General features: G+C 44.8%; 2 protein-coding genes across 3 annotated transcripts; one reads left to right on the top strand and one right to left on the bottom strand.

The window, feature by feature from the left end:
* The first annotated feature begins 16958 nt into the window (after positions 1-16958).
* On the top strand, positions 16959-18337 carry LOC119275400 (ervatamin-B-like). Its single transcript, XM_037556222.1, has 2 exons — positions 16959-17447; positions 17545-18337. The coding sequence occupies exons 1-2, from the start codon at positions 16985-16987 to the stop codon at positions 18144-18146; spliced, it is 1065 nt and encodes a 354-aa protein (XP_037412119.1). The 5' UTR covers positions 16959-16984; the 3' UTR covers positions 18147-18337.
* A 6761-nt stretch (positions 18338-25098) lies between these two features.
* Positions 25099-29268, bottom strand: LOC119275399. 2 transcript variants are annotated; one of them, XM_037556220.1, is made up of 8 exons: positions 29084-29268; positions 28086-28236; positions 27655-27961; positions 27025-27222; positions 26678-26770; positions 26410-26505; positions 26048-26145; positions 25099-25607 (listed from the first exon to the last, which is right to left on the bottom strand). In XM_037556220.1, exons 2-8 carry the CDS (start codon positions 28194-28196, stop codon positions 25449-25451), a joined length of 1062 nt encoding a protein of 353 aa, XP_037412117.1. In that variant the 5' UTR covers positions 28197-28236; positions 29084-29268; the 3' UTR covers positions 25099-25448. The 2 variants fall into 2 exon arrangements, with proteins under 2 accessions (XP_037412117.1, XP_037412118.1); XM_037556221.1 differs by having other exon boundaries at positions 26048-26130; positions 29084-29224.
* Positions 29269-72089: the final 42821 nt, after the last annotated feature.

Below are 72089 nucleotides of genomic sequence, written 5' to 3'. Positions count from 1 at the left end.
ACACTATGAAATTAGTTCTTCTATCTGCTTATACATCTAACCCCGTATTAATGACTTGGACAAGAACCTGATGTTGAGTGGTCAACAAATTGGTAACCGAATCCACTTGTTATTACATCATTTAGTGCCAGTTGTGCCAGCCGAATCTGGCTATATACAGAAGAAGAAATAGTCCACGGTGCAATCGTAGGGACACTTGAACAACACAAAATTATTTCCACCGTAGACAACTAAAAGACTGGTTTTATGCTGGTTTCCTATACCGTGCCATCTTGCGGATCCAGCTAATTATGTAATTTTATTTGTCTTATTTGTTTGAGTGAAAAAGAAACACATTTTTTGGACAGGTAAAGAATAAGTCATCCGCTCACCGCATCAAAAAATGCAGATAACCAATTATTACAATGTCTTGGATTGACAAGTGCCACAAAGTAATCAAAGGACACCCGCAAAAAAAAGGAATCAAAGGATAAAAGCAGTATATCAATGACAAACTGAGAGCTCAGTTTTAACAAGCCTATTGTTGAGACAAAAAATCTTCCAATGACTTGCTCTAACTTTTTTTTTTTGCATCCCTCCATCGTTGCCCCTCTGTCCATTCCCTGCAACATCGACTGAAGCTGCTTCCAATTGGTAGACAATAGCATAACCTAGTGGCTCACTGAGATATGTAACTTGCGTGCGACTCATAAGTTTCACCATTTTGCATAACATAATTAGCAACTGAAGTTGGTGTAGCCAAATAGATTGTAGAACATGGTTCAAATTTTGGTCCAATCGAGACATACTCCACCGACCCAGGCTGGGCAGTGCAAACTCGAGGCGCAACCAAACACGCCCTAAGTGAATCCTCACGCATTTTAAGTGCAGCGCCATGCGAGAGGCAACCAGGTGTAGGTTGGCACGTGCTAGTTTCTCTTACTTCCTTCGAGAAAATTGTTGCACCTACGGTCTTGCCACGGGAATGCTACGATACCTTCCCAATCAAACTACCCCCCGGTCATCAAAGGATTAAAGCACTATATAAAGCAAGCCTATTGCTAAACCGTCGCCCATGTTGAGACCTAAATCCCGTAATGACTTGGTCTAACTTTTTTGCTTCCCTCCATCATTGCCTCCCACTGGTCCATTCACTGCAACACTGCCCAAGGCAGTTTCCAGTTGGTAGACAAGAACATAACCTGGTGGCTCGTTGATATTGGTAACTTGTGTGTGACCCATAAGTTTCACCAGAACATCGACCTCAGTTCGTGTAGGCAAACAGGTTGCAGAACATGGTTCATGTTTTGGCTCAATCGAGACAGACTCCACAAAGCCTGGCTGGGCGGAAACATGAAAACTCGATGAGCAACCAAACACGTCCTAGGTGCATTCTCTCACGCTGTTTCTACGGAGCGCCATGTGAGAGGCAACCGGGTGTAGGTGGGCACCTGCTGGCTTTTCTGACTTCCTTCGCAAAAATGCTACACCTAAGAGCTTTGTACATGAATCCTACGAAACCTTCCCAATAACCCCCCCCCCCCAACATTGCTCCTTCCTTCGGCTGGTCAAGGGGACTCGAGACCATATTGGCATATCACTCAGCTTTCCTTTGCCTCCTTAGCCAGGGCGTTGTGTATAATTAGGAATAAATCATGCATTGATGGTATTTTTAGTATTGAAACCCAACTAATGGCCTATTATAAATTGGTGATTTTCCTGCAGCTGTTGGAATGTCTTGAGTGGGCAAAAGGACTAATCACATCTTAATCATCTCATCACTAACCTTGATGTATTGGGATTGAGTCCTTCAGACTTCCACCTAGATCTAGACAACTAGCTAAAAGGTTGTCAGTGGTGCGAGAAGTCGTTTAGATGACCTTTTTCGAGTAGAGTAAATAGCAAAAAAACAACTATCTACAATTCGCATTAGGATTCTATAGAACTACCACTTTGTTTTTTCTTCATGATACCTATCGATTTTGTCTAGTTTTTTCAAAAAAGCACTAATTATCGACTGGCTTAAAATTGATCGCGGTTATGATAGATGCGGGGCACTTACCAGATCACGTGGCACAAAAGACAATTCCGTTACAGTGAACAGTTATTTTGACCGCTATAGCGGGTGGGGCCCACATGTTAGTCTTTATAAAATGTCCCCAGAAACTCCTATATGCTTTATTATTAAAGTCAGGCAACACATCCTTTATGAAAAACAACGACCATGTAAGCTGAAAATTTTGGCCATGGGTTTGAGGGAACAAGACAAATACGAGCCACCTCATATCCTAAAATTACCATCACAAGAAGATTAATCAAAATTAAGTAAGCAAAGCATGTGACAATGGGCAAAGAGAACTCACTTGATCCATGAAGGTAAGGAGAGACGATTTATGGCACGCAGGGGGTGGGGGGCAAAGATGCAGCCATATGATTGCGACAAAATTCGGGAAGTGGTTATGTGACTAGTGCTTAATTACTGCTTGCATGCAGTTTTTTTATGAATAAAGACACCCAAAGATCATCTTAGATCTGATTAATATTGAGAAATACAAAGGCCAGTACAATGGATTTTTTGCGGGGAAAATCAGAGAGCTTTATTAAATGAACGCATTCATTGGACAATCAGCCAATAGGCTGGACACCAAGAAGCTAGGAGTTTCGTCAAGCTAGCTGTTGGTCACATTCAGTGTGCAAGCATGCTTTGCACACAAATGCGCCGGAAGGTTTGCTGACCTGCTTACATGCTGTATTACAAAAGAGGTAAAATAAACATTAAACTCTCCTATCTCTAGTAGTAAAGGAGCCACAATTGAACGAGAATTATGGCGAGTGCTCTAGAGTGTCACCAACTCCATGCAATCAACTTCCATTATCACATGCGAGAATCCTCGAAGAGAAGCAAAACGAACTCCATCTCGCAAAGAAAGTACCTCCATGATCAAGGGATTCGAGGTCCCCAAGTATGGCTTGCACCAGGCACCTAGAAGGGCCAAGGAAGAGCGAGCAACACCTCCCCCTGCCATCTGCCAGATTGAGGGCTCCATTGGTGGTGATTTTTACAAAACCATCATCACGCGTCCGCCACCCGAAGCCCGGCAATACAAGCGCATCCTTGCACGGCAAGTGAAGGAGCGCAATGGCCTCCTTCGTAGCTCTTATCATCGCCGTGGGATCTCTCCCTTCTTCACCGTGCTTAATATGATTCCTGGAATGCCAAATAGACCACATAATAGTAGTGATCTTAGCGTGATCATCATCAGTAAATCGTGGGTCACATATGATATCTTGAGCCCATGAATCCGGATGTAGACGAGGAAGCCGAATTCCAAACCATCCACATGCCTCCTCCCAGAAGCGCTTAGCATGTGAGCAATGAATTAACACATGTTTCAGATCCTCATCCATAGCTAGACATACTTTGTATCGACGAATCTCTGCAATATGTCGGTGATTGAGAGTGGCTTCATATGGAAGAATCCCGCGAAGAACTCTCCACCAAAAAACTCCCACTTTTGCAATGACATTCAATTTCCACAAGGCTTTCCACATCTATTTATCATCATTTGAGGTCCCGGTAGCCGTCCCTTCCTCTAGAGCCAAACGCTCTTTCTGAGTCACAAGAGCATGGTACGTCGTCTTCACAGTGTAGTTGCCAGATTTTTTGAATGCCCAAGCAAGGAAATCATCACCTCCTCCCTGCCGAATGGGAATATTAAGAATGGCCTTGGCATCCAGAGCAATGAAAGTATCCCTGACCACCTCTTGTCTCCAAGACCAGTTAGTTGTATCAATGAGATCCGCCACCCGCTCAAAGCTAGTGTTTGGTGGCCTAGAGAGAGGTGACATGGATATTGTACCTGGAATCGATTTATCGGTCCAGACATCGATGGTGCTGCCATATCCTACATGGGAGATCAAGCCACTGCGTAGGGCTTCCCTCCCTGCCATGATCACCTTCCAAGTGGCTGAGGCTGACTTGGGCGTAGTAGCATGCATGAAGTCTATGTCAGGGAAATGACGCCCTTCAATACTGTTGCACAAAGGGAATTAGGATTCGTCAAAAAATGCCACTCGTGCTTTCCCAACATAGAACGACTAGTACACAATAAAGTTACATTAAACATCATACTAGTCTTCTTCTTCCTCTGATTGTACACCGCCCGCCTAAGATTGAAAATTGCTAAGAACCAACAAAACAAAAAGGCGACACCTGCGAATGCCCTCATCACACCAGGCTTTCAAGACCGCAATAGCCACTCGCCCCTTGAGACGAGATCTAAAAATCGCTAAAGTAGTATCTGCTGGAGGATCACCCCATGTAGAATAGGCTTGAATCTATCAACATCAGCACAGAGGGTTGGATAACCTCGCCCTAGCCACAGAACAACACAGAAGAAGATCTTTGAGTCGCCGCACCAATAGCCAACCATAAGCTCTCCTTAAAAGACACAAGAACTGCCAAGACCCGAAGGGAACCAACAGATCTGGGGACACAAACCCCCATAGGCTCTTCATAGGTGCCAGATCGGACGTCGTCCAGGTAGGGAAAGTCTGGAGAGAGAGCTTATTCCAACACGCCATCGACGCCACCACCTCGTCAATGTTGTCGGAGAAGTAAAAACGTAACAAAAAACAAGATGGATTGGTCCCCACTCCTCTTTTATCGACAAGGTCGCCGGATGAAGAAGAGGAGGAGGACTGAAGCTGTGGTGGTAGTTGTGGCGGCGACAACTAGGTTAGGAGGCAGCCGCGTGAAGTAAGGTTCCTCTTTTCTTTTCATGTATGCAGTTTTTGGTAGAACTTTTGATAGAGAGTGCATGCCCCACCCACCTAACCTCCCATATTTTTCCTTCTCACTTGTTAATTTGAATATGCTATATCTTTTGAATCGTAAGCCCAATTTATATTTTGTTTCATACTCTTGTTCCTTGTGACAAGAACTTTGAAATAAGACCAATTTTGAATACGTTTTGACATTGTTTTAAAATTTCAAGAAGTTTCAACCGCTGAAACCTAATATAAAGAAGCTATAGAATCATTAACTTTCAGAATTTAAACTTAGAACAATGTGGGGGCTCCAACGGTTTGACAAGTTTTAAAAAGTTCAACAAGTTTCAACTACTAAAACTTGGTAGTGCGAATAATAAGTTTGTAAAACTTGGTAAAACTTAATATCTATCAAGTTTTAGTATTTATATCCTGTCAAATTTTAAAATATTGTATAAATGTATTCAAAATTGATCTTATTCAAAAGTACTCGTTGCACGGGCTTTCAGTTCAAAAGGTACAGTAGGTTCAGATTTTAAGACAAAATCAAAAAGCATAGGAGGTGGGATGGGTGGCGCATTCAACTCTGCCAAAACTGGGTATGGACGGACCCTAGTGCATTGATTAAGGGTTAATGGCATAAACTAATGCACCAATCTTGAAGCAAATATGGACGGTCGCATGCATACTTGTCCCAAGACGTGTGAGCCCTTGTGAGTTTCCGTGGAGGTGAGGGTAGGATATTGGAACCATAGGTCAAGGATGGATTGTGAGTGAGGGGCCCAGGTGGGCGTTGAGGTCATTGTCACCTTGGTGGTGACCCAGTGTTGTAGTACAATCCGAGCGTCTCTAGACAAACTTATAAAAGGGCTTAGGTTCTAAAAGAATCACCTAGATGAGCACCCAAAAGGTTTAGCTGTTCAATTTCTTTAGAAGAACCGTCTGCAGGCCTCAAATTTGAGCGGCTGAAACATAGTCTCTTAAAAATATTTTCACTCTTGCGCGTGGCCACCTCTCTTGCTCGTTCACCTTCATGTTGGCACAAGCGTTGCTGCATTCCTTGCCACAAGTGACCACCTTGCAAGCCAACCGACACCTCGCAGCCCCGTCAACACCCGATCATCAAATTTAGACAAGAATCTGGTGAACCTTTTTTCTTCACTTTTTCATCTTTTACAAATCTCTCGGGCCACAATTGTGGTCCTCATTGTTGTCCCTACCCAGACGATGCTCCTCCCTATCGTCCCCAGCCACGAGCAAAGCTACTACTCATGCGAAGGAACACCTACATAAGAAAGCTCACTTACATGAAGAAAAGATTCACGGAAAAGTGGCCATCGGCCTCCATCGCCAATTCTGGTGAGTCCTCGTGTTTCGAACCATGCCAGAGCATGAATAGTAGAAGAATGAGGGAAATAACCCATTCGGCAAAGAAGCACTCAAGTAATGGCCCCGTGTAGAACGAATTTCACCTACTTTCTCGACTATTTCGTCGCACACTTACATTGCACACACCGAGCCTCCATCAAATTACTTTTGCGATGCATATATCCTAGGTCCTAGCTAACTCAGAGACATCATCTAGTGGCAAGAAGGCGTCTTTGGCCACTTGGAAGGAGGAAGGAAGAAGGGAGAAGAAAGAGGGAAAAAGAAGAGGAAGAGAGACTTCCATGTGGATCTCGTTCGTTTGAGAAGTTAAACCTAAGAGTTCGACTAGGTTTGCATTTTTTGACTTCTTAAAGTTGAAAAGTTGAGATTTGAAGAGGCCTTTTGAGAAGTTAAATTTTAGGAAATTTGGTTAGAGACGTTGTCGGTGTCAAAACCGGCGGATCTCGGGTAGGGGGTCCCGAACTGTGCGTCTAGGCGGATGGTAACAGGAGACGAGGGACACGATGTTTTACCCAGGTTCGGGCCCTCTCGATGGAGGTAAAACCCTACGTCCTGCTTGATTAATATTGATGATATGGGTAGTACAAGAATGGATCTACCACGAGATCAAGGAGGCTAAACCCTAAAGCTAGCCTATGGTATGATTGTTGTAATGTATGTTGTCCTACGGACTAAAGCCCTCCGGTTTATATAGACACCGGAGGGGGCTAGGGTTACACAGAGTCGGTTACAATGGTAGGAGATCTACATATCCGTATTGCCAAGCTTGCCTTCCACGCCAAGAAAAGTCCCATCCGGACACGGGACGGAGTCTTCAATCTTGTATCTTCTTAGTCTTGGAGTCCGGCGGACGATGATAGTCCGGCTGTCCGGACACCCCCTAGTCCAGGACTCCCTCAGTAGCCCCTGAACCAGGCTTCAATGACGATAAGTCCGGCGCGCATAATGTTCGGCATTGCAAGGCGGGTTCCTTCCTTGAATAATCCAGAGAAGATCATGAACACCAGGATAGTGTCCGGCTTTGCAAAATAAATTCCACATTCCACCGTAGAGAGAATAAAATGTACACCAGTCCAATCTGCTGACGTATTATGCGGCGTGACATCACACCGCTACCAAGCCTTTGTTTAAATCGTTTTTTACTATACCACCTCAGCACGTTTAGCGAAGCGGTTTCCTTGGCACGTCTTGTCGAAGCAGAGATCGTGTTCCCCTTATTCCGGGATTCTCATCAATACGTGTGTGGGTAACCCAACCGTGCCCGTCTCCACGCCTCCTCTACCGAAGGCGAATTCCAAACGGTCACGGGGACGGCCCTTGGTATTTTTCCCCATTATAAGAGGACCAAGGCTCGTTCTTTTTCTTCAATCTCGCATCGAATCTCCTCCTTGCTCCCAGTTCTAACACCTAGGGCCTCAGATTCGAGCGCTTCGGATTCTCAACTATGTCCGGCTCCGACCTCCAGGGCCGGTGGATGCCCTCCTCCGTCACGGAGGAGGACATATTGAAGTTACATGAGGCCAAGTACCTGGCCTACGAGATTTCGCACAGGTTGCCTGTCCAAGGGCAGGCCGTGCCCGCCCCCGAGCCCGGCGAATACGTTGTCTTCGTATCCCACCTCCGTCGGGGTTTAGGCTTCCCGACGGACCCCTTCGTGAGAGGGCTCATGTTCTACTACGGGCTGGATTTTCACGATTTGGCTCCGGAGTCCATCCTCCAAATCTCCGCATTCATCATCGTTTGCGAAGCCTTCCTCCGCGTCACTCCCCACTTCGGCCTGTGGCTGAAAACCTTTAAGGTGGAGCCGAAGATGATCGGGGGGCGTCAAGCGGAGTGTGGCGGTGCAGCCATAAGTAGAAAGGCCAATGCCCCATGGCCCGAGGGTTCCTTCCAGGAGGAACTCGGACTGTGGCAGCAGGAGTGGTTCTATATCACCGCTCCGAAGGGCAGCAAGCAAAAGCCGCCGCCTTCATTCCGCCCGGGACCTCCACGCCAGCTGAAGTCGTGGGTCAACCAGGGGCTCAATTGGGGGCCGTCCGAAGACGTGCCCTTGTTGCAGGGCCGGATTCGAGACCTCCAGGCGAGGGAGATCAATCTGGTCGTGGTGATGCAGGTTATGCTAATCAGGCATCTTCTGCCCTGCAAACGCCGTCCTCTCCGTCTATGGGAGTTCAACCCGGAGGGACCTCGGATTCTCCAACACTTCATGGGTGCGACACCCGTGGAGATGTACAAGTTGTTCTTCGGACCGCAGGTGGCGTGTCCGGAATTGGCCGAGGACGCAGGCCTAAGCCGCAATCGCCCGGATACTCAGGTAAATAGCTCAGAGCCCGGACGTTTCTGTTTATCTGCTTTTCTAGAGTTCGCCTCCTGACCCATTACTCTTCACAGGAGTGGGTGGCGCGATCGAGGCTGATAAGGTGTCCGGCCCCCCTCCCAGAGACCGCACTGGAGCCCGTGCTGGTCAGAATGTTGGAGGTTGCACCCATAGAAGGGAGCGATGGGGAAAATAGAGGAGCTATTATTTTGCCCAAAGGGGCGTCTGAAGAGGGGGGAATCAAAAACCCCTCCTCCCAGGGGGAGAAGAGGACCGCCTCCGAAGATCCGGAGGCCAAAGCCCCCAAACGGGGGAAGAGATCTTCCCCGGGGGGTCCGGCGTCCGGGGAGAATCCGGACGCACAATCATCGCCAAAGAATCAGCCCTCCAGCGAGCCGTGAGTATGAAAAGGGGATTTCATCAGTAAGAAAATACCTCCATTTGTGCTTCTGTGGGTAACCGAAATTTTTATCCCGCAGTTCGGATTTGCAGCCTTCTCAGATGAGTTCGTCTTCGGGGGACCTTCTTCCGGAGATGATGGAGAGCGAAACGCCTCCGTCTGCTGCGCCGTCAGATAAGGCAGACGAGCCTGAAGTATCATCACGGAGGGTATCCCCGAGTCCGGAGGGGCCGGAGAGTTCGGCGCCCACTGGTATCTGGCCGGGAGAACTGAAGAATCTGCTTGAGAGGGCGTCCATCTCAGAAGATCACCGTGCGTTGATGCTCATGATGATTGGAAGGATTTCGTCCACCAAGAGCGGATTGCGTAATGCCGCTATGAGTTTGCTGGCGGGATTTGAGGTACGCGAAAATGACGCACCTTCTATTGTTTTGACAGTTTTGTACATAAAAGTGTGCCCTGTATAGATAGTAGCCCCTGAGACTCGGTAGGTTGTCGAAAACGACAGCGTGCCGAGGATCGAAATCGCAAGTAATGAATGTCGTTGTTCCTATGCAGGTGGCGGATAGTCCGAGGGCTAGCCGGACTAGTGGGTTTGCCGAGTTAATGCGGCAACTTGACGCGGCGGATGCGGACATCGCACTTGTCAACCGGCGACTTGACGAGTCGCAAGGTAAATGAGTTCTCCACAGTCACTTTATTAAGGGGGTCAAAGCCCTCCTCTGATAAATTAAATGCTGTTACCCAGACGGTGCTGCTGCTGTGGAGAGCCTTCAGGCCGAACTTGCTCAAGCTAAGGAGCAAGCCCGAAGGAGTGACGCGGCTGCCTCGAGGGCGGCCGAGGAGTTGAAAGCCGAAAGGGCTGCGCACTGCCTAAGCAGGGAAGAGGTGGCCGAATTGGCTGTAAAAGTAAAAGATTCTGCCGACCGCATTGAAGCTCTTGAAAAGGAGCGCTTATCGGAGCGGGAAGACCTGAGGAAGGCCACCGCCGAGGCCAAGGATGCCCGCTCTGCAATGCGGGCCATGAAGGAGGAGCTGCGCCAGGCCGGAGATATCGTGGCTGGCAAGCCTTTTCTGCTGCGTCGCCGGTTTGTGGATCAAAAGTATGCTCAATTTGATCGGCTGTGGAGTTCGGAGGATCCGTATATGGACTTAGCGGCAAGTGCGGCTGATGCCGTTGAGCACTTCCGGAGCCAGAAGGATTACAAGACGGAGGAGCTATTTTGGTCTCAATTCCATAGTCCAGAACGCTCACTTCCGTTGACCGACCGGTTAGCCGAGTGGGCCGAGCTAAATAGATTATCCGGACTTGCCATGACTGACATCGTGGCTCATGTCTGGCCAGAGAGGCCCAAGGCGAGAGCTACTTCGGCTTACTGCAGCAATTCCTTGGGGCGGTGCCGCATATCAAGGAGATGAAGCGGTCGGCCTGTATCGAAGGCGCGCGGATGGCTCTTGCCCGCGTGAAGGCGCATTGGACAGAGATGGATGCCACCGCTGTTGCTGCCCAGGGTTCGGATGAAAGCCGTCTCCCCGCCGAGCACTATTTCGGGGAAGTTATGCGTGGTGCTCGTGTAATAGAGTCGCAGTGCTCAAAAAATGTCACGTTCAAATGAACGTTTTAGCTTGTAAAACGATGATTAAGCTATAACTGCTTTTTATACTTGTGCATCCCAAGTAGTAAAACTTCTCCTATGCGGCCGTTTGCGTATACTTTTGTATAACCTGAAAGATTGCAGTCTTCGGCTTCAGCCCCCACGCACAAGGTGCGGGGGTGTTCGCAAAAACAGCGCATTTTCATACTTAATCCGATGTCTTGGTCCTGTTAAGGAGGTGGTAGCGTAGCGAACGAGGCAATCCGGACTATAATGCTTTATCACTTTCACTTAGCCAGTGGAGTTCGAGGGTGGGGCTATGATATAGCCCCTGGGGGCACCGCACTTCTCCGATTTCAGGGCGCGTGTGTGCCTGACCGGGAAACGGTCCTTCGTCAAAGCGGGGAATTCTAAACATTCCGGTAGTCGATCGAGTGGTTGACCAGTCTCTCGCTATATCATGACAGTCAGTTTTCAGCTTTCTCTACTGAGGTGCTCGCCCAGCCGAACTGGGGCACAATCGCAGTAGTTCTCCTGGTGCCGCGTTAGCCGATGATACGGAACGTAAGGCAGCAAAACACAGGAGCCGGGCAAACCCAACATTTGACCAAAGACATGATTCGGAGCTGATGCATATAATGCCTAACTCGAGACGCCGATCACTCCCTAAGGTGTTCGGTCTTTATGATAATGGGCGGAATAACGCCCTAAGCCCCTAGTGTCCAGGTACGAGCATGGTCTTCTGACGCGGCCGATGCCAAAACGTCAGGCTCCGCTTTGGTTATAGGAGGAAACCAAGGGAGAATAACAACAAGAGACAGTAAAAAAGGTTTACGCAGGGTCTTAATCTGAAAAGAATCCTCGCAACGGGCCCCTACTGCACGTCTGCGCCTGTGTCTCCGTTGTGCCGTTATCCTGGACGGGTATGCACGTTGTTCATCTATAAAAAGAGAGGAACACTTAGTTTGGAAACAATTCGTGCGAAAAAAGGAGAAGAAAAAAGGTATGTGTGAAAGAAGAAACATAAATAAGTAAAGCGGGGTTCGTATGAACTCGCGATTCTTTGTGCGCGCAACCCCTTGTCAAGGGTTGTGCGGCTAGGGAGCCCCTAGCCAACCAATGCCGGACTCGTCTATCCATGTCCGGGGTCTTCAAGTGACCCTCGCACTGAAATGATGCCTCGAGGACCGGGCATCTTGAGTGTAAGAGACGCGTAATGCGGTATGGCGTTGAAACGGACAAAAGCCTTTCGTCCCAAGAGTGCTTGATATCCACTTTTAAATGGGACGATATGAAAAATTAGTTTTTCACGCTGAAAATTGTTCGGTGATCCGAACACGACTTCTAGTAATAGGGAGCCTGTGCACTTGGCATAAGGGCCTGGCGTCACTCTTTTAAAGGAAGTGCGGCTGTGTCGAATTTTAGTAGGGTCTATCCCCATCTTGCGGATTGTGTTTGAATACATCAGGTTTAAGTCGCTGCCTCCGTCCGTTAGGACTTTAGTAAATTGTAATCCGTCGATTATGGGATTCAATATCAGGGCAGTCTGTCCCGCGTTTCGAACGCTTCTGGAATAGTCCAGGTGGTCGAAAGTGATTGGTTTTGAGATCCAATCTCTATGGTCTGCTGGGTTGGACCGTGCGAGGCTCTTTTTAGGAAGTGCCGCACTATTTTTCCGTATTATCACATGAAGTGAGTTTACTGCTTTGACCTCTTGTGGGAAAGTCTTTTGTTTTCCGGTGCTCTGCTGGTGGGGTTTATCTTCTTCGCTTGACGCATCGAGCCCCTTGTGTTCGGCGTTTAGTCGGCCGGACTGTTTGAAAACCCAACAATCCCTGTGGGTGTGGTTTGCAGGCCTTCCGGGGGTACTGTGGATTTGACATATCCGACCCAAAATCTTCTTTAAGTTGGACAACTCATCGCTGTCATCCTTAAGAGGCGGTGTTTTGTTGTTTGGCCGCGAGCTTTTGAATCCGGCGTTGACTGTCGTGCTCTTTGGGCTTTTCTCTTTATTCCGGCGCTGCTCTTTTCTGCGCCGTGATTTTCCGTTTCCATCTCTTATCTCGGATGTACTTGGGTCGCTGGTGCTGCATCTTGCTTAGCCAGCTATCCTCTCCCGCACAGAAGCGGGTCATGAGGCTTGTTAGAGCGGACATTGTCCTCGGTTTCTCTTGGCCGAGGTGCCTGGCAAGCCATTCGTCTCGGACATTGTGTTTAAAAGCTGCTAAGGCTTCGGCGTCCGGACAGTCGACTATTTAGTTCTTTTTGGTGAGAAACCTGTTCCAAAATTTCCGCGCTGACTCTCCGGGCTGTTGAGTTATATGACTTAGGTCATCTGCGTCTGGAGGGCGGACATAAGTCCCTTGAAAATTTGCTCTAAACGCGTCCTCGAGCTCTTCCCAACTTCCAACAGTGTTTTCTGGGAGGCTTTTAAGCCAATGACGGGCTGGCCCTTTGAGCTTGAGGGGTAGGTATTTTATGGCGTGGAGATCGTCTCCTCTGGCCATGTGTATATGTAGTATATAATCTTCTATCCAGACTCCAGGGTCTGTTGTTCCATCGTAGGCCTCTATGTTTATGGGTTTAAATTCTGCTGGGAATTCATGGTCCAGCACCTCATCGGTGAAACATAGTGGGTGTGCGGCACCCCTGTATTTGGGTGTGCCGCTATCTTCGGACACTTGACGTGTTGCCTTGTTTCCTGGGGCCTTCTTCTTTGGCCCGTAAATGGACCTGGCTGGGCCGTCTGTCTTTCCAGTTTTATGTGCGACGCCGCTTTCAGAATTTGGCCTATCATCTGGCCGTCTATCCAACCAGGCAGCCTCTTTATTTTTTGGCGGTGGGGGCTCTATGGCCTCCTCGTCGAATTCTGGCAGCAGCTTGCGCTTCGGGTAGCTCTTTGATTAGTGGCCATTGCCGTATTTATCCGCGGTTTTAAGTACTTTGCTCCACCTCATTCTGAGTGTGTCTTCCGCTGTTTTGAGCTTCCGTTTTTCCTTCTTCAAGCTTCTTGCAGTGTTGACGAGTCTTTTCCGAAGGTTTTTATCTTCCGGCGGCGTGTCCGGCGTGAGATCGTCCGAACCGTCGTTTTCGCCGGGCCTGGACTGATTATCTGGCTCGTCCTGTTCGGACGGTTGCTTATCTGCATGCTCGTCGTCCACTTTTGTGCCCTGCTGTAATGCGGGGTCCTTAGGAGCGTTGTTGTTGTCGAGGCGGGGCTTAGGGCGGCGTCGCCGCCATTTTGGTTGTTCATCGGCGGGGTTATCCTCTGTCGCGGCCCGTTGGTCCTCGTTATCGCTCTCTTTTGGGGTATCCACCATGTATATGTCGTATGACGAGGTGGTCCTCGTGTGCCCTATAGGCGCTGTTTTTTGTTCGTCTCCTGCGTCGTCGTCTATACCGTCGATGTCTTTGGAGTCGTAGTCTAGCATGTCGGTTAAATCGTCGACAGTGGCTACAAAGTGGGTGGTGGGTGGGCTCTGAATTTCTTCGTCGTCCGTATCCCAACCATCCTGGCCATAGTCTGGCCAGGACTCTCCCGATAACGAGAGATGCTTTAGTGAATTTAGAATGTCGCCAAAGGGCGAGTGTTGGAAGATGTCCGCAGCGGTGAATTCCATAACCGGCGCCCAATCCGATTTGGTTGGTAGGGGCATGGGAGGTTCGGAGTCCGGCAAGGAGTCCGGCACCTCGGAATCACGAGTTTGGCGAGGGACAAGATCAGTGTTCGGCTCCATCGCCGTGGAAGTTGAAGCCCCCGAGGCGGTGTCTATCCACCGATCCTCTATCCGGGCAATCGACTCCGGACTAATGGCCGGAGCGAATTCGTGTGCGGCCACCAAGGCACTGTTCGGCGGCAGAGCTAGATCATGCCCATCGCAACAGTGCGGCGCGCTTGGCTGTGGCTCGGGTCCGTCGAAGATCAAGTCTCCGTGGACATCGGCCGTGAAGTTTAGGCTTCCGAATCTGACCTGACGGCCAGGGGCGTAGCTTTCGATCTGCTCCAGATGGCCAAGCGAATTAGCCCGCAGTGCGAAACCGCCGAATACGAAGATCTGTCCGGGGAGAAAAGTCTCACCCTAGACAGCGTCGTTGGTTGAAGATGCCATCGGGCCTATCGGTGACGACACAGAGGAACTCTCAATGAAAGCACCAATGTCGGTGTCAAAACCGGCGGATCTCGGGTAGGGGGTCCCGAACTGTGCGTCTAGGCGGATGGTAACAGGAGACGAGGGACACGATGTTTTACCCAGGTTCGGGCCCTCTCGATGGAGGTAAAACCCTACGTCCTGCTTGATTAATATTGATGATATGGGTAGTACAAGAGTGGATCTACCACGAGATTAAGGAGGCTAAACCCTAAAGCTAGCCTATGGTATGATTGTTGTAATGTATGTTGTCCTACGGACTAAAGCCCTCCGGTTTATATAGACACCGGAGGGGGCTAGGGTTACACAGAGTCGGTTACAATGGTAGGAGATCTACATATCCGTATTGCCAAGCTTGTCTTCCACGCCAAGGAAAGTCCCATCCGGACACGGGACGGAGTCTTCAATCTTGTATCTTCGTAGTCTTGGAGTCCGGCGGACGATGATAGTCCGGTTGTCCGGACACCCCCTAGTCCAGGACTCCCTCAGACGTCCTTAGCCTCTTGTAGGCGACAAGATCATCAAAAGACCAAGACTCTAAGTCCAACTAGGTTGGTGCGGCCACTATGCTAGAATGGGTATGCACCTTAATTGATGAGAGAAGGTGAGACAAGACGAAGGTTGATGGGCTCATGGTGAAAGGGTGTGTAAGTCACATGTTTGATGAATTCCTTCGTGAGATGATTCATTTCACGGATATGAATATCATCAAAGAAGTTTGGAAAATATTTCTTCTGGGTCATGCTTTTCTTATATCCTATATATCTAAGTAAATGATTTCATTTAAATGCACATGCAAGTCATTAACACCATTAAGTGTATGCAACCCTTCCACCTTCAAATATTTCACTACATGCACGCCATCTACATCATCAAGCACATGCAATCCTTCCCCACTAGTAACTTCTATTTTTATTTTTTTAGCAACAAATAATTAAACTTGAATGTCACAAGACAATATAACATGCATTCACCCTACATTTACCTCTATGTTTCTACCGTTCATATGGCTAGAATTTAGTGGGGTAGTATTTTAATAATATTCTAGTTTTACTTTCAATAAATTTGATTCCTATAAATTTCTGCAGCAGTGCGCAGGGTGTTATATAGTCTAGACAAGTTAATCTTGTGCGGTTTTTCTCTGCCAAATCCACCTGCCCTATGGTGGAGAGGGGCAGTGTCGGTACTTCAATTGAAAAATAAATATAAACACCAACTGTGAAACTAATGGTAATATGGCTCAGTTTGCAGCGTCGGTACGATGCAATTAATTTATAATCTGCTGTTCAAAATTAGTCATAAAAACAGATAAAAATGAATCAGACAAACACCAAAAAAATGTAGAAGTGGGTGGGGCAAATGGAATTATGCCACCAAATTGTCAAACCAACCATATGCGCAGCAAGTAACCACCCTAGTATTTTACTACAAACAAATCGAAACCACAAGGAAAGACCTAGCCTTAACATATGACTTTGTCTCACTTTGGTATTGTGGAGGCTTTTCAGACTCCTAGCTATTTGTTTATACTACCGGACATTGCAGTTAGTTGAGAGGTAGCAAAAAAAATAGCAAATTGCCATAATAATTAAGCTCACAGACACCCCGCAAAAAAAGAAGAAGCCTGCAGACCACAATAGACACAAAGTAGCCGGAAATCCGACATCTAGATTACATTCATATTCTACCTTTAGAAACTTTCGAAGGAGTGCCTCAACCTCTATGAGATGTGGATGTAATAGAATGGTTGTAGATATATCTGACAAAGCCATAGCCCGCATAAACTCTACGAAAGAACTAGTAGCGGAGTAGGTGTGAACTTAACATTTAATACTTCCTCCGTCCCGAAATAAGTGTCTCAACTTTGTACTAGCTCTAATACAAATTTGTACTAAGCTCAAGACACTTATTTTGGGACGGGGGAGTATTATACTACAAAAGTTTTTTCCGGGGAATTATATTACAAAAGTTAGAAAAATACACGACGTAAACACCACTTTCATACATCACACAACCTCGTGCAATGACTTCTTCTTGTGTGATGAAATCAACTATTTTTTCCTATAACGTGAACGAGTCGTAAGAAAAGCCCTATGATCGGGCAACATATATGTAAAGAACTGCCCTAAAGTTTACTCCAGTGACTACTGACCGAGAAGCTCACCTGCTATGATCCGAGGTCTTTCTACGGAATTCCTCAAAGTGAAAAAAGGTCTTCCGACGGATCATGCATGCACACGCTCAACAGCTCATGAGCCACCAGCCACAACGACGACACGCTAACCCACGCGTCGAACAAGGCGCCTATATAAACATGAGCTCCGGTGCATATGTATTCCACACAAGCATATAGAGTCTAATAAGGCTTTAAGATACAGTAATCAAGATGGTTTCTTCCACGCCATACCTTGTCGTGCTCTTGTGCCTCGCGAGCCTCCTGCAGGCATCGCTGACGGCGGGTTTTGAGCTGCCGGAATCCGAGGTGAGAAGCAGGTTTTCCAAGTGGATGACCAAGTACTCCAAGCGCTACTCATGCCATGAGGAGGAGGAGAAGCGGTTCGGAATCTTCAAGCAGAACACCAACTCCATCGGCGCATTCGCCAGCCAGACCACGGTGAACGCCGTCGTGGGTGGGTTCGGGCCGCAGACCATCACCACGGTCAGGGTGGGCATGAACAGGTTCGGCGACCTCAACCCCAGCGAGGTCGTCGAGCAGTTCACCGGGTTCAACAACACCGCCTTCCGCACCCCCAAGCCCTCGCCCCTCCCCTACCACTCCTGGAAGCCGTGCTGCGTCGACTGGCGCTCCAGCGGCGCCGTCACCGGCGTCAAGTTTCAGGGCTCTTGCTGTAAGTCAAGCTAGATATAATGTACAGTATATAGAACCGCTCCTACAGCTCTGCTACGTTTACTTATGTTGTGCATGCATGGACATGTTTATGGCAGTGTCATGCTGGGCGTTCGCGGCCGTGGCGGCCATCGAGGGCATGAACAAGATCAGGACCGGCAAGCTGGTGTCGCTGTCGGAGCAGCAGCTCGTGGACTGCGACACCGGGAGCAGCGGCTGCAGCGGTGGGCGCTCCGACACGGCGCTCGGCCTCGCGGCAGCCCGCGGCGGCCTCACGTCGGAGGCGAAGTACCCGTACAGCGGCATCCAGGGCAGCTGTGACGTGGACAAGGTGCTGTTCGACAACCAGGCGTCCGTCAAGGGCATCAAGGCCGTGCCGCCCAACGACGAGCATCAGCTGGCGCTTGCCGTGGCGATGCAGCCCGTGACGGTGTACATCGACGCCAGCGCCTGGGAGTTTCAGTTCTACACCGGTGGCATCTACCGCGGGCCTTGCTCCTCCGAGGCGACGAGGGTGAACCATGCCGTCACCATCGTCGGCTACTGCGAAGGCCCCGGCGACAACAACAAGTACTGGATCGCCAAGAACTCGTGGAGCAACGACTGGGGTGACCAGGGCTACATCTACCTCGCCAAGGACGTGTCATGGCGGACGGGCACCTGCGGCCTCGCCACCTCGCCCTTCTACCCAACGGCTTGACCCATTCCGGCTTGCCGGCGGAGCTTTTGCATTCGCCAACTGCTTGTTTTGTTTTATTTTGTGAGAGAGATGCCAATCGCTTATGTGAAGTACTAGTGCGCCGATCATACATACGGCACAAAATGATTGATGTATGTGTGGTATTGATTGTTTTTTTCAGCTGTGATAATGCACAATAAGATATTAATAAAGTACAGAATCATTTGGCTTCTGCTGTTTTTGGCATTGCGGTGGATTGTGTTAATCCCATCAACTCTCCAGTTTTTGTTTATTTATTAGACTCTGATTCACCTCCTTTCGCCTATTTTCACACCTAAACAACTACTAGAAGACTGCCCCGCGCTTTGCTGCGGTAATACTAAAAGAAATCCAGAACACATTTGACTTTGAATAAAAGAGATAACTTGTCAGAAAAATAACAGTTCATCAATTAAAATTAAAATAAATAAAAAATGCTTTGCATGTACCCAAGAAAAAAACATACCTATTTTTAGGAAATAAATAGCAAATGATGCCTAAATTTAAATTTAAGAAAAAATGTCATACATCAACAGATAATTGAGTGCACATTTGCATATGAATGCTACACGAACTGTTGAAGTTGTATCGAATATAGTGTACAAGTTAGGTTACAGTTGGACTTGTAGTTGTATTGTGTTTAGATAGGATATGGAGTCGTGTCCTAGTAGGACACTTGTATCCTAGGCCTCTCATATATAGCGGGGCTAGACACACGATGTAACCTATGCCAACATAATAGCACCGGAACGCAGGGGAAGCCGGCGGCATGTGCCGGTGTCCAGGGCGACCGGGTGCGGTATTGTAGCGGTGTCATGGGGAGGAGTCCCATAGTCAGGCCCCGGGAATGTAGCCATATCGGTGAACCTCGTTAACAAATCTCGGTGTTGTGCTCATGTGATTGCTTGGTCCTCGGATGATCGACAGTGGCCTCGGATTTATTCTAACAAGTGGTATCAGAGCTCAGAGAGTCGAAGCCTATTTCAGCGGGAAAAGCGAGTGACATGCAGTTCGGACTAGAGCCCAAGGGTCTGATGAAAGCGTGAAACTCGTCATCGGTCGGTGATGATCGGTGGTACTCTGCAGTGGGGTTTGAGTGGTGTGGGTTCGCGGCCCTTGAGACTCGACCGGGACAGCGGAGGCTCGACGCGGTAATAGCGGCGAGGCGTGCGGCGCGCACGGGACATGGAGACGGGCCAGGGCTCTGGTGGTCATACATGTGATGAGGCAACTGCCAATTTGACTCAGGATGACAAACAAGCAATGGTGAAATTCCTTCAAGTTTCAGACAGGCGGTCAAGAAAGGAGCGGTGATGTTGAGTTCAGGTAACTATTTTGTGTGACACCCAATATGTGAGTTGTTCACTTTCACGCAGGTCAGCGGTCAGTGTGTGATGGCGTTGGACAGATACTCTGGAAGTTGGGAGCACAAACTAGAGTAAGGGGAACTTAATTTTGCTCGAGTGTTGACTGTGATCAAGAAAAGAAGGGACTACAAGTTGCAGGTGGAGTCACATGGAGTCTTTGAAGTAGTAGCGGTACTCATGGGATAAGCTCAAGTCCAATGTACATGAAAGTTTGACGCATGGACAAAGGGTGGTGGAGTTTGTTGAAGTTGTGTCGAATATAGTGTACAAGTTAGGTTACAGTTGGACTTGTAGTTATAGTGTGTTTAGATAGGATATGGAGTCGTGTCCTAGTAGGACACTTGTATCCTAGGCCTCTCATATATAGCGGGGCTAGACACATGATGTAACATATGCCAACATAATAGCACCGGAACGCAGGGGAAGCCGGCGGCATGTGCCGGTGTCCAGGGCGACCGGGTGCAGTATTGTAGCGGTGTCATGGGGAGGAGTGCCCATAGTCAGGCCCCGGTGATGTAGCCATATCGGTGAACCTCGTTAACAAATCTCGGTGTTGTGCTCGTGTGATTGCTTGGTCATCGGATGATCGACAGTGGCCTCGGATTTATTCTAACACAAACCTTGTTTTTAATCAATGCTACACAAACTGAGTTCCATCTTTCATGTGAAGTCCGCAACTTTTTTTTTGAGGGGAGTGAAGCGCACAACTTGGAGCTCAAATAAATACTATAAGATCTCCATGTTAAATCCCTGGACCTTTTTTTAGATTTAATCCATAGACCTACCTACAAATCAATATTAAAAAAATATCAAAATATTCACCTAACTACACGGATGAATAGCCGTGGCAACCATTAGCAAGCAAAACGGACGACCAGGACACATCACGGGAGATCCTATTCCGCGACCAGTGCCGTGGAAAGGGAGCAAATACGTACCCGGGAAAATATCTGGCGCACCGGAGCTTGTGGTGCTACCGGTGCACCGATCTCACATTGTAATTTTAAAATGTTTAAAAAATTCTGAAAAAAATTAGCACAATAACACAATATCAATGTAGGTTGTCGCAAAATTTTAAGTCAAAAAATCGAAGCATTACATGAAAAACAAAAATGACAAATTCAGCACTAAATAGTATATAACATAACTTGGGCTTTAGATTCGGCCCGTTATCACACTGATGTCAAATTTTTCGTTTTTGTATCTCAAAAAATATTTAATTTATTTGTACGAAACTTTGTGACATCATTCATTGATGTTGTGTTAACATGCTAGAATTTTTATTATATTTTTTAAAATATTTAAGGCATCCGGTGCACCGGTAGCACCACAAGTACGGATGCACCGGATACATTCCCCCCCCCACCCCCCCACCTTGAGGGCGCACTATGGGACGACCCAGTAGGGGTGCGAGGCGTCCCTTCTTTTCTTCAATTTTTTGTTCCATTTTTTTATTCGAAATTTAAACAAATATTCGCAAATATGAAATATATTCATGAATTTTATAAAAATATCATAAATTAGAAAATGATCACGAATTCAATTTTTTGGTTTTTTAATGAACATGAATTTAAAAAACGTGAATACCCGAAAATTGAATTTAAATCTTGTAAAAATTTGAAAGAACATATTCAGGAATTCAAGAAAATTTCATAATTTTGAGAAAGTGATCATAAAATACAAAAAATGTTCACGATTTTAGAAAAAAAAATCATGATTTTAAAAATGTCCATGAATTAAAAAATATTTTTGATATAAAGAACTGTTTGTGGATTGAAAAATGTTCACAAGTTTGATAATTTTTTCGTGGCTTGAAAAAATGATTGGGAATTTAAAAATGTTCTTGAATTTGAATAAAATGATCTTGGAACCCAAAAAATATTCATGAATTTCAAAAAGAATTGTGAACTAGAAACATGTTCATGTATTTAATTATTATTTTTGTGATTTTCATGGATATGAAAAGTTTGCCCGTTCAACTAAAATTCACGAATTTTTAATATCTTCTAAATTTTTGTAAACATTCACTGATTCAAAAAATGCCGAATTGAAATTAAATTAGAAAATTATTAGAAAATAGAAACGATAATAACAAGGAAAAATAGAACAAAACTAACAGAAAGAAAACGAAAATAAATGGTTCAGGGAAGGTTATAGAACCTTTGAAAACCGTTGGAAGAAATACATGGCCGAAGTCCGTAAATGGGCTAGCCATACCGCGTCGCTAGCATCCAGGAGGTGCGTGTTTCCTCATTATTCACGCCATACGCGGGAAATAGGAACGGCACACACATGACACCCAACCCAGAACGTGAGCCTCTTCACCCCTTGGTACAGGCATAGGATGCCCAAAGCATTATTTTTTACAAGAAAGCCCAAAGTTCATAGCTCAATAGATCTTTGAAATCATTAGTTAAAGAGTACTCCTCGCAAAGATCATTCTCACCTTCCCAGGTTGTCACTGCATGTACGCCACTTGTCGCAACCTGGAAGTTTTCTCTTTTTTCGTAGATCCGTTTATTTAAAATGTTTTATGTCTTGAACCTTGTGTCTAAATCTTGAATCATTTTCACCATTGGATTCCTCGCGTCGAGATCTTCAAATTTAGATCCCATGTTGATAAATTTTGATGAACTTTTCTTTCACGAAAAAACCAAACCGGGAACACGTTTTTTCCCTTCGAAAGAGGCATGACAGTACCTCATGCGGAATCACAACTCTGCCTCTCGCGAAAGCAAAACCGTGCCTCTCTGGAAGGATTTTTTTTTCGTTTCTGAGAGGCACGAGTACAGCTGTGCCTCTCGCGAAAGCACAACTGTGTCTCTCATGAAAGCAAAAAAGTGCCTCTCTGGAAGGAAAAAAAATGGAAAACACGTTTTTTTTCGTTTCCGGGAGGCACGCGCATGCCTCTCGCGAAAAGCAAAACCGTGCCTCTCACGGTAGCAAAATCGTACCTACCGCCGAAGAAAAAAAAACAAAAAACATGTTTTTTGTGCAAAAATAATAGTTAAGGAGGACCGGTGGAAAACCAAAATGTCAAAAAACAGGAAAAAACATTTTAAAAGCCAAAACGCGTGCGGAAAAATAAAATAAAGAAACAAAATCCGGATAGAGCGTCCAGAGCGTGACACGTGGTGGCGGCTGAGAGCGCGTCAAGTGGCGTTGATCGTTTTAAGGCCCCAAAGGAGCGGTCGTCAACTAGTTGCCCTTCTATGTCTTGCTTCTAGCGAGACCTAAGAACCCTCGCTTGAAAGAGAGACCCAGATGGGCCAGCCCAGACGCACAGGAGGGCACAGCCTTACATTTTTCTGTTTTCTTTTCATGTTTCCTGTTTTCGTTTTTTCCATTATTTTTTGTTTACTTTGGATTATACTTTCAAATATAATTAAATGTGAGCAAAACATATGTATTAAAAAAAATACTTAATCAAGCATTTGAAAAAAATATTGAACAATTATTTGTATAAAAATATTAAACAAATATTTGAAAAATGTTAAATGTGCATAGAAAAATGTTGTCCATGTATTGAAAAATGATGAAAACATTGTTCATGTATTTAGAAAATGTTAATCAATCATTTGACAAAATATTGAAAAATTATTTGGAAAATGCTAATCAAGTATTTGAAAAAAATGTGCAAAGAAAAATTGTTAACAATGTATTAAAAAATGATGAAATTATTTATCGTGTATTTGAAAAATATTAATCAAGGATCTAAAAAAACGTATAACAAGTATTTCAAAATATAATCAAGCATATGAGAAATGTTAAATGTGTATAGAAAATATGTTGACCGTGTATTGAAAAAATGATGAAAATTTTGATCATGTATTTAAAATGTCAATCAAGCATTTGAAAAAAGTTGAACAAGTATTTAAAAAATGCTAATCAGGCATTTTAAAAATATTATATCTGTATAGAAAATATGATGGCCATGTATTAACAAAATGTTAATCAAGCATTTTAAGGAAAGATAAAATGTATAGAATTTTTTTTTTGACGAGGTACTCAGAAAATGTTAATGTTATATTTGAATAATGATACATGTGTATAGAAAATATGTTGGCAATGTATTAAAAAATGTTAATCTTGTAAATAGAAAATGTGAATCAAGCATATTAAAAATTAATATTTTAAAGGAAAAAAGTTGACCCACGTATTCAAAAATTTGAATCTTGTATTTACGAAATGTTAATCGGGCATTTGAAATATATTTAAATGTGTATAATAAAATGTTGACCATGTAATATATTTTATTTTTAAAATGTTAAGCATATATATAGAAAAAGTGTTGACCATGTATTCGAAAAATGTTAATCCTGTATTTGAAAAATGTTAATCCTGTATTTGAAAAATGTTAATCAACCATTTGAAACATGTTTAAAATGTGTATAGAAGATATGTTGACCATCTATAAAAAAATATTAATATTGTAATTAAGAAATTTTAATCAAGCATCCTAAAAAATGTTTAAAATGTATAGAAATAATATTGACCATGTGTTTGAAAATGTGAATCAAGCATTTGAAAAAAACTATTCAATCTTTTGGAAAATGTTTAAAATGTGTATAGAAAAACATTGACCACGTATTAAAAATATATTGTACTTTTATTGAAAATATGTTAAACATGTATTAGAATATTTTATTAGATATAGACTAAAAATGTGTATTAAAAACAATGAATGCCTGAGAGAAAACAAAAGAAAACTGATAAAAACTAGAAACAAACAAACAAACCCGAAGAAAAATGAAGAGAAAAGGAAGAAAAGAGAAAAGCCAATGAAAACTAAGAAAGAAACAAAGATAACCAAAGAAAAACAAAATAAAAAAGGAAGAGAATAAAAAAAAACCAGTGAAAACTGAGAAGAATACGAAAAGCAAACAAAAAAGGAAGGAAAGAAAAATGAATGAAACCGAGTGAGAAGCAAAGAAAAACGGTTAAAAGCAAATAAAAACAGAAAAACCGGATGATGTATTGAGTAAAACAAGTAAAAACCAAAAAAACTACAAAAAAGCAAAACTGAAAAAACCTAGCAAAACCAGCGAACGAAGCTCAGCGAGTGAGCAAACTCTCTCGAAAAAAGCGAACAAAAAAAACACAAAACTGGGCCAGCCCAATTGATACATCGCAGAGGACAGAGCTTCAGCGAGTTAAAAGAAAGTCTCGCGTTGAAGCAAGATATAGTCGCTGCGGGAAGGAAAGGTCATGACATGGGTTGTGCATAGGATCAGCGATTTAATTTATTTGGTGGTGGGCCAGTGGCGTCCGTTACAAAGTGTGAAGAGAAACGTAGGTGACGGGGAGAGGACAAATCTGCACCACATGCTTTGAATCAGACGGCTACAAATAATTAAGGTCACGTGGAGGGCTGTGGATGCAGCAAAGCCATTAATGGTTGTTAGTGTGGTTTGTGTATGTTCAACAGCCGCAAACCGATCACAAAAGTAACTACTCAGGGAATAACATTTTTAACTTGCTACCGGAAACATTAAGCGTCAGCTCAGATGGGAAGAAACTGTTTACTCCAAACAAACAAACAAAAAAGTAATTGATGCAAAAGTGCAAATGATAACTCACTTTTATTAACAGAAGAGGAAATGCGAATATCTGTATATTTTTAAACAGAAATGCTAGTAGATAGGGGGAATAAGAAGCTGAAAACTACTGTAGTTACAGATACCCTTGGCTGCACCAGCTCAGATCAGTACAAAATTCAGGTCATCAAGAGAAAACTAGAAGAGCTTTACATAATTACATAACCTCAGCTCAGATTTACAGTAATGCCGATACACCGACAGAGGGTGCCGTAGAGATGCAAACCCTCAACATTTGCATTCTTTGAGATAGTAGTCAAGGAACTTCGGTTTACACAAGATTTTCTCCTGTAACCAGAGGTGCGGAATTTCGTGCAGGTTTATAAGAGTTCCCAATCATCCTCCAGACCATCTGATGAACAAACTACTTCATAGCAAACATCTACTGATTTCTGTGGTCTAAAGGGGACGGCCTGATGCACATTCATATCCTTCTTTGACCACCGGAGTTTATTCGACAAGCTCCTCATCAACACTTTCTGCAAGGAGTAAAAACATCGGTTGCCATGCTTTTGGGTACAAAGTAAAAAGAAAGTAACAAGAATGGCAATAAAAGCAAGCAAAATGAGTATATATGAGATATTTATTTGCTTTCTAATGCAATTTCTCCAAGGATGTTTAGTACTCCCTCCGTTCCTAAATAATTGTCTTTCTAGAGATTTCAACAAGTGACTACATACGGAGCAAAATGAATGAACCTACACTCTAAAACATGTCTACATACATCCGTATGTTGTAGTCCATTTGAGATGGCTAGAAAGACAATTATTTAGGAACGGAGGGAGTAGATAAATTCAGAAAGAGTAATACAGCCTAGTTATTTCACACAAAAGGACATGATGCTGTAATTGCATTAATCTACTACCACGACCAATTCTTACTATTACCACAGTACCACCATATTTCAAGTACTTGGTACCTTGAATGATGTGTTTTTTGGTTGAGGAACCGAGGATGCCTCTGCTTTGTTATATTTCATCTGCTCCTGGCCATCCCGGAGGTCTACATTAACAAAATCTGTGGCCTCGTCAGTAGACATATTTGGATCATCAGCACCAGCGAACACCTCTGCACTCAAGTAATGTGAAACAGACCCAACAGACAAATTCTTTATGTAACCTATTTAGCAGACAGAAGCAACATTATTGTCTGTAAAGTTAAGATATTCGGAATATATTTTTTCGTTATTTTCCATTCTCTGGAAGCACATTCAAATGTTGTGGAAAAACATAAAGTCATGTTCACACATTTCAAAATTTGGAAGGAAAAAAAGCTACAAACCGTGCTTTGTTGATTCTTCATGGCTGTTCTCACTGCATAATTCTGATTGCTCTTCATCATTTCCCTTTCCAAGCAGAATTGCTCCATCAAAAGCAGCTGCCAAAACATAAATGTCAGTTAAATACTATTAAAGAAATTGAGGGATTAGAGGACATTATTTGCTAAGATTAAAATCAAGTAATGCTGCTTGTTGAAATTGATTATTTTCACCTCAGCGTACCCCCTCATGGATAAAGATGAGCAAAATGATAATTTCTCGATTGTTTACCTGAAGGTCCTGAACCAGGGAGTTCAACTTGCTCGATGATTTTATTTCCGTTCGCTTCTTCAGATACATAATCTTGGACTACGGTGGCTAGCTCTGTTAGGACATATCAATTCAATAAAATCAGTCAGTAATAATATTGATGGTAGCAGGAAGTGCACAACAAATGTTATAGTCAGTAACGTGGCAATGGTTTGGCTCCATAATTCTGAAGAAATTACAGTACAGCTATTTTCTATTTGAGACAGCTGATCATGCTTTCTACATCACAATCAGTCAATTACATGCAAGTCCATATTGAAAGGCCCCTATGATCTGAGTAAATAAGATAAGGAAAGATAAATCCAGACCAGGTGATTGTCGTGGTGTTACAGAATTCCATTGATTCCATAATATAATTTCCTCCTCACTGCTAACAGATCCCCCTAGTGAATTGTGATTTTCAGGAGCGCAGTTATTGGAGAGATCCTCTGAATTGCAAAAAGCAACTTCCTCCTTGGTGTCAGCAGTTCTCTCAAGTGAAATGGAGTCTTCAGAAGCACACATGGCTGCAGGCAAGAGAATAAACCATATGATCTATTAGAACAATGGTGTCATCAGGTTACTTCAGTGCCCATCAGAAAAAAATATCCCCTTCACACAAAGTATTTTCTGGGCACACAATATACTAAAGCTAAGGGGCTGTTTGGTTTCTGCCTGCACTGACCCTACCAAGGCATTGGCGCGCCAATAAATTGGCGAAGCCTTCACCTGCCACCAGCTCGCCAATCGTCGGCATAAAGATCAACGTGAAGCTGAACTAGAGGACTGGGCTGGTTGGGGCTCGCCAAATAATTGGCTTCCATCCAAGCACTTGCCCACGGGAGTGGTCAACGCCAATAAATTGGCTGGGCAAGTTGGGGTACCAATCCAAACGGCCTCTAAATGACAAGGAACTGGAACAGGAATCTAAGCAATCTTATGTATGATCAAGGACAAACCTGGAGTTGTAGATGAAACAGACTCAGTTTCATGAACATCAGTAGCAGTTGAGCCGAGAGAACGGTCTTCCGCGGTAACGAGAGATGAAGGATAACCAGAGAATCCTTCGTTAGGGTTAACTTGCTGCATTTTAACACGTGTGGAGGGAGATCCGGTTATGGCACCGTTATTAGATGGATCCGTTAATGTCCCATGGTCTTTGTCCGGAAATTTATCATCAGGAGAGTGAGCGTAAATCAGCGCATGGATATCCTCAACTAGCTCAACAGCTTTATCGTGAGCAGAATCAAGATATTTGATCGGTAACTGTCAAATGTGAGTCAAATCACTACCAAAGCATTGCCAAAAAATCATATATCATGCTAAATATCTGCCTGTAGGAATAAAATCAAGACAATTGTGCTAAATGTGAAGGTAAGAAAGGCACTACCTCCATGAACTTCTTCATATTTTCTCCAAACCCATCAAACGTGATACCCATATCAAATCCATCCATGAGCGAAATAGAACCAATATAATCTGAATCCAGTCCTCTCGCCATTGGCTTTCCGTGTCAAGAAAAAGGCATAAATATCCTGTTTCTGCATTTAATGGTAGAAAATTTAACACTATTAAGCAGAAAAACATAAAATTTACCCCACATGATTGTACATTCTCGCATACCACATAGTCGAGGGTTGACTCCTGACTAAAGCACTGAAGTGATAAACCATGAATAAAGCTCTTGGCACGACGATCACCAACTTGTGGTATTTGGCACTGAAGTTCTCTAAATTGGAGTATTTACCAACAATTTTTAAACATAACCTACTAGCAGGAAAGTACCTTACAGCAAACAATTTTTCCGCATATAACCTACTAACTGAAAATAAATAGGCATGCTCTTGTTCCTGCTAGTAGTTGTTGACAATCCCTCGACCAAATTACACAGGGTGACATTTGTGGGGTTTATTATGTGTGGTTTTACGTTAATTCGAGGAGCAATATTTTATTTTGCTGAACATTTGTGGGGTTTATTATGTGTGGTTTTACGTTGATTCGAGGAGCAATTTTTTATTTTGTGGCCTACAGACTCTGAAACCACCGAGCCGTTCATATATTTTGCTGCCTACAGCCTCTGAAACCATCGAACCACAAGGGCCTGAAGTGAACTCCTCCCAAACTCCCAATAGAACCCCAGTACGCGGCCCTAAAAGGAGCGACGTATTCAACATAATCAGTTGATCCGATTCATCAACACAGCACGCCAACACTAACAGAGAAACAGCAGCGCCGAGGAAAATAATCGCAAGAAAAATCGAGCTGAAACACGAACAGACGCCCGTCGATCGCCGCATTATCGAACTAATCAGGGAACCTGATCACTTGCCAGAGCAGGGAAAAAACAGAGAGACTTGGAACAATATGCAAGAAAAGAGACGCTCTCACCTCTAGGTTGCCGCCGGCGACCACGGGCGCGCGAGAGGGCGGCGCCGGGAGGGGGAGCTCCGGCCGCGGCTTCTAGGTTGTGGCCGTCGCACGCAGGAGAGAAGAACCAGACGACAGAAGAGGTGGAAAAGCTAGGTAGTATAATAATAGTGGTATAGAAAATAATAATAAATACGAGAAGTAGAAGGGATCAAGTGCGAATCTTTGGGAGCACGAACTCTTCCTCCCCGTGTGGCTTGCGGCCCGAGTTTCTGCCGCCGAACGAACTTCTGATTCTGATCAAGCTGGTCGCCTCTGGGATCAATCTCCTCCGTTGATACGGGTCCAAGAGTATTGCGTTACATGGAACAGAGTTTCTGACAGAGAACGCAAACACCCCGTCCCGTTATTACAAAACTTATATACTACCTCTTCTTTTTTGCGAAAAAGGTTTAGTACAAAACTTTTTTTTTGCGGGGTAAGTTAGTACAAAACTTGTCCGAGTAGGAAAAAGAACCGCCGGATGATTGTGGTACGAGTGCCAGGTGACATGCGAGCATGTGGTTGGTTGCAAAACCACTAGGATAGCCTTTGTTATTTTCCTTTGACAACGAGTTGCGAAACTGTTTTTCCTTGATTGAGGGAGTTACTCCCTTCCTTTCGATCCGTGATCGCTCGAAGAAGCGTATCTAGCATTGAAATACGTCTAGATACATTTATTTCAGCAATAATTGATATAATTTTAAAAAAATAATATCATTTATTTCATCAATAATACAAAAAAATAGTGCCTAAAGAACGCCTAAAGAAAAACTACTATCATCTTGCTTGCGCGAAAACGTTGGCAACAATGACATGGCTTTTGAGGAAAGCATAGGAGATTGAAAGAGGTGACTTGAGAGCACTAGCGGAGCTTTCTTTTGGCCCTTTGTTGAGACCAAAAATTGTTTCGGTACAACATAGTGGCGTGGATACGATTTTAGATCGGGTTGGTCCATCTATACTCTATACATACTAGTCCTTGGAACATCTCTAGAGCACACCCTTAAACCTTCCGCAGCCGTCCGCGTAATGCGGTCCGGACCACGAAAACCATCCAACACGGACATGTATCGATCCGCCGAGCGGTCCGAACGTACCTTTTCCGGCAAACACGAGACAAAGTGTGTGTCGGAAGGAGGGAGCGGGGCGGGGTAGGACTCTGACACCCCGGCCCACCCAAAACCCCTCCCGGACCCCGCGACTTCATGCTCTCATTTTTTTCTCCTTCAGTTTTCCTCTCCTGCCCTCGTCGCCACTCCATCGCCCAGGCCGCCACGCCGCACACCTGCCGAAACTTGACGAGGCCGCCACCTCCAGCGGTACACCCAGGCTCATGCCGCTTCTCCTCCACCGCCGTTGCACACCTCTCCTCAGACCGCCCCTCGGGTACCATTCGCTCCTACGATGCTTACCATGCTTGGCAACTGTTCGGTGAATTGCTTGAGCTAAATTTTGTTCCCTTCTTCTTTGAAGAAATGGATTCGAATATGGAGTACATCTACGAGCACTATGTTGAGTCGTCCAACGAGGAGGACTACACGGATGAGACAGTCACGATGCGGGCGGTGCTTGCAGACGCGGAGCGTGCCGAGAACATGTTTCACGGGATCGATCAAGGGTCATCGAGTAGTCAACCGCAACTGGGCGCGTGACCATTTGATGCTGATGGAAGACTACTTTGCCCCTGATGCCCTCTTCGCCGACAATTTTGGATGCCCAAAAATGCTTTGATCGTCTGTACCATGGCGTCCGGTCCTTTGATGACTATTTCATCTTGAAGAAGGATGCCATGGGAAGGATTGGGTTCTCTGGTTATCAGAAGTCCACGGCTGCACTACACATTAGAGGAAACACAAGTTTTTTTCTTTCTCGAAGGGTTAACATTAGAAAGGCACGACAAATATTAGAAACTCGGTGAAAATCATATCAAAACCCTCTTATGAAAGTGGCAAAATATCGGGCCATCATGTATCGAGTAAATTGTATACATGGCATAATTGCACATAAGCATCACATCCGGACATCCATAGATAGTTAAACAAACCTATCCTATAGAACGCATGAAGGAAACAAGGAAGCTAGCAATCACATAGTGCAGTCGCACATTTTGGGCTTGAGCCTTGAGCATGTGTTGCGGGTTGCTGGTGTTTTTAGAAGTGTAGTGAAATATAGCTTTTTACATCTATATTGAAGTACTGGATCGATTTACAGGGTGTTCCATGGACCACCCTGTTCACCCTGCAACTAGGCCACTGCTACAACACATGAGTACATGCAAATTGAATTAATGTGCAAAATATCATTGACAAAGAGTAAATTATAATTTCCCTCTTCGTGTATTACAAGCAAATTGAAGGGAAAAGGCATTAGAATTGAGCATTAAGGTGTAAAATATTATTGACAAAGAGTAAATTATAGTAAGAAATAGTGATGCAAAATGGGATGTATCAGCTCCTCCAAGCTTAGATATTGCTTGTCCCCAAGCAAAATCTGAGCTCGGTAAACATGACCACATGTTTATGAAGTGAGGAGTCGATAATAAAGAATACAAAAATGGCAACATCACTATTTACTTTCATGATCAAACATTCTAAATGACAATATCTTTTTACAAAACTTCTTGTGAGGAGGTCATGGCACCTTTACATGCAAAAGCTTAACCCACAAAGTTTCTTGATCATAGCAAACCATGTTCTTAGTCATTAAACAAATGAATTACTCTTATTCTCCTAGAATGGTTTATGTCAGAGTTGTTTAATCAATAGATATCGCATGCTCAATCATCTTTGGTCTTTCAATCATTAACTAGCACTCAGGAGCAAATTTTTAGTACAAATATGTTTTCAACCGGACATATAGGAATATTTAACTTACTTAGGGATAATGTCAACAATAAAGAATGAACATAATTATGCACATTAATAGTTTAGAATTCATGGATATTCCTCCACCTTGTAGTATTTACTCTAAAGTTTAGAAGGAAAAATGAATTGACTCATCATTGGTAATGGAAGGAAATACGCCTTGTGGGAGACTCCATGGTTGGGTTAGCAAGATCACCCTTCCGTGTTGCTCTCTATGGGTCACATCACCGAGTTTTTTGATCTCTGGATTTGCCTTGAGCACTTCCAACTTCATGTGGATGTCGACGATAACATTTTTTTTGTAAGCTTGCGGCCAACAGAGAGTATTCCATGTCTTATACATACAAAGTGCAATTCTTTGGCTCCACGTCAACCATCTTGAACAAGATTGTGTGGAAGGTTTGGTCCCCTCCCAAGGTCAATTCTTCGCTTGGTTGGCTCTACAGAACAGGCAGTGGGGTTGGCCTAAGTGTGATCTTTGCACTCTCTACAAGAGGGCCAATGAGACAGCGCCACATCTCTTCTACAAATATCGATTCACTTTGCGCGTGTGGAGGATGGTGAAGGAATGGCTTGGATTAGAAGCCTTGTTGATGGACCAATGGAGGAATGAGCGTATTGTCAAAAACTGGTGGACCAACATGTCAAAGCCCAACACTGCCCACCGTATGGCCATGTCGACCCTCACCATGCTGGTCTCATGGATCATATGGAATGCGCTCTAGTTTAATCCAGGAAAGGTATTGGAAGGGGCAAAGTGTTTTCACAGGACCTTCCCAATGATGTGGCTTAACAGTTGCTCAACAACAATAGGGGTGATTATGTCATCAAACTAAATGGTATTTTCTACTGAAGTTTTTGAGGAAAATATGCAGTGGGAGTGCTGAGGTGGCACATTTGATGAGGTGGAAGGCTCATGTTGAGATAACTAAGGTAGTGGGGATCAACTTCTTTAGGTATAAGATAATATAAGAAAAGAAAAACTAGGTTGAAAAGAAAAATTACAAGTCATACCAAGTGTGCAATGCACACGAGAAACTTTTTTTAGAGTACACGAATGCATACCATATTTTTTATAGGAGGAATTTTAATTAAGACGACTACAACTTGTTGCGAACAACAAGCGCAACACAAACCCCGCAGGAGGGTTAGTCCGACTACAGTCTCCACCGACAACACAGCTGCAAAGCAAAAAAGAGCATGTCCAAAACTAAGCAATATCGCCGCGTTTCGAACAACAGCGGTCATCTCTGAAGACAACACCAACTCCAGTGAACTTCCTTCATCGATGCACCACCCATCCTTGATACCTAAAGGAGATGGCAAGTAGATGGTGGAACTTGGTCGGTCCACTAAAGCCATCGTCTTTAACTCACCGGCTACGACGTACATTGCGCCTCTGAAGCTCATCTTGGACAACGATGAGCATCGGAAGTAGCACAACATGGAACCTCAAGACCCGGTCTTCAAATGTGATGCTTCCAACAGAGTAGCGATGATGAGGACGCTGCCATCACGCCGGTTCAACTCCAAATCTAGGCTTTCGCCCGAAGACCTCTACCAATCCCAAGAGCGAGCGAGGGACATGTCGACACACCTTGGCGACGCCTCCAAGGAGGGGAACGACACCCACGGGCGTCGTCGCCGCCAGCACCGACCGAATACGGACTGGAATTTCTTCAGAATCTACGGGAGAACCTCAAGTATGCAATGTACACTTGTTTTTTTATTGTTTGGATTTCACATGAGTCACATGGTTGCAATGTACACTTGTTAGTACAGAGGCCGGGTATAATTGGTATCTTCACAATATATTCGCTTTGTTGAAAAAATGTGCAATGTCTTTTTTTTCTTCGAAAAACAACCAACGAATCAAGGATACCGCCAACTAAAACTTTAGATGCTCCTACCTATACCTGGCCATGGGAAGCCCGGTGTCGTGGTTCTAAGCCTGACAGTAGAGTGGGGGGTAGGTATGGAGAGGCAAGGTCCTAGCTATGGAGAGGTTGTAAACACAAGGGATGTACGAGTTCAGGCCCTTCTCGGAAGAAGTAATAGCCCTACGTCTCGGAGCCCGGAGGCGGTCGAGTGGATTATGAGTATATGAGTTACAAGGTGCCGAACCCCTCTGCCTGTGGAGGGGGGTGGCTTATATAGAGTGCGCCAGGACCCCAGCTAGCCCACGTAGTAGAGGGTTTAAGGTGAGTTAAGTCTGGGGCGTTACTGGTAACGCCCCACATAAAGTGTCTTTACTATCATAAAGCCTACTTAATTACAGGCTGTTGCAGTGTAGAGTGCCTCTTGACCTCCTGGTGGTCGAGTGAGTCTTCGTGATCGAGTCCTTCAAGTCAGTTGAGTGAGTCCCTCGTTGGCCGACTGGAAGGCGACCTCTTCTAAGGGTGTCCTTGAGTAAGGTACTTAGATCAGGTTCTTGACCCTACCCTAGGTACATGACCCCATCACCCGGCCCGAAAAAGCCCGACCCGGCCCGGCCGGACGCTGCCCCGGGCCGAGCTCGGGCCTAGATTTTGAGCCCGAAGGTCGGGCCAGGCCGGGCCTGGGCCTGTCGTTTTTGCATTTTCTGAAGGTCGGGCCGAGCCGGCCCGGAGCCTGACGGGCTTTTATGTGTTCGGGCCGGGCTCGGGCCCAAAAAACAAGGCCTGATGGCCGGGCCGGGCCAGGCCTGGGATTTTTGCGTCGGGCTTGGCTAGGCCCGGCCCAAAGCCCGGCCCGGCCCAAGGTATGGCCAGGTATACTCCTACCCTACCAAGCGTAGGATTTTCACAAAAAAATTACAAGGATTTCCGTAGAAATTTTGCAGGAGTCGCTTCATCTACAGGCTAGTCGTGCCCACCACTTGATCCAAAACAAGGGAATGTCCCCAGTCATCATCACTGCGGCAGAAAGCCACAATCACTTTGTCGCAAGGAATGTGATGTGAACCTCAGGAAAAGCATCTATCTGCTTACTATGCGGGCGAATGTCAAGAGATTAATCATTGCACAAAGCAACTTCAATAGGTAGATGCGGTTGCTTTCCTAACAATGTTGTATCGTATTCCCTCCGTTCGGAAAAGCTTGTCCCTCAAATGGATGTATCTAGCACCAAGTTAGTACTCGATACATCCATTTGAGGAACAAGGTTGGGACAAGCTTTTTCAGATGGAGGGAGTATTACCTTTGTACCAAAATATAAGACTTTTTTAGGCTAGTTAGAGCAACTCCAACGCGCAGACCCAAACGGACGCGCGCTTTGTCCGTTTTTCGTCCGTTTTGATCAGCCAGACGGACGTGCATGTTCGCTTTTTTATTTGGGTTGACAGGTGCGCCCAACGGGACGCCGATCCATTTGTGCCGACGTAGCCGAAATAGACAAATTAAACATAATTATACATAAATGGCCGGTCAAACGCCGGCCAAAGTCCGCTTAAACTAAAAAATTAAAAAAACCTCTAAATAAACGTCCGCACGCTGCCCTAGTAGACCGTCTTGCTCATGCCCTTGCCCTTGCCGTCGTCGTCCTCACCGCCGGCGAGGTCAATGAAGACGGGGGGAGGCCCAGCCCAACCGAACACGGTTTGATAGGCCGTCAAGGCAGCCTCCTCCGGCGTCTGCTGCGGTGGCGGCATAGTTGTTGGGAAATATAGCATGCAATTTCAAAAAAATGCCTACGTTCACGCAAGATCTATCTAGAAGATGCATAGCAACGAGAGGGAAGAGTGTGTCCACGTACCCTCGTAGACCAAAAGCGGAAGCGTTAACTTAACGCGGTTGATGTAGTTGAACGTCTTCTCGAATCAACCAATCAAGTACCGAACGTACGACACCTCCGAGTTCTGCACACGTTCAGCTTGATGACATCCCTCGAACTCTTGATCCAGCAGAGTGTCGATGGAGTTGATGAGTTCCGTCAGCACGACGGCGTGATGTCGGTCTTGGTGAAGTGATCCGCGCAGGGCTTCGCCTAAACACTACAACGATATGACCGGAGAAGTAAACGGTGGAGGGGGGCTCCGCACACGGCTAAACAATTGGTGTGCCTTTGGGGTGCCCCGCCCCCGTACATAAAGGGGAAGGGGGAGGAGGCTGGCCACCAGGGGCGCGCCATGGAGGGGGAGTCCTGCTAGGACTCCACTCCTAGTATGATTCGCCCCCCCTCTTTTCCTTCTTACGGAGAGGGGGAAAGAGGAAAGAGGTGGAGAGGGAGAAGGAAAGGGGGGTCGCGCCCCCACCCCTTGTCCAATTTGGATTGGCTTGGGGGGGAGGCGCCACCTCCCGTTGGCTGCCATATCCTCTCCACTAATGCTCATGAGGCCCATTAACTTTCCTGGGGGGTTCCGGTAACCTCACGGTACTCCAAAAAATCCCCGAACCTCTTCGGAACCATTCCGGTGTCCGTATATAACCTTCAAATATATCAATATTTACCTCTCAACCATTTCGAGACTCCTCGTCATGTCCGTGATCTCATCCGGGACTCCGAACAACCTTCGGTCACCAAAACACATAACTCATATAATACCAATCATCATCGAACGTTAAGCATGGGGACCCTACGGGTTCGAGAACTATGTAGACATGACCGAGACACCTCTCCGGTCAATAACCAATAGAGGAACCTGGATGCTCATATTGGTTCCCACATATTCTACGAAGATCTTTATCGGTCGAACCGCAATGTCAATATAGTAATTCCCTTTGTCATCGGTATGTTACTTGCCCGAGATTTGATCGTCGATATCTTCATACCTAGTTCAATCTCGTTAGCGGCAAGTCTCTTTACTCGTTCCGTAGTGCATCATCCTGCAACTAACTCATTAGTCACATTGCTTGCAAGTCTTCGTATGATGTGCATTACCGAGAGGGCCCAGAGATACCTCTCCGATACCCGGAGTGACAAATCCTAATCCCGATCTATGCCAACCTAACAAATACGTTCGGAGATACCTGTAGAGCATCTTTATAATCACCCGGTTACGTTGTGACGTTTGATAGCACAAAAGGCATTCCTCCGGTGTCCGGGAGTTGCATAATCTCATAGTCAGAGGAATATATATTTGACACGAAGAAAACAGTAGCAATAAAACTGAACGATCATAATGCTAAGCTAATGGATGGGTCTTTTTCATCACATCATTCCACTAATGATGTGATCCCGTTATCAAATGACAACTCATGTCCATGGCTAAGAAACTTAACCATCTTTGATCAACGAGCTAGTCTAGTAGAGGCATACTAGGGACATGTAGTTTTGTTTATGTATTCACACATGTATCAAGTTTCCGGTTAATACAATTCTAGCATGAATAATAAACATTTACCATGAATAAGTAAATATAAAATAACAACTTTAGTATTGCCTCTAGGGCATATTTCCTTCAATAGCGGCGAGGCCGGTGCGCCCCTCCTCCTCCTCAAGCCGCAGAGCCTCCTCATCGCGGTGCATCATCTGCTCATATTGCATCTGCCGCTCGCCGTTGCCCCCCTCCTTAGCAAGCCAATGTGCCTTCCGGCGCTCAAGGTGGGCCGCCTCTTCTTCCGGCGTGGATTCTAAGTAGCATGAAGGCGTGCTCACCCACTCGCCGAGCTTGCCGGTCCACGAGTAGGTCTCCTTCGGCCAAGTGGGGGGCAGTGGTGACCGCTTGCGCGTGGGAGTTGGCTCGCGCTCCGGCTCTGGCTCGGCCTTGGGCTCGTTGAGGGGCGGCGCCATCGGCGGTGGCGGCACAAACAGGGGCATCTAGACGGAGTCCCCCGCCACGGACAAAGCAAGGGCTTGATCTAGCCCATCCCAATGGGTGTCCTCCTCGAGTCGGCTCGCCTCCAGCGCGTGCTGCAGGGCCTCCTCGAGGGCGGCTTGGTACCCCGCCTCCGCCTCCTCTTCCTCCAGCTGGTACCTACAGGGGCGGAGGTGGAAGGTCATGGTTGATGTGGATGTCGAGCCGCCGTTGCTCCTAGGCCTCCCAGTTGGGAGAGTTTGCGCGTACTCGGGTGTGCGCCACTGCGCTGGTGTGAGCTGCGTGCCTGCGCACCTCCTTGTTGTGCGCCCGCTTTGTCCGCGAAACTGTCGGCGCCGGGATTCGCTGCGGATCTAGGTGCCAATGGTGCGGTAGCGTCACGTCGGGGTAAGGCAGCAGCTACCTGTACTCCTAGCGCCACCGCGGTTGGTGCACAGGGATGTGTGATACGTCTCCAACGTATCTATAATTTTTGATTGCTCCATGCTACTTTATCTACTATTTTAGGAAATATTAGGCTTTATTATCCACTTTTATATTATTTTTGGTACTAACCTATTAACTGGAGGCCCAGCCTAGATTTGCTGTTTTATGCCTATTTTAGTGTTTCGAGGAAAAGGAATATCAGATGGAGTCAAAACGGAACGAAATCAACTGGAGAAGTTATTTTTGGAAGGAAAGCAACCTGATAGACTTGGAGTGCACGTCAGGGGAGTCCCGGGCTGCCCACGACGCGCCCCCTGCCTCGTGAGCACCCTGGAGGTCCACCGACGTACCCCTTGCACCCATATATACCTACGTACCCTAAAACTTCCAGAACAGAAGATAGATCGGAAGTTCTGCCGCCGCAAGCCTCTGTAGCCACCAAAAACCGGCACCCTGCCGGAGGGGGATCCCATCACCGGAGGCCATCTTCATCATCCCGACGCTATCCATGACGAGGAGGGAGTAGTTCACCGTCGGGGCTGAGGGTATGTACCAGTAGCTATGTGTTTGATCTCTCTCTCTCTCTCTCTCTCTCTCTCTCTCTCTCTCTCTCTCGTGTTCTCTCTCGTGTTCCTCTATGGCACGATCTTGATGTATCCCGAGCTTTGCTATTGTAGTTGGATCTTATGATGTTTCTCCCCCTCTACTCTCTTGTGATGAATTGAGTTTCCCCTTTGAAGTTATCTTATCGGATTGACTCTTTTATGAGAACACTTGATGTATGTCTTGTCGTGATTATCTGTGGTGACAATGGGATATCATGTGCCACTTGATGTATGTTTTGGTGATCAACTTGCGGGTTTCGTGACATTGGGAACCTATGCATAGGGGTTGGCACACGTTCTTGACTCTCCGGTAGAAACTTTGGGGCACTCTTTGAAGTACTTTTATGTTGGTTGGATGAATCTGAGATTGTGTGATGCATATCGTATAATCATGCCCATGGATACTTGAGGTGACAAAGGAGTATCTATGGGACATTAGGGTTTTGGTTGATTTGTATCTTAAGGTGTTATTCTAGTACGAACTCTTTTATAGATCGATCCGAAAGAATAACTTTGAGGTGGTTTCGTACCCTACCATAATCTCTATGTTTGTTCTCCGCTATTAGTGGCTTCGGAGTGACTATTTATTGCATGTTGAGGGCTTGTTATATGATCTATCTATGTTATTATTGTTCAGAGAACTTGCACTAGTGAAAGTATGAACCCTAGGCCTTGTTTCCTATCATTGCAATACCGTTTACGCTCACTTTTACCACTTGTTACCTTGCTGTTTTTATATTTTCAGATTACAAAAACCTATATCTACTATCTATTTTGCACTTGTATCACCATCTCTTCGCCGAACTAGTGCACCTATACAATTTACCATTGTATTGGGTGTGTTGGGGACACAAGAGACTCTTTGTTATTTGGTTGCAGGGTTGCTTGAGAGAGACCATCTTCATCCTACGCCTCCTACGGATTGATAAACCTTAGGTCATCCACTTGAGGGAAATTTGCTACTGTCCTACAAACCTGTGCACTTGCAGGCCCAACAACGTCTACAAGAAGAAGGTTGTGTAGTAGACATCAAGCTCTTTTCTGGCGCCGTTGCCGGGGAGGCTAGGTAAAGGGCACTCACTCACACCCCGTCAACTAAGCTCTTTCCTGGCGCCGTTGCCGGGGAGGTGAGTGCTTGAAGGTATATCTTTAGATCTTGCAATCGAATCTTTTTGTTTCTTGTTTTAACACTAGTCTAGTTTATAAAAGAAAATTACAAAAAATGGAGTTAAGTTTGTCTCATACGCTTCACCTTTTTAATATCTTTCGTGAGTATGATGGAAAGGATAATTGTGCTCAAGTGCTAGAAGAAGAATTACATAGAATGCTTGGCATGAAATATGTGAATGATGAGCATGATTGCAATGTTGTTAGTATGAATTCCTTGAATATCCATGATGCTAATGATATGCAAAGCCACAAGCTTGGGGAAGCTATGTTTGATGAATATGATATATTTTGTCCCCCAAGCTTTGATGAGCAAATTTACTATGATGAAAGCATGCCTCCTATCTATGATGATTATTGTGATGACACGTATGCTTTAAGGAATAATGGTAACCATGAAACTTGTCATCTTGATCTTAATTTTGCTTATGTGGAGAGTAGTAAATTTTCATGAGAAGAATTTTGCTGAGTTTGCTCCCACTACTATTCATGAGAAGAATTTTGCTTATGTGGAGAGTAGTAAATTTTCTATGCTAGTAGATCATGAAAAGAATGCTTTAGGTGCTGGTTATATTGTTGAATTCATTTATGATGCTACTGAAAATTATTATGATGGAGGAATATATGCTTGTAGGAATTGCAATAATGTCAAGTTTCCTCCCTATGTGCTTAAATTCTTGAAGCTATGCTTGTGTTACCTTCCTATGCTTGTTGATTATTGTTCCCATAAATTGTTTGCTCACAAAACCCCTATGCATAGGAAGTGGGTTAGACTTAAATGTGCTAGTCATATGCTTCATGATGCTCCCGTTATGTTTCAATTCTTATCTTTTATGTGAGCATCATTGTCATCATCATGCCTAGCTAGAAAAGCATTAAAGAAAAGCGCTTGTTGGGAGACAACACAATATGTATCCTTACCGTTTTTGTGTGTTCACATGATTATGCTACTGTAGTAATCATGTTTTATAGCTTTTTTTCAATAAAGTGCCAAGTAAGACCTTTAGGATAGCTTACGGTGATAGTTGTGTTGATCCTGCTGAGAATCAGAAACTTTGCACCCAGTAAATTAGTTTTGTTAATTCACAGAAACGTGCTTATGATCTGATTCTTTTTGCTATGGATTGGTACACAAATTGCTTAGGACTTCCTAATGTGGTAAGATTTTTGGAGTTCCAGAAGTATACGTTTGATATAGATTACTACTGACTGTTCTGTTTTTGACAGATTCTATTTTCTATGTGTTGTTTGCTTATTTTGATGAATCTATGGCTAGTAAAATAGTTTATAAACCATAGAGAAGTTGGAATACAGTAGGTTTAACACCAATATGAATTTAGAATGAGTTCATTACAGTACCTTGAAGTGGTCTTTTGTTTTCTTTCGCTAACGGAGCTTACGAGTTTTCTGTTGAGTTTTGTGTTGTGGAGTTTTCAAGTTTTGGGTGAAGATTCGATGGACTATGGAATAAGGAGTGGCAAAGAGCCTAAGCTTGGGGTTACCCATGGAACCCCAAGATATTCAAGGATAACCAAGAGCCTAAGCTTGGGGATGCCCCGGAAGGCATCCCCTCTTTCGTCTTCGTTCATCGGTAACTTTACTTGGAGCTATATTTTTATTCACCACATGATATGTGTTTTGCTTGGAGCGTCATTTTCTCTTGTTAGTATTTGCTTGCTGTTAATTAAATTAATGTTTTGCATCTTTAGTTTTAATAAAGAAGTCAAGGATAGCCTTTGCCATGCTTATTTTGCTAGTATACATGTTGCTGTCTGAAAACAGAAAGTTTACCGCTGTTGCAAAAATTCCCTAGAAAAGTTAGAGAGTGGTATAATGTAGAATCTTTTTGCATATTGAGATCTGATAAATTTATTACAGTGGGAATTTTAGTTCATAATTTTTGGAGTTAGTGAAGTATGATGACTCTTGCATTCTTTACAGACTGTACTGTTTTGACAGATTGCTGTTATGTTTGCATTGTTTGCATATGTTTGCTTGCTTAATGATTCTATTTGAGGATAGGGGTATTAAATATGCAGAGGCATTTAGTATTCAATGTTGAATAATAATGTTAGTGATTTGTTACAGTAGAAAATGATAAGGTTTTGCATTGGTTTATACTAACCTATCTCACGAGTTCTTGTTGAGTTTGTTGTGGATGAAGCTTTTGATAAAAAGAGAAACCATGATATGAGAGGAATTAAGGAGACACAAAAATTCAAGCTTGGGGATGCCCAAGGCACCCCAAGATAATATTTCAAGAAGTCTCAAGCATCTAAGCTTGGGGATGCCCCGGTAGGCATCCCACCTTTCTTATTCAACAACTATCGGTTAGTATCGGTTGAGCCTAAGTTTTTGCTTCTTCACATGAGTTGTGCTATCCTTGCAATGTAGTTTTGTTTAGCTTTGCTTGCTGTTTGAATAAAGTATCAAGATCTGAAATTATTAAATGAGAGAGAGTCTTTGCATAGTTGCATAATTATTTAGCTACTCATTGACCTTCACTTATATCTTTCGGAGTAGTTTGTCTTTTGCTCTAGTGCTTCACTTATACCTTTTAGAGCATGGTGGTAGTTTTATTTTGAAGAAATAGATGAACTCTCATGCTTCACTTATATTATTTTGAGAGTCTTAAATAGCATGGTAATTTGCTTAATATTAATATACTTGGTATTCAAGATATGTGAAACTTTCTTATGAGTGTGTTGAATACTAAGATAAGTTTGATGCTTGATGATTGTTTTGAGATATGAAGATGGTGATATTAGAGTCATGCTAGTTGAGTGATTATGGATTTAAAGACTACTTGTGTTGAAGTTTGTGATTCCTGTAGCATGCACGTATGGTGAACCGTTATGTGATGAACTCGGAGCATGATTTATTTATTGATTGTCTTCCTTATGAGTGGCGGTCGGGGACGAGCGATGGTCTTTTCCTACCAATCTATCCCCCTAGGAGCATGCGTGTAATACTTTGCTTTGATAACTTCTAGATTTTTGCAACAAGTATATGAGTTCTTTATGACTAATGTTGAGTCCATGGATTATACGCACTCATCCTTCCACCATTGCTAGCCTCTCTAATACCGCGCACTTTTTGCCGATATCATACACCCACCATATATCTCCCTCAAAACAGCCACCATACCTACCTATCATGGCATTTCCATAGCCATTCCGAGATATATTGCCATGCAACTTTCCATCGTTTCATTTATTATGACACGCTCCATCATTGTCATATTGCTTTGCATGATCATGTAGTTGACATCGTATTTGTGGCAAAGCCACCGTTCATAATTCTGTCATACATGTCACTCTTGATTCATTGCAAATCCTGGTACACCGCCGGAGGAATTCATATAGAGTCATACTTTGTTCTAAGTATCGAGTTGTAATTCTTGAGTTGTAAGAAAAATAAAAGTGTGATGATCGTCATTATTAGAGCATTGTCCCAAAGAGGAAAGGATGATGGAGACTATGATTCCCCCACAAGTAGGGATGAGACTCCGGACGAAAAAAATAAAAGAGGCCAAAGAAGCCCAAATAAAAAAAAGGAGGCCATAAAAAAAGAGAAAGGGCCCAAATAAAAAATGAAAAAATGAGAGAAAAAGAGAGAAGGGACAATGCTACTATCCTTTTACCACACTTGTGCTTCAAAGTAGCACCATGATCTTCATGATAGAGAGTCTCCTATGTTGTCACTTTCATATACTAGTAGGAATTTTCATTATAGAACTTGGCTTGTATATTCCAATGATGGGCTTCCTCAAAATTCCCTAGGTCTTCGTGAGCAAGCGAGTTGGATGCACACCCACTTAGTTCCTTTTTTGAGCTTTCATATACTTATAGCTCTAGTGCATCCGTTGCATGGCAATCCCTACTCACTCACATTGATATCTATTGATGGGCATCTCCATAGCCCGTTGATACGCCTAGTTGATGTGAGACTATCTTCCCTCTTTTTTGTCTTCTCAACAACCACCATTCTATTCCACATATAGTGCTATATCCATGGCTCACGCTCATGTACTGCGTGAAGATTGGAAAAGTTTTGAAAATGTCATAAGTATGAAACAATTGCTTGGCTTGTCATTGGGGTTGTGCATGATTTAAATATTTTGTGTGGGGAAGATGGAGCATAGCTAGACTATATGATTTTGTAGGGATAACTTTCTTTGGCCATGTTATTTTGAGAAGACATAATTGCTTAGTTAGTATGCTTGAAGTATTATTATTTTTATGTCAATATGAACTTTTGTCTTGAATCTTTCGGATCTGAATATTCATGCCACAATTAAGAAGAATTACATTGAAATTATGCCAAAGTATCACTCCGCATCAAAAATTCTTTTTTATCATTTACATACTCGAGGACGAGCATGAATTAAGCTTGGGGATGCTTGATACGTCTCCAAAGTATCTATAATTTTCGATTGCTCCATGCTACTTTATCTACTGTTTTAGGCAATATTGGGATTTATTATCCACTTTTATATTATTTTTGGTACTAACCTATTAACCGGAGGCCCAGCCTAGATTTGCTGTTTTATGCCTATTCAGTGTTTCGAGGAAAAGGAATATCAGACGGAGTCAAAACGGAACGAAATCAACTAGAGAAGTTATTTTTGGAAGGAAAGCAACCTGATAGACTTGGAGTGCATGTCAGGGGAGTCCCGGGCTGCCCACGAGGGTGGGGGGCGCGCCCACCCCCCTGGGCGCGCCCCTTGCCTCGTGAGCACCCCGGAGGTCCACCGACGTACCCCTTGCACCCATATATACCTACGTACCCTAAAACTTCCAGAACAGAAGATAGATCGGGAGTTCCGCCGCTGCAAGCCTCTGTAGCCACCAAAAACCTCTCGGGAGCCCGTTCCGGCGCCCTGCCGGAGGGGGATCCCATCACCGGAGGCCATCTTCATTATCCCGACGCTATCCGCGACGAGGAGGGAGTAGTTCACCCTCGGGGCTGAGGGTATGTACCAGTAGCTATGTGTTTGATCTCTCTCTCTCTCTCTCTCGTGTTCCTCTATGGCACGATCTTCATGTATCCCGAGCTTTTCTATTGTAGTTGGATCTTATGATGTTTCTCCCCCTCTACTCTCTTGTGATGAATTGAGTTTCCCCTTTGAAGTTATCTTATCGAATTGAGTCTTTTATGAGAACACTTGATGTATGTCTTGTCGTGATTATCTGTGGTGACAATGGGATATCATGTGCCACTTGATGTATGTTTTGGTGATCAACTTGTGGGTTTCGTGACATTGGGAACCTATGCATAGGGGTTGGCACACGTTCTTGACTCTCCGGTAGAAACTTTGGGGCACTCTTTGAAGTACTTTTATGTTGGTTGGATGAATCTGAGATTGTGTGATGCATATCGTATAATCATGCCCCCGGATACTTGAGGTGACAATGGAGTATCTAGGTGACATTAGGGTTTTGGTTGATTTGTATCTTAAGGTGTTATTCTAGTACGAACTCTTTTATAGATCGATCCGAAAGAATAACTTTGAGGTGGTTTCGTACCCTACCATAATCTCTATGTTTGTTCTCCGCTATTAGTGGCTTCGGAGTGACTCTTTGTTGCATGTTGAGGGCTTGTTATATGATCTATCTATGTTATTATTGTTGAGAGAACTTGCACTAGTGAAAGTATGAACCCTAGGCCTTGTTTCCTATCATTGCAATACCGTTTACGCTCACTTTTACCACTTGTTACCTTGCTGTTTTTATATTTTCAGATTACAAAAACCTATATCTACTATCTATTTTGCACTTGTATCACCATCTCTTCGCCGAACTAGTGCACCTATACAATTTACCATTGTATTGGGTGTGTTGGGGACACAAGAGACTCTTTGTTAGTTGGTTGCAGGGTTGCTTGAGAGAGACCATCTTCATCCTACGCCTCCTACGGATTGATAAACCTTAGGTCATCCACTTGAGGGAAATTTGCTACTGTCCTACAAACCTGTGCACTTGCAGGCCCAACAACGTCTACAAGAAGAAGGTTGTGTAGTAGAAATCAATGTGCACATGCTGCCGACCAGACGGGGAACGCACCGACGACGGAGGAGGAGGGGGAGGAGGAGCACGGGAGGATGAGGCGCCGGGGTGCTCTTGCCCTTGCCACCACTGGAGTTGCTGCCGAAGAGGCCCATGGCTAGGGTTTGGGTTGTCACCGGCGAGGAAGCACGAAGGGGGTGGTGGGGGGCCAGATGTGGACGGAAGTGCATGAGCCCCCCGCACGCGTGGGTTAAAAACAACACTTCCATTGGCTGACTAGTGGGCCCGATGTCGGTGGTCGTCTTAAATTAGACGGTGGGCGGTAGTTGGATTGCCGCCAAGTGGGACCGTGGCGGACGCCGAGAGGACGCGCGGCACGTCCACTTCGCGTCCGTGCCGATGCAATTTAGACGCAATTTCGGGCCGAAAATGTGTCCACGCGGACGCAAAGCGGACGGTTTTTGAAAATGGGTCGGCGCGTTGGGCCGGTGTTTTTGTCCGCGGCGACCCAAACGGACAAAGGCGGATGAAATGGGTCGCCCCGTTGGAGTTTCTCTTAAAGTATTATATTTTGATTTGGAGGTACTACAATACTAATTAGTATCTGCAGTGCAGTATCAAAAAATCAAAAGCATCTGAAAGATGAAAAAATTGGAAAGATGCACCTGCCATTCCTTAAGGACTTGTTAGAGCAACTCTGGCGGAGTCATCTCAAGGAGAGCAACTAGTTGACGAGCGCTCTTTCGGGAGCTTCCCAATGATCACTTGGGGTGAATTGCCGCCGGCACGTGTCGTGTTCTGGATGCTTCCTCCGGATTTTATTTTATTTTTACATTTTCGCACGTGTTTTCTGCTTTTTAGATGGGTTTTCCCTGTTTTTTTGCTTTCCGGTTTTCCACCAGTCTAAAATTTGATTCTTTTTGCACAAAAAACACTTTTTTTGCTTTCGCGATAGGCACGGTTTTGCTTCCGTAAGAGGCACGGCCGTGCCCCTCAGAAACGGAAAGAAAAATGCATTTTTTTCCTTTCATGAGAGGCACGGTTTTGCTTCCGCGAGAGACATGGTCGTGCCTCTTAGAAACGAAAAAAAAATGTATTTTCTCTTTTTTTCGTGAAACATGGTTTTGCTTCCGCGAGAGGCACGGCCGTGCCTCTTGGAAATGAAAAAAAACGTGGTTTCTCCCTTTTTTTCCCGTGAAGCATGACTTTGCTTCAGCAAGAGGTATGACCATGTCTCTCAGAAACGAAAAAAAATGTGATTTCTCTTTTTTTTACTTCCGCGAGAGCACGGCTTTGCATCTGCGAGAGGCATGGCTTTGCTTCCGTGAGAGGCACGGTCGTGCCTCCTGGAAACGGAAAAAAAATGTGTTTTCTCCTTTTTTTCGCGAGAGGCACAGTTTTGCTTCCGCAAGAGGCACGGTCATGTCTTTCAGAAACGGAAATAAAACACGTTTTCTCTTCTTCTTTTTTTCCTTCTACGAGAGGCACGGTTTTGCATCCATAAGTAGCATGGTTTTGCTTCCGCAAGAGGACGGCTGTGCCTCTTGCAAAGGAAAAAAACGTACTCCCGGTTCGATTTTTCGTCCGGCCTTTTTCGTGAAAAAAGTTCGTCAAAACCTATCAATATGGGGTCTAGTTTTGAAGATCTCGACATGAGAAATTCAGAGGTGAAAATGGTTCAAGATTTGGATGCACGATTTCAGAGATAGAACGTTTTGAATAAACGGATACGGAAAAGGGAGAACTCCCCAGGTGGCGACAAGTGGCGCACTCCCATGTTGCAACAAGTGGCGCACATGCAGTACACCACTTGTCGCAATATAAGGAGGTGAGAATGATCTTTGAAAGAAGTACTCCTTAATTAGTGATTTCATATCTTCAGGCTAAATCGCCATAACAATGCTCGGTTTGGTGATCGGGTATCAAAAAGGTGTGGCAAAGCCACCTACTGGCCTCTTAGGGCATTTCTAACCGATTCTCTAAAAAATAACGGAGTATCCGTTCGAGTAAATCTTAGTGGGTATTTATACTCCAGTAAAGTTTGACCGGTCCTAGCTGATCCTCTAAACTTAGCGGAGAATGTCGGGGAACGTAGTAATTTCAAACAAATTCCTACGCACACGCAAGATCATGATGATGCATAGCAACAAGAGGGGAGAGTGTTGTCCACGTACCCTCGTAGATCGAAAGCGGAAGCGTTATGACAACGCGGTTGATGTAGTCGTACGTCTTCACGATCAACCGATCCTAGTACCGAATGTACAACACCTCTGCGATCTGCACACGTTCACCTCGGTGACTTCCCACGAACTCCGATCCAACAAAGTGTCGAGGGAGAGTTTCATCAGCACGACGGCGTGATGACGGTGATGATGAAGCTACCAACGCAGGGCTTCACCTAAGCACCGCAATGATATGACTGAGGTGGATTATGGTGGAGGGGGGCACCGCACATGGCTAAGAGATCAATGATCAACTTGTGTGTCTATGGGGTGCCCCCTCCCCCATATATAAAGGAGTGGTGGAGGGGAGGGCCGGCCCTCTACTATGGCGCGCCCTAGGGAGTCCTACTCCAACCGGGAGTAGGATTCCCCCCTTCCAAGTAGTAGGAGTAGGAGAGAAGGAAAGGGAAGAGAGAAGTGAAGGAAGGAGGAGGCGATGCCCCTCCCCCTAGTCCAATTCGGACTAGGCCTTGGGGGGCGCGCGGGGGATTTCCTATTTGGCGCATATGCGCCCACTTGCGAACCGGCGCCTCAAGCGCTCGCGCGATGGGCTGGCCCAATTGCTTTTTTCTTCTCTATTTTCAGAAGCAAAAAAGACCTGTGTTAGATCTGATTCGAACCAGGGAGCTCGCGCACGTAGTACCACGGGTGCAACCAGCACGCCAACAGACCTGCTTTGTTTAGAATGAACTTTTACTTTCTTTTACCTTTTTGTGTTTTCCTTTTTTTGTTTTTTGTTTTTTCCTTTTCCTTCTTCCGAGTTCGATGAACTTTTTTTTTCAAATCGATGAGGTTTTTTCAGATTTGTGGATTTTTTTTCAAAATCGATGAACTTTTATTCAAATCCGATGAACTTTTTTCGAATCTGATGAACTCTTTTCAAAATCGATGAACTTTTTTTCAAAATTCAATGAACTTTTTTCAAAATTTGATGACCTTTTTCCAAATTCAATGAACTTTTCTTCAAAATCGTTGAATTTTTTTCAAATCCGATGAACTTTTTTTCAAAATCGATGAACTTCTTTAAATTTGATGATTTTTTCTTCAAAATCAATGAACTTTTTTCAACTTCGATGAACTTTTTTTCAAACGAACTTTTTTCAAAATTTGATGAACTGTTTTTCATTAAAGAAAATAGACAGTTTCTAAATTGTTTGCAAATAACTCAAAAATCCAAGTGGTATAGTAAATGGTTGCATTAGTCCTAATACAGTTCGCGTTGCTTTTGTTCACTAGCATTCTGGGCAGGGGTGTATGGCGTGAGATCGATTCCTTGTGGCGCTAATTTTAGGCGCTATTTTTTCACGAGCGTATATCTTCCTGGGCCGCGCTTAAAAAGCCCACAGAGGGCGCGTTGTAGGTGCCATTTCCAGCTCCGGGCGCCTACAACACCAAATAGGACCTCTTGGCGCACAACCTGCCCTAGGTAGCCCCCTCTCTCTCCCCGGCGAATTCCCGTAACTCTCCGGTACTCCGATAAATACCCGAACCACTCAGAACCTTTCCGGTGTCCGAATATAGCCTTCCAATATATCGATCTTTATATCTCGAACGTTTCGAGACTCCTCGTCATGTCCCTGACTCATCCGGGACTCCAAAAAACCTTCGGTACATCAAAACACATAAACTCATAATACCGATCGTCACCGAATGATAAGCATGCGGACCCTACGGGTTCGAGAACTATGTAGACATGACCGAGACATGTCTCCGGCCAATAACCAATAGTGGAACCTGGATGCTCATATTGACTCCCACATATTCTACGAAGATCTTTATCAATCAAACCGCATAACAACATATGTTGTTCCCTTCGTCATCTGTATGTTACTTGCCCAAGATTCAATCGTCGGTATCCCAATACCTAGTTCAATCTCGTTACCAGCAAGTCTCTTTACTCGTTCCGTAATGCGTCATCCCGTAACTAACTCATTAGTCACATTGCTTGCAAGGCCTATAATGATGTGCATTACCGAGAGGGCCCAGATATACCTCTCCAACAATCGGAGTGACAAATCCTAATATCGATCTATGCCAACCCAACAAACACCATCGGAGACACCTGTAGAGCACCTTTATAATTACCCAGTTACGTTGTGACATTTGGTAGCACACAAAGTGTTGCTCCGGTATTCGGGAGTTGCATAATCTCATAGTCATAGGAACATGTATAAGTCATGAAGAAAGCAATAGCAACATACTAAACGATCAAGTGCTAAGCTAACAGAATGGGTCAAGTCAATCACATCATTCTCTAATGATGTGATCCCGTTTATCAAATGACAACTCATGTCTATGGCTAGAAAACTTAACCATCTTTGATTAACGAGCTAGTCAAGTAGAGGCATACTAGTGACACTCTGTTTTGTCTATGTATTCACACATGTACTAAGTTTCCGGTTAATACAATTCTAGCATGAATAATAAACATTTATCATGAAATAAGGAAATAAATAATAACTTTGTTATTGCCTCTAGGGCATATTTCCTTCAGTCTCCCACTTGCACTAGAGTCAATAATCTAGTTCACATCATCATGAGATTTAACACCAATATTCACATTTGTATGTGATTAACACCCATAGTTCACATCGTCATGTGACCAACACCCGAAGATTTTACTAGAGTCAATAATCTAGTTCACATCGCTATGTGATTAACACCCAAAGAGTACTAAGGTATGATCATGTTTTTCTCGTGAGAGAAGTTTAGTCAACGGGTCTGTCACATTCAGAGCCGTATGTATTTTGCAAATATTCTACGTCTACAATGCTCTGCACGGAGCTACACTAGCTAATTGCTCCCACTTTTAATATGTATCCAGACTGAGACTTAGAGTCATCTGGATCGTTGTAAAAGCTTGCATCGATGTAACTCTTTACGTCGAGCTCTTTTATCACCTCCATAATCAAGAAATATTTCCTTAGTCCTCACTAAGGATATTCTTGACCGCTGTCCAGTGATCTACTCCTAGATCAAAATTGTACTCCCTTGCCAAACTCAGAGCAAGGTATACAATAGGTCTGGTACATAGCATAGCATACTTTATAGAACCTATGACTGAGGCATAGGGAATGACTTTTCATTCTCTTTCTATTTTCTACCATGGTTGGGTTTTGAGTCTTACTCAACTTCACACCTTGCAACACAGGCAAGAACTCCTTGTTTGACTATTCCATTTTGAACTACTTCAAAATCTTATCAAGGTATGTACTCATTGAAAAATCTTATCAAGCGTCTTGATCTATCCCTATAGATCTTGACGCTCAATGTGTAAGCAGCTTCACCGAGGTCTTTCTTTGAAAAACTCCATTCAAACACTCCTTTTTGCTTTCCAGAAAATTCTATATTATTTCTGATCAACAATATGTCATTCACATATACTTATCAGAAAGGCTATAGTGCTCCCACTCACTTTCCTGTAAATACAGGCTTCACCGCAAGTCTGTATAAAACTATATGCTTTGATCGCACTATCAAAATGTTTATTCCAACTCTGAGATGCTTGCACCAGTCCATAGATGGATCGATGGAGCTTACACACTTTGTTAGCATCCTTTGGATCGATAAAACCTTCAGGTTGCATCATATACAACTCTTCTTCCAGAAATCCATTCAGGAATGCAGTCTTTACATCCATCTGCCAAATTTCATAATCATTAAATGCGGCAATTGCTAACATGATTCAGACGGATTAAGCATCGCTACGGGTGAGAAGGTCTCATCGTAGTCAACTCCTTGAACTTGTCGAAAACCTTTCGCAACAAGTCGAGCTTTGTAGACAGTAACATTACCATCAGCGTCGGTCTTCTTCTTGAAGATCCATTTATTCTTGATGGCTTGCCGATCATCGGGCAAGTCAACCAAAGTCCACACTTTGTTCTCATACATGGATCCCATCTTAGATTTCATGGCCTTAAGCCATTTCGCGGAATCCAGGCTCATCATCGCTTCCTCATAGTTCGTAGGTTTGCCATGGTCAAGTAACATGACCTCCAGAACAGGATTACCGTACCACTATGGTGCGAATCTTATTTTGGTTGACCTACGAGGCTCGGTAGTAACTTGATCTGAAGTGTCATGATCATTATCATCAGCTTCCTCACTAATTGTTGTAGGGATCATAGGAACTGATTTCTATGATGAACTACTTTCCAATAAGGGAGCAGGTACAGTTACCTCATCAAGTTCTACTTTCCTCCCACTCACTTCTTTCGAGAGAAACTCCTTCTCTAGAAAGGATCGATTCTTAGCAACGAATGTCTTGCCATCGGATCTGTGATAGAAGGTGTACCCAACAGTTTCCTTTGGGTATCCTATGAAGACACATTTCTCCGATTTGGGTTCGAGCTTATCAGGTTGAAGCTTTTTCACATAAGCATCGCAACCCCAAACCTTCAGAAATGACAACTTTGGTTTCTTGCCAAACCACAGTTCATAAGGCGTCGTCTCAACGGATTTAGATGGTGCCCTATTTAACATGAATGCAACCGTCTCTAAAGCATAACCCCAAAACAATAGCGGTAAATCAGTAAGAGACATCATAGATCGCACCATATCCAATAAAGTGCGGTTACAACGTTCGGACACACCATTAGGCTGTGGTGTTCCAGGTGGCGTGAGCTGTGAAACTATTCCACATTGTTTTAAATGAAGGCCAAACTCGTAAGTCAAATATTCTCCTCCACGATCAGATCGTAGCAATTTTATTTTCTTATTACGATGATTCTTCACTTCACTCTGAAATTCTTTGAACTTTTCAAATGTTTCAGACTTGTGCTTCATTAAGTAGATATACTCATATCTGCTCAAATCATCTGTGAAGGTCAGAAAATAACGATACCTGCCACGAGCAACAACACTCATTGGACCGCATACATCGGTATGTATTATTTCCAACAAGTCAGTAGCTCATTCCGTTGTTCCAGAGAATGGAGTTTTAGTCATCTTGCCCAAAAGGCACGGTTCGCAAGCATCAAATGATTCATAACCAAGTGATTCCAAAAGTCCATCTTTATGGAGTTTCTTCATGCGCTTTACACCGATATGACCCAAACGACAATGCCACAAATAAGTTGCACTATCAACTTTGCATCTTTTGGCATCAATATTATGAATACGTGTATCACTACGATCGAGATCCAACAAACTATTTTCATTGGGTGTATGACCATCGAAGGTTTTATTCATGTAAATAGAACAACAATTATTCCCTGACTTTAAATGAATAACCATATTGCAATAAACATGATCAAATCATATTCATGCTCAATGCAAACACCAAATAACATTTATTTAGGTTTAACACTAATCCCTAAAGTATAGGGGGTGCACGATGATGATCATATCAATCTTGGAACCACTTCCAACATACATCGTCACTTCACCTTCAACTAGTCTCTATCTATTCTGCAACTCCTGTTTCGAGTTACTAATCTTAGCAACCGAACAAGTATCAAATACCCAGGGGTTACTACGAGCACTAGTAAGGTACAGATCAATAACATGTATATCAAATATACCTTTGTTCACTTTGGCATCCTTCTTATCCACCAAATATTCAGGGCATTTCCGCTTCCAGTGACCATTTCCTTTGCAGTAGAATCACTCAGTTTCAGGCTTTGGTCTAGCTTTGGGCTTCTTCGCGGGAGTGACAACTTGCTTGCCATTCTACTTGAAGTTCCCTTTCTTTCCCTTTGCCCTTTTCTTCAAACTAGTGGTCTTGTCAATGATCAACACTTGATGCTCTTTCTTGATTTCTACCTTCGTCGATTTCAGCATCACGAAGAGCTCGGGAATCATTTTCGTCATCCCTTGCATACTATAGTTCATCATGAAGTTTCAGTAACTTGGTGATGATGACTAGAGAACTCTGTCAATCACTATCTTATCTGTAAGATTAACTCCCACTTGATTCAAGTGATTGTAGTACCCAGATATTCTGAGCACATGCTGAGCAGTTCCTCCATCTTTTAGGAAAAGTACTTGTCAGAGGTCTCATACCTCTTGACACGAGCATGAGTCTGAAATACCAATTTCATCTCTTGGAACATCTCATATGCTCCGTGTCGTTTCAAAAACGTTTTTGAAGTCCCGATTCTAAGCCGTAAGTATGGTGCACAAAACTATCAAGTAGTCATCATATTGAGCTAGCCAAACATTCATAACGTCTGCATCTGCTCCTGCAATAGGTCTGTCACCTAGCGGTGCATCAAGGACATAATTTATTCTGTGCAGCAATGAGGATACACCTCATATCACAGACCTAGTCCGCATCTTTGCTACTAACATCTTTCAACTTAGTTTACTCTAGGAACATATAAAAAAATATGGAAGCTATAACACGAGCTATTGATCTACAACATAATTTGCAAAATACTATCAGGACTAAGTTCATGATAAATTAAAGTTCAATTAATCATATTACTTAAGAACTCCCACTTAGATAGACATCCCTGTAATCATCTAAGTGATCACATGATCCAAATCAACTAAACCATGTCCGATCATCACGTGATATGGAGTAGTTTTCAATGGTGAACATCACTATGTTGATCATATCTACTATATGATTCATGCTCGACCTTTCGGTCTCAGTGTTGCGAGGCCATATTTGCATATGCTAGGCTCGTCAAGTTTAACCCAAGTATTCTGTGTGTGCAAAACTGGCTTGCACCTGTTGTATGTGAATGTTGAGCCTATCACACCCGATCATCACGTGGTGTCTCAGCACGAAGAACTGTCGCAACGGTGCATACTCAGGGAGAACACTTGTACCTTGAAATTTAGTGAGAGATCATCTTATAAGCAAAATAAGATGCATAAAAGATAAACATCACATGCAATCAATATAAGTGACATGATATGGCCATCATCATCTTGTGCCTTTGATCTCCATCTCCAAAGCACCGTCATGATCACCATCATCACCGGCGCGACACCTTGATCTCCATCGTAGCATCGTTGTTGTCTCGCCAACTATTGTTTCTACGACTATCGCTATCGCTTAGTGATAAAGTAAAAACAATTACAGGGCGATTGCATTGCATACAATAAAGCGACAACCATATGGCTCCTGCCAGTTGCCGATAACTCTGTTACAAAACATGATCATGTAATACAATAAAATTTAGCATCATGTCTTGACCATATCACATCACAACATGCCCTCCAAAAACAAGTTAGACGTCCTCTACTTTGTTGTTGCAAGTTTTACGTGGTTGCTACGGGCTGAGGAAGAACCATTCTTACCTAAGCATCAAAACCACAATGATTTTTCGTCAAGTATGTGCTGCTTTAACCTTCAACAAGGACCGGGTGTAGCCACACTCGATTCAACTAAAGTTGGAGAAACTGACACCCGCCAGCCACCTGTGTGCGAAGCACGTCGGTAGAACCAGTCTCGCATAAGCGTACGCGTAATGTCGGTCCGGGCCGCTTCATCCAACAATACCGCCGAATCAAAGTATGACATGCTGGTAAGCAGTATGACTATTATCGTCCACAACTCACTTGTGTTCTACTCGTGCATATAATATCTACGCATAAATCTGGCTCTGATACCACTGTGGGGAATGTAGTAATTTCAAAAAAATTCCTACACACATGCAAGATCATGGTGATGCATAACAACGAGAGGGGAGAGTGTTGTCCACGTACCCTCCTAGACCGAAAGCGGAAGCGTTATGACAACGCGGTTGATGTAGTCGTACGTCTTCACGATCGACCGATCCTAGTACCGAACGTACGGCACCTCCGCGATCTGCACATGTTCAGCTCGGTGATGTCCCACGAACTCTGATCCAGCAAAGTGTCGAGTGAGAGTTTCGTCAGCACGATCGCGTGATGACGGTGATGATGAAGCTACTGACGCAGGGCTTCGCCTAAGCACCGCAGCGATATGACCGAGGTGGATTATGGTGGAGGAGGGTACCACACATAGCTAAGAGATCAATGATCAACTTGTGTGTCTATGGGGTGACCCCTCCCCATGTATATAAAGGAGTGGAGGAGGGGGAGGGCTTGCCCTTAACTATGGCGCGCCCTAGTGGGAGTAGGATCCCCCCTTCCAAGTAGTAGGAGTAGGAGAGAAGGAAAGGGAAGAGAGAAGAGAAGGAAGGAGGGGGCGCTGCCCTCCCCCTAGTCCAATTCGGACTAGGCCTTGGGAGGGTGCAGGGCCTGCCCTAGGTAGCCCCTCTCTCTCTCCCTTAAAGCCCAATACAGCCCATATACTCCCGGCGAATTCCCGTAACTCTCCGGTACTCCGATAAATACCCGAACCACTCAGAACCTTTCTGATGTCCGAATATAGCCTTCCAATATATCGATCTTTACGTCTCGAACATTTCAAGACTCCTCGTCATGTCCATGATCTCACTCGGGACTCCGAACAACCTTCAGTACATCAAAACACATAAACTCATAATACCGATCATCACCGAACGTTAAGCGTGCGGACCCTACAGGTTCTAGAAGTATGTAGACATGACTGAGGGAGTCCTGGATTAGGGGGTATCCGGACAGCCGGACTGTGTACAATGTCTGGACTATGGAAGCGTGAAGATACGAGACTCAAGACTTCGGCTCGTGTCCGGATGGGACTTTCCTTGGCGTGGAAGGCAAGCTTGGCGATCCGGATATTATATTTCCTTTCTTGTAACCGACTCCATGTAAACGCTAGCCCTCTCCGGTATCTATATAAACCGGAGAGGTTGGTCCTTAGAAGGCCGATCACAAATACATTCATACCATCATAGGCTAGCTCCTAGGGTTTTAGCCTCTACGATCTCGTGGTAGATTTATCATCAATATCAATCAAGCAGGAAGTAGGGTTTTACCTCCACCGAGAGGGCCCGAACCTGGGTAAACATCTGTGTCCCTTACTTCTTGTTACCATCAGCCTTGACGCACAGATCGGGACCCCCTACCCGAGATCCGTGATACGTCTCCAACGTATCTATAATTTTTGATTGCTCCATGCTACTTTATCTACCGTTTTAGGCAATATTGGGCTTTATTATCCACTTTTATATTATTTTTGGGACTAACCTATTAATCGGAGGCCCAGCCCAGATTTGCTGTTTTATGCCTATTTCAGTGTTTCGAGGAAAAGGAATATCAGACGGAGTCAAAACGGAACGAAATCAACTGGAGAAGTTAATTTTGGAAGGAAACCAACCAGATGGGCTTGGAGTGCACGTCAGGGGATCCCCGGGCTGCCCACGAGGGTGGGCGGTGCGCCCCTCCCCCTGGGCGCGCCCCCTACCTCATGAGCCCCCTGGAGGTCCACCGACGTACTCCTTTCACCCATATATACCTACGTACCCTAAAACTTCCAGAACAGAAGATAGATCGGGAGTTCCGCCCCCGCAAGCCTCTGTAGCCACCAAAAACCAATTGGGACCCTGTTCCGGCACCCTGCCGGAGGGGGATCCCATCACCGGAGGCCATCTTCATCATCCCGGCGCTATCCATGACGAGGAGGGAGTAGTTCACCCTCAGGGCTGAGGGTATGTACCAGTAGCTATGTGTTTGATCTCTCTCTCTCTCGTGTTCTCTCTCGTGTTCCTCGATGGCACGATCTTGATGTATCCCGAGCTTTTCTATTGTAGTTTGATCTTATGATGTTTCTCCCCTCTACTCTCTTGTGATGAATTGAGTTTCCCCTTTGAAGTTATCTTATCGGATTGAGTGTTTTGTGAACACTTGATGTATGTCTTGCGTGGGATAACTGTGGTGACAATGGGTGATTCTATTGATCCACTTGATGTATGTTTTGGTGATCAACTTGTGGGTTTCGTGACACTTGGGAACCTATGCATAGGGGTTGGCACACGTTCTTGACTCTCCGGTAGAAACTTTGGGGTACTCTTTGAAGTACTTTTATGTTGGTTGGATGAATCTGAGATTGTGTGATGCATATCGTATAATCATGCCCACGGATACTTGAGGTGAAAATGGAGTATCTAGGCGACATTAGGGTTTTGGTTGATTTGTATCTTAAGGTGTTATTTTAGTACGAACTCTTTTATAGATCGATCCGAAAGTTTGTGGTGGTTTCGTACCCGACCATAATCTCTACGTTTGTTCTCCGCTATTAGTGGCTTTGGAGTGACTCTTTGTTGCATGTTGAGGGCTTGTCATATGTTCTACCTATGTTATTATTGTTGAGAGAACTTACACTAGTGAAAGTATGAACCTTAGGCCTTGTTTCCTATCATTGCAATACCGTTTACGCTCACTTTTACCGCTCGCTACCTTGCTGTTTTTATCATTTCAGGTTACAAAAAGCATTATCTACTATCTATTTTGCACTTGTATCACCATCTCTTCGCCGAACTAGTGCACCTATGTAATTTACCATTGTATTGGGTGTGTTGGGGACACAAGAGACTTTTTGTTATTTGGTTGCAGGGTCTTTTGAGAGAGACCATCTTCATCCTACGCCTCCTACGGATTGATAAATCTCAGGTCATCCACTTGAGGGAAATTTGCTACTTTCCTACAAACCTGTGCACTTGCCGGCCCAATAACGTATACAACAAGAAGGTTGTGTAGTAGACATCAAGCTCTTTTCTGGCGCCGTTGCCGGGGAGGTTAGCGCTTGAAGGTATATCTTTAGATCTTGCAATCGAATCTTTTTGTTTCTTGGTTTAGCACTAGTTTATTTTATAAAAGAAAACTACAAAAAAAAATGGAATTGAGTTTGTCTCAAATGCTTCACCTTTTTAATATCTTTCGTGAAAATGATGGGAAGAAAAATTGTGCTCAAGTGCTAGAAGAAGAAATCTATAGAATGTTTGTATATGATGAGCATGATTGCATTGTTGTTAGTATGAATTCCTTGAATATCCATGATACCAATGATATGCAAAGCCACAAGCTTGGGGAAGCTATGTTTGATGAAGATGATATTTTTTGTCCCCCAAGCTTTGATGAGCAAATTTACTATGATGAAAGCATGCCTCCTATCTATGATGATTATTGTGATGATACGTATGCCATAAAGAAGAAGTTTGCTTATGAGGAGAGTAGTAAAATTTCTATGCTAGTAGATCATGAAAAGAATGTTTTAGGTGCTGGTTATATTGTTGAATTCATTCATGATGCTACTGAAAATTATTATGAGGGAGGAACATATGCTTGTAGGAATTGCAATAATGTCAAGTTTCCTCTCTATGTGTTGAAAATCTTGAAGCTATGCTTGTTTTACCTTCCTATGCTTGTTGATTATTGTTCCCATAAGTTGTTTGATCACAAAATCCCCATGCATAGGAAGTGGTTTAGACTTAAATGTGCTAGTCATATGCTTCATGATGCTCCCATTACGTTTCAATTCTTATCTTTTTTGTGAGCATCATTGTCATTATCATGCCTAGCTAGAAAGGCATTAAAGAAAAGCGCTTGTTGAGAGACAACCCAATACTTATCCTTACTGTTTTTGTGTGTCCACATGATTATGCTACTTTAGTAATCATGTTTTATAGCTTTTGTTTCAATAAAGTGCCAAGTAGAACCTTTGGGAAGACTTGGGTGAAGTTTATGTGATCTTGCTGTGAAAAACAGAAACTTTAGCGCTCACGAGAATAGCTTACATGTTTTACTGGAGAGTGATTTTAGGTTGATTCTTTTTGCAGATTATTAATAGACAAATTGTTCAGGTCCATCAATTTATTTCATAATTTTTGGGGTTCCAGAAGTATACGTTTTATACATATTACTACAGACTGTTCTGTTTTTGACAGATTCTGTTTTCTATGTGTTGTTTGCTTATTTTGATGAATCTATGAGTAGTATCGGAGGGTATGAACCATAGATAAGTTGGATTACAGTAGATATTACACCAATATGAATTTAGAATGGGTTCATTACAGTACCTAAGTGGTGGTTTTATTTTCTTATACTAACGGAGCTTACGAGTTTTGTTTTGAGTTTTGTGTGGTTGAAGTTTTCAAGTTTTGGGTAAAGATTCGATGGACTATGGAATAAGGAGTGGAAATAGCCTAAGCTTGGGGATGCCCAAGGCACCCCAAGGTAATATTCAAGGACAACCAAGCAACTAAGCTTGGGGATGCCCCGGATGGCATCCCCTCTTTCGTCTTCGTTCATCGGTAACTTTACTTGGAGCTATATTTTTATTCACCACATGATATGTGTTTTGCTTGGAGAGTCATTTCCTTTTGTTAGTTTTTGCTTGCTGTTAGTTAGAATAGTGTTTTGCGTCTTTAGTTTCAATAAAGAAGTCAAGGATAGCCTTTGCCATGCTTATATTGCTAGTATGCATGTTGCTGTTTGAAAACAGAAAGTTTACCGCTGTTGCAAAAATTCCATAGAAAAGTCAGAGAGTGGTATAATGTTGAATCTTTTTGCATATTGAGCTCTGATAAATTTATTACAGTGGGAATTCTATTTCATAATTTTTGGAGTTAGGGAAGTATTGATACTCCTGCATTCTTTACAGACTGTACTGTTTTGGCAGATTGCTGTTATGTTTGCATTGTTTGCATATGTTTGTTTGTTTAAAGATTCTATCTGAGGATAGGAGTATTAAATATGCAGAGGCATTTAGTATTAAATGTTGAATAATAATGTTAGTGATTTGTTACAGTATAAAATGATAAGGTTTTGCATTGGTTTATACTAACCTATCTCACGAGTTCTTGTTGAGTTTGTTATGAATGAAGCTTTTGATAAAAAGATAAACCATGATATGAGAGGAATTCAGGAGACACAAAAGTTCAAGCTTGGGGATGCCCAAGGCACCCCAAGATAATATTTCAAGAAGTCTCAAGCATCTAAGCTTGGGGATGCCCCGGTAGGCATCCCACCTTTCTTCTTCAACAACTATCGGTTAGTATCGGTTGAGCCTAAATTTTTGCTTCTTCACATGAGTTGTGCTATCCTTGCAATGTAGTTTTCTTTAGCTTTTCTTGCTGTTTGAATAAGTATCAAGATCTGAAATTCTTTAATGAGAGAGAGCCTTACACAAATTGGAATTTGCTAGAATACTCTATGTGCTTCACTTATATCTTTTGAGTGTGATAATTTTTGCTCTAGTACTTCACTTATATCTTTTAGAGCACGGTGGTGGATTTGTTTTAAAGAAACTTGATCTCTCATGCTTCACTTAGATTATTTTGAGAGTCTTTAATAGCATGGTAATTTGCTTAATGTTAATATACTTAGTGTTCAAGATATGTGAAACTTTCTTTTGAGTGAATTGAATACTAAGATAAATTTAATGCTTAATAATTGTTTTGAGATATGGAGGTAATAATATCAAAGTCGTGCTAGTTGAGTAGTTGTGAATTTGAGAAATACTTGTGTTGAAGTTTGCAAGTCCCGTAGCATGCACGTATGGGTAAAGTTGTGTAACAAATTTGAAGCATGAAGTGTACCTGGCTTGTGCATCCTTATGAGTGGCGGTCGGGGACGAGCGATGGTCTTTTCCTACCAATCTATCCCCCTAGGAGCATTGTGCGTAGTACTTGATTTTTGATGGCTTCTAAATTTTTGCAATAAGTATATGAGTTCTTTTGACTAATGTTGAGTCCATGGATTATACGCACTTTTACCTTTCCGCATTTGCTAGCCTCTTCGGTACCGTGCATTGCCCTTCCTCACATTGAGAGTTGGTGCAAACTTCGCCGGTGCATCCAAACCCCGTGATATGATACGCTCTTTCACACATAAACCTCCTTATATCTTCCTCAAAACAGCCACCATACCTACCTATTATGGCATTTCCATAGCCATTCCGAGATATATTGCCATGCAACTTTCCACCGTTCCGTTCATCATGACATACTTTACTTTTGTCATATTGCCATTGCATGATCTTGTAGTTGACATCGTATTTGTGGCAAAGCCACCATGCATTATTTTTCATACATGTCACTCTTGATTCATTGCACCATCCCAGTACATCGCCAGAGGCATTCATATAGAGTCATATCTTGTTCTAGTTTCGAGTTGTAATATCAAGTTGTTGTAATAAAAGTGTGATGATCATCATTATTAGAGCATTGCCCCAGTGAGGAAAAGGATGATGGAGACCATGATTCCCCCACAAGTCGGGATGAGACTCCGGGAAAAAAAAGAGAAAGGCCAAATGAAAAAAAAGAGAAGGCCCAAAAAAATGAGAGAAAAAGAGAGAAGGGGCAATGTTACTATCCTTTTACCACACTTGTGCTTCAAAGTAGCACCTTGTTCTTCATGTAGTGAGTCTCATATATTTGTGCTTCAAAGTAGCACCATGTTTTTCATATAGTGAGTCTCATATAATGTCTTGTTCATACTAGTGGGAATTTTTCATTATAGAACTTGGCTTGTATATTCCTACGATGGGCTTCCTCAAATGCCCTAGGTCTTCATGAGCAAGCAAGTTGGATGCACACCCACTAGTTTTCTTTTGTTGAGCATTCATAGCTCTAGTGCATCCGTTGCATGGCAATCCCTACTCCTCATGTTGACATCAATTGATGGGCATCTCCATAGCCCATTGATTATCCTCGTCAATATGAGACTTTCTCCTTTTTTGTCTTCTCCACACAATCCCCATCATCATATTCTATTCCACCCATAGTGCTATATCCATGGCTCGCGCTCATGTATTGCTTGAAGGTTGAAAAAGTTTGAGATTATTTGAGTATGAAACAATTGCTTGGCTTGTCATCGGGGGTATAGAAGTTGGGAACATCTTTGTGTGACGAAAATGAAGCATAGCCTAACTATATGATTTTGTAGGGATGAACTTTCTTTGGCCATGTTATTTTGAGAAGACATAATTGCTTAGTTAGTATGTTTGAAATATTATTATTTTTGTGTCAATATGAACTTTTGTCTTAAATCTTTCGGATCTGAATATTCATATCACAAGTAAGAAGATTTATATTGAAATTATGCCAAAGTATCACTCCGCATCAAAAATTCTTTTTTATCATTTACCTACTCGAGGACGAGTAGGAATTAAGCTTGGGGATGCTTGATACGTCTCCAACGTATCTATAATTTTTGATTGCTCCATGCTACTTTATCTACTATTTTAGGCAATATTGGGCTTTATTATCCACTTTATATTATTTTTGGGACTAACCTATTAACCGGAGTCCCAGCCCAGATTTGCTGTTTTATGCCTATTTTAGTGTTTCGAGGAAAAGGAATATCAGACAGAGTCAAAACGGAACAAAATCAACTGGAGAAGTTAATTTTGGAAGGAAACCAACCAGATGGGCTTAGAGTGCACGTCAGGGGATCCCCGGGCTGCCCACGAGGGTGGGGGGCACGCCCCTCCCCCCTGGGAATGCCCCCTACCTCGTGAGCCCCTGGAGGTCCACCGACATACTCCTTTCACCCATATATACCTACGTACCCTAAAACTTCCAGAATAGAAGATAGATTGGGAGTTCCGCTGCTGCAAACCTCTGTAGCCACCAAAAACCAATCGGGACCCTATTCCGGCTCCCTGCCGGAGGGGGATCCCATCACCGGAGGCCATCTTCATCATCCCGGCGCTATCCATGACGAGGAGGGAGTAGTTCACCCTCGGGGTTGAGGGTATGTACTAGTAGCTATGTGTTTGATCTCTCTCTCTCTCTCTCGTGTTCTCTCTCGGGTTCCTCGATGGCACGATCTTGATGTATCCCGAGCTTTGCTATTGTAGTTGGATCCTATGATGTTTCTCCCCCTCTACTCTCTTGTGATGAATTGAGTTTCCCCTTTGAAGTTATCTTATCGGATTGAGTCTTTTATGAACACTTGATGTATGTCTTGCGTGGGATAACCGTGGTGACAATGGGTTATTCTATTGATCCACTTGATGTATGTTTTGGTGATCAACTTGCGGGTTTCGTGACACTTGGGAACCTATGCATAGGGGTTGGCACACGTTCTTGACTCTCTTGTAGAAACTTTGGGGAACTCTTTGAAGTACTTTTATGTTGGTTGGATGAATCTGAGATTGTGTGATGCATATCGTATAATCATGCCCACGGATACTTGAGGTGACAATGGAGTATCTAGGCGACATTAGGGTTTTGGTTGATTTGTATCTTAAGGTGTTATTCTAGTACAAACTCTTTTATAGATTGATCCGAAAGAATAGCTTTGTGGTGGTTTCATACCCGACCATAATCTCTACGTTTGTTCTCCGCTATTAGTGGCTTCGGAGTGACTCTTTGTTGCATGTTGAGGGCTTTTCATATGTTCTATCTATGTTATTATTGTTGAGAGAACTTACACTAGTGAAAGTATGAACCTTAGGCCTTGTTTCCTATCATTGCAATACCGTTTACGCTCACTTTTACCGCTCGCTACCTTGCTGTTTTTATTATTTCAGATTACAAAAACCTTTATCTACTATCTATTTTGCACTTGTATCACCATCTCTTTGCCGAACTAGTGCACCTATACAATTTACCATTGCATTGGGTGTGTTGGGGACACAAGAGACTTTTTGTTATTTGGTTGCAGGGTTGTTTGAGAGAGACCATCTTCATCCTACGCCTCCTACGGATTGATAAACCTTAGGTCATCCACTTGAGGGAAATTTGCTACTGTCCTACAAACATGTGCACTTGTAGGCCCAACAACGTCTACAAGAAGAAGGTTGTGTAGTAGACATCAATCCACCGGTCTTGACACCGACATTGGTGTTTCCATTGAGAGTTCCTCTGTGACGTCGCCGCAAGGCTTGATGGCTCGACTCGTCTTCAAGGACGACATTACTTCGGAGGGAGCCCTGGCTGTAGGCCAGATGCTCCGGCTCGGTGGCTTTATTATGGCCACCCCGTCGGCGACAGAGCCGATGATGGCCTCTCGGGTCATCAATCATAACCTTCGGGTCAGTTCGGAACTTGCCGAACAGATGGATCCAATGGAGCTCTCCTCCTTTAATGAACTCTTGGATCGCATCGCCGCTCCGGGAGTCGCTACGAACTACATCCGGATTGGGCTTAAACCCGACCGAAGGGACATCAGATCCCCGTCGGCCACCCATGAGATAGCGATTGTGGAAGAACCACACGTGGATCGTCCCCCAGCTTTGAGGACGAATTATGTTCGGATCGTCGAACTCCTTGAGCCGAAAATCTGCTCAGAGGACAACCTGCCCTAGGTCCCGGACTTAGGATCGGGAATTGGCCCGAAGGAATCGGGTAGCATCCTGGATTCCGAGCTGTTGGGCTCGGAACTGCCCGCGCCCCTGGGCGTTAGATCGGATCATAATCCGGATTCTGCTAACAACACTTATTTGGACTTAAACTGTCTCTCCCGCATCAGGCAAGAGCCCCAGGAGACGGTACATCATTACTGGGCCAGATTCCTCCTTGCACTCAACAAGGTTAAGGACTGCCGTGAGGAGAACATGGTCTTGCTCTTTTGTAAAAACTGCACTGATGAAGGGCTCCTCAATGCTATAAGCCGCCGCAAGGTAATACGTTTCGCGGACTTGGCAACCATAGTACGTGAGTACTGTGCAATGGAGAGCGCTTGGAAGACCCAAACAGAATTTTGGGATAGTACCACTCTCATTAAGATCTTTGTCCGAACCAAACGGACGAACTCTCGTAAGACGTCCAATCCAATCCCCAAGAAACTGAAGTCCACCCCAGGGCGGGGGTCCGTATTGGAAGAATGGCTCGACGGGCCATGTAAGCTCCATAGTACGCCGGATACAATGCCAACTCATAGCCTTAGGGCATGTTGGATACTCCAGCAGGTGGCAAAAAGTGGCAAGGATCTTCTTGCGAGCCATGAAGCGGAACAATATCCTGCCCACGGACACAATACGGTACTAACAGTCTTCGAGACTTTCGCCTCGAACAACAGGCGCAAGCGGGCTCACCGAAGCTCTGCGGAAATTTTCCATGTGGCAAAGATGAACCCCTGGAACGACACGGCTATAACTTTCAATGCCAGTGACGAACCTCGATTCCAGACTGTCCGGGCACCGGCCGCTCTGGTCCTTAGCCCAATCGTGGACAGCTTCCGGCTAACCAAAGTACTCATGGACGGCGGAAGCGGGTTAAACTTGATCTATGAAGAAACTCTCAACAAAATGAGATTGATAAAGGCCGCATTGAGCAAAGCGGCACCACCTTCAGGGGAATCATCCCCACTCGGGAAGCATGGTGCACGAGAAAAATCACACTCGATGTGGTATTCGGCACTCCGGAGAATTATAGGCCAGAAGAAATCACATCCCAAGTGGCTCCCTTCAGCAGCGGATACCACGCCCTTCTAGGGCGGGACGCATTTACAAGCTTTCAAGCTGTACCCCATTACGGGTACATGAAGCTTAAAATGCCCGGACCGAACGGAATCATCACTCTAGCCAGTGATCCGGACGTCGCACTCCGCGCCGAAAACAAAACCGCAGCACTAGCCCTGGAAGCATTATCTGAAGCCCTGGCACCCGAAGAGTTAACAACACTGCGGGCCACCGTGGACAGGGACGACGTGATACTCGACAAACGACCCAAGTCCACCTCATTTAAACCTGCAGACGAGATAGCCAATTTCCAGGTCCACCCAACGGATCCCACGAAGACAGCATCCATCGGAACACAATTGAGCCCCGTGATGGACGCCGCACTGCGAGATTTCTTACGCGAGAATTGGGACATTTTTGCCTGGCACCCTTCGGACATGCCAGGCATCCCACGCCGGCTGGCCGAACACAGCCTAAACATACTAAAGGGATACAAACCGGTCAAACAGACCCTAAGGCGGTTTTCAGAACCCAAACGGCAGGCCATGGGGGGAAGAGCTAGCCAAGCTACTTGAGGCCAGATTCCTCAGAGATATTAAACATCCGGATTGGCTGCCGAATTTGGTAATGGTGCCAAAGAAGGACAGATCCTAGCGCCTATGCGTCGACTTCAAAGACCTCAACAAGGCTTGCCCCAAGGATCCCTTTCCCCTCCCTCGCATCGATCAAATCATCGATGCCACAGCTGGACATGACCCGCTGTGTTTTCTCGACGCATACTCTGGATACCATCAAATAAAGATGGCAGAGTCTGACCAAGCTGCAACAGCTTTTATAACACCATATGGCCCTTTTTGCTTCAACACTATGCCCTTCGGGCTCAAGAATGCCGGTGCAACCTATCAACGCATGATCCAAACATGCCTGGAGAAACAAATCGGCAAAACAGTGGAAGCATATGTGGACGACGTTGTCATAAAAACCAGACACATCGAAACCCTAATAGATGACTTGAGGCTCACATTCGATAACCTCCGGACATACAACATCAAGTTGAATCCGGAAAAATGTGTTTTCGATGTCCCTTCGGGGAAGCTCCTGGGCTTCATTGTTTCCAATAGAGGAATAGAAGCGAATCCAGCAAAAGTCCGAGCCCTGTCGCAGTTGGCCATACCAACAGACCTCAAGCACATCCAGAAGCTAGCAGGATGCGTGGCCGCTTTGAGACGCTTTATATCCAGGCTAGGAGAAAAGGCGTTGCCTCTTTACCGCCTCCTTCGGCGCACCGAACACTTTGCATGGACGGATGCAGCCGCGGCCGGACTCGATGAGATAAAGACCTTATTGGCCAGTAATCCGGTCCTAACAGCACCAAACATCGGCGAACCTATGCTACTATACATAGCTGCAACACATCAAGTGGTAAGCGCAGTGCTCGTCATCGAACGAGAGGTGGACGGATACAAATTCCCGCTTCAAAAGCCGGTTTACTACGTATCAACGGTCCTCACCCCATGTGAGGGAGTCCTGGACTAGGGGGTGTCCGGACAGCCGGACTATCATCGTCCGCCGGACTCCAAGACTACGAAGATACAAGATTGAAGACTCCGTCCCGTGTCCGGATGGGACTTTCCTTGGCGTGGCAGGCAAGCTTGGCGATACGGATATGTAGATCTCATACCATTGTAACCGACTCTGTGTAACCCTAGCCCCCTCCGGTGTCTATATAAACCGGAGGGCTTTAGTCCGTAGGACACAACATACATTACAACAATCATACCATAGGCTAGCTTTAGGTTTTAGCCTCCTTGATGTCGTGGTAGATCCACTCTTGTACTACCCATATCATCAATATTAATCAAGCAGGACGTAGGGTTTACCTCCATCGAGAGGGCTCGAACCTGGGTAAAACATCGTGTCCCTTGTCTCCTGTTACCATCCGCCTAGACGCACAGTTCGGGACCCCCTACCCGAGATCCGCCGGTTTTGACACCGACATTGGTGCTTTCATTGAGAGTTCCTCTGTGTCGTCACCGATAGGCTTGATGGCATCTTCAACCAACAACGCTGTCCAGGGTGAGACTTTTCTCCCCGGACAGATCTTCGTATTCGGCGGCTTCGCACTGCGGGCTAATTCCCTTGGCCATCTGGAGCAGATCGAAAGCTACGCCCCTGGCCATCAGGTCAGATTCGGAAGCCTAAACTTCACGGCCGACATCCGCGGGGACTTGATCTTCGACGGGCTCGAGCCACAGCCAAGCGCGCCGCACTGTTACGATGGGCATGAACTAGCTCTGCCGCCGAACAGTGCCTTGGTGGCCGCACTCGAATCCGCTTCGGCCCTTAGTCCGGAGCTGATCGCCCAGATCGAGGATCGGTGGATGGACGCCACCTCGGGGGCTTCAACTTCCACGGCGATGGAGCCGAACACTAACCTTGTCCCTCGCGAAACTTGTGATTCCTAGGTGCCGGACTCCTTGCCGGACTCCGGACCTCCCCCGCCCCTACCAATCGAATCTGATTGGGCGCCGGTTATGGAATTCACCGCCACGGACATCTTCCGACACTCGCCCTTTGGCGATATCCTAAATTCGCTAAAGCATCTCTCGCTATCAGGAGAGTCCTGGCCGGACTATGGCCAGGATGGTTGGGATACGGACGACGAAGAAATTCAGACCCCACCCACCACCCACTTGGTAGCCACTGTCGACGATCTAACCGACATGCTAGACTACGACTCCGAAGACATCAACGCTATGGACAACGACGCCGGAGACGAACAGGAACCAGCGCCTACAGGGCACTGGAAGACCACCTCGTCATACGACATATACATGGTGGACACCCCAAAAGACGGGGACGGCGAAGAAGCAGTGGAGGCAGGTTCTCTAAAGAAGCAGCCCAAGCGCCGGCGTCAGCGGCGCCGCTCTAAATCCCGCCACAGCAAGAATGGAGATTTCGGCACAGGAGATAATAATACACCAGAGAGTGCCGAAGATAATCCCCTCCAGCAAGACTCAGCGTAGGAGGATGCAGAAGCAAGCCCTCACGAGAGGGCGGCAGACGAAGAGGTCGAGGATTATAACTATACACCTCCCTCCGAAGACGAGGCAAGCCTCAACGACGACGAATTCGTCGTACCCGAGGATCCCGTCGAACAAGAGCGTTTTAAACGCAGGCTTATCGCCACGGCAAATAGCCTAAAGAAAAAGCAGCAGCAGCTTCAAGCTGATCAGGACCTGCTGGCCGACTGATGGACCGAGGTCCTCACGGCCGAAGAGTATAAACTCGAACGCCCCTCCAAAAGCTACCCAAGACGCAAGTTGCTCCCCCGACTAGAGGAGGAAGCATACATACCTTCATCACCAGTGCATGATACGGCTGACCGACCACCCCGTGGTCGTGACAGAGAGGCATCCAGGCCCTCACCAAGACCGTACCCTGGCATCGCTCCAAAAGTACGAAGCCAAGAGGGAACGCGCCGGACTTGCGAGATGTATTGGAGGACAAAGCAAGGCAATCCAGATCCATCTACGGATCACGAGGGCGCCCCACGACCCGCGACGAATACCGTCGCGCCGGATATAATAACCCCGGCCGGGCCGAACACAGCAGACAACGCTCTCTCGAGCTGCGTCGTGATATTGCTCAATACAGAGGCGCCGCACACCCGCTATGATTCACTAACGAAGTAATGGATCATCAAATCCTTGAAGGGTTTAAACACGTAAACATCGAATCCTACGATGGCACAACAGACCCCGCGGTTTGGATCGAAGATTATCTTCTCCACATCCATATGGCCCGCGGCGACGATCTCCATGCGATCAAGTATCTCCCACTCAAGCTTAAAGGACCAGCTCGGCATTGGCTCAACAGCTTGCCCGCAGAGTCAATTGGGTGTTGGGAAGACCTGGAAACCGCATTCCTCGACAACTTCCAAGGCACGTATGTGCGGCCACCAGACACCGATGACCTAAGCCACATCATTCAGCAGCCAGACGAATCAGCCAGACAATTCTGGACACGGTTCTTGACAAAGAAAAACCAAATCGTCGATTGTCCGGATGCAGAGGCCCTTGCAGCCTTCAAACATAACATCCGCGACGAGTGGCTAGCCCGGCACCTGGGACAGGAAAAGCCGAAATCCATGGCAGCCCTCACATCATTAATGACCCACTTCTGCGCGGGAGAGGATAGCTGGCTAGCTCGCAGTAACAACCTTAGAAAAAATTCTAGCAGTCCGGATACTAAGGACAACAACGGCAGGTCACGTCGAAACAAAAACAAACGCTGCATTAACGGCGACGATAAGGAGGATACGGCAGTCAACGCCGGATTCCGGGGCTCTAAACCCGGTCAACGGAAGAAGCCATTCAAAAGAACCACTCCGGGTCCATCCAATTTGGACCGAATACTCGATCGCTTATGCCAGATACATGGCACCCCTGAAAAGCCAGCTAATCACACCAACAGAGATTGCTGGGTGTTCAAGCAGGCAGGTAAGTTAATTGCCGAATACAATGACAAGGGGCTAAACAGCGACGACGAGGAAGAGACCCGACCGCCGAACTATAGAGGACAGAAGGGTTTTCCCCCCACAAGTGCGGACGGTGAACATGATTTACGCAACCCATATACCCAAAAGGGAGAGGAAGCACGCACTAAGGGACGTCTATGCGATGGAGCCAGTCGCCCCGAAGTTTAATCCATGGTCCTCTTGTCCGATCACTTTCGATCGAAGAGACCATCCGACCAGCATACGCCATGGCGGATTCGCCGCATTGGTTTTAGACCCAATCGTCGATGGATTTCACCTCACGAGAGTCCTGATGGACGGCGGTAGTAGCCTGAACCTGCTTTATCAGGATACAGTGCGCAAGATGGGCATAGACCCCTCAAGGATTAAACCTACAAAGACAACCTTTAAAGGTGTCATACCAGGTGTGGAAGCCAATTTTACGGGCTCAGTCACACTGGAAGTGGTCTTCGGATCCCCGGACAATTTCCGGAGCGAAGAGTTAATCTTTGACATAGTCCCATTTCGCAGCGGCTATCACGCCCTGCTCGAACGAACCGCGTTTGCAAAGTTCAACGCGGTGCCGCATTATGCATACCTCAAGCTCAAGATGCCAGGCCCTCGTGGAGTCATCACGGTCAACGGAAATACGGAACGCTCCCCCCGAACGGAGGAACATACAGCAGCTCTCGCGGCAGAAGTACAGAGCAGCCTTTTAAGGCAATTCTCGAGTCCGGCCGTTAAACGGCCGGATATAGCAAAACGCGCCCGAAGCAATACCAACCAAGACCACCTGGCGCGATCAGAGCACGCGTAGCAATGTGGCCCCAACCCCCGCCCTCGCATGATTGCAAGAACAACCCTTCGTGTACATCATTACCCTTTGGAGATACCATGGGCGCAGGGGAAGGGGCACGATCACAGCGGACCCAGAGTGCGGCTCGACCACACCAGGGGCTCGCAAGTGCACCCTCCTTTATTATTATTATTATTATTACTTTACCTCTTTGTTTACACAGGACTCCGTTAACCAGAGGCCCTGTCCGGCGGTGAACCTGCCGAACTCACGATGCAATAGCCAGGGAAGAAAGAAGGCTGCGACGAACACTCAGGTGGTCTCAATTACGAGCATTAAATTCGATTACATACACCAAGTCCGCAGCTCACCCCTGGAGGGCGACATGTTTAATTAGTCCAAATCCCTTGCTTACCGCACTATTTGTATCAGTCCG

Source organism: Triticum dicoccoides, chromosome 3B, assembly GCF_002162155.2.
Source record: "Triticum dicoccoides isolate Atlit2015 ecotype Zavitan chromosome 3B, WEW_v2.0, whole genome shotgun sequence".
Classification (NCBI taxonomy): Eukaryota; Viridiplantae; Streptophyta; class Magnoliopsida; order Poales; family Poaceae; genus Triticum; species Triticum dicoccoides.
This window is presented reverse-complemented; position numbering and strand designations above follow the sequence as displayed.

Coding starts and splice junctions, on each gene's coding strand:
- LOC119275400 (XM_037556222.1), top strand. CDS start 16,985: ATGGTTTCTTCCACGCCATACCTTGTCGTGCTCTTGTGCCTCGCGAGC. Junction 17,448..17,544: donor CAAGTTTCAGGGCTCTTGCT/GTAAGTCAAGCT, acceptor TGTTTATGGCAG/TGTCATGCTGGGCGTTCGCG.
- LOC119275399 (XM_037556220.1), bottom strand. CDS start 28,196: ATGGCGAGAGGACTGGATTCAGATTATATTGGTTCTATTTCGCTCATG. Junction 27,223..27,654: donor TGTTTCATCTACAACTCCAG/GTTTGTCCTTGA, acceptor TCTTGCCTGCAG/CCATGTGTGCTTCTGAAGAC. Junction 26,146..26,409: donor TGAAGAATCAACAAAGCACG/GTTTGTAGCTTT, acceptor ACGAGGCCACAG/ATTTTGTTAATGTAGACCTC.